The 57,380-nt window shown below is 38.6% G+C and overlaps 1 protein-coding gene across 1 annotated transcript; it reads right to left on the minus strand.

The window, feature by feature from the left end:
* Positions 1–276: 276 nt before the first annotated feature.
* On the minus strand, positions 277–53,665 carry LOC129419630 (E3 ubiquitin-protein ligase TRIM39-like). The gene is made up of 8 exons (XM_073858871.1): positions 53,530–53,665; positions 23,577–23,660; positions 22,865–23,445; positions 22,666–22,761; positions 22,350–22,571; positions 3,254–3,395; positions 1,457–1,483; positions 277–1,331 (listed from the first exon to the last, which is right to left on the minus strand). The coding sequence occupies exons 2-8, from the start codon at positions 23,638–23,640 to the stop codon at positions 778–780; spliced, it is 1,686 nt and encodes a 561-aa protein (XP_073714972.1). The 5' UTR covers positions 23,641–23,660; positions 53,530–53,665; the 3' UTR covers positions 277–777.
* Between the last annotated feature and the right edge of the window lie 3,715 nt (positions 53,666–57,380).

A 57,380-nucleotide genomic window follows, 5' to 3' on the forward strand; every position in this document is an offset into this window, starting at 1 on the left:
CACACATGACCCGAAACGATCTCCACCATCCGCTGGTCAAAAACATTTAATCTCCTTCTGAGTTTGTTTTCCATTAAAAATGTTATGAATATAATGACACCTGTCTGCCCATATGTGAAACCAGTATCAACTTTGACAATGCCAGTGTTTAAACAGTGTTTTTTATATAAAAACAATATATTATATATATATATATATATATATATATATATATATATATATAAAAATTTGCCGTATGGGTAAGTAGCGGTTTTTGGAAATGCAGGTTTCAATTGGACAGCGACGATATTTTCCTTGTAGCGTCAATCCATATTAAAATGATATGCAGACCACATTATGCCCAGTAAAACTAAGTGTTGTATGTACAATCTTCTGCTCCATGGGAATTATGAATGGAATTTTGCGCAGTTTCTGGAGTACGCATGGTTTTATAAATCTGAAAACCTTTGTGCGTACGCAAATTCTGCCTTATGTGCGTATGCATACTTTAAGGATGGAATCTAAGCAAAGTTTTATACATGAGGCCCCTGATCTCAATCCATTTAAGAATCTAAGGTGAGAGCTCAAGATTCATACTTAAAAAGGAACAAGAAACATTTTTTAAAAAATTAACCAAATTACTTTTTAGCTCATTTTTAACTTTTATTCTGATCCTGCACATTTAAAATTAGAAAAAAAATATTATATTATATTTTAATTATATTATTAATAAAGATACTTAAGATAATGTCTATTTGTTATTCATAATTCTATAAAACTTTAGTTTAATATAGTGTTTTATATTCTGGATGTGATTTCAACAGGTGAGATGATCAGAGGAGCTGAATTTGTACCCTTATCATTAAGATATGGGCTGAAGAAAGGAAAGAGTTTTTCAGTGAAAGTTTGAGCAGTGAAAGAGTAGATATGAGACCTGGACTCTACATCATAAAAACAAACCAAACCCTCCTCATAATCCACAAACACCCCGACCTTCTGTGGTTTCACTTTCAGACACAGAGAGACAGAGGAATCAGCCCAGGCTTTATATTCATTCTCCTTCCTCAGGGCCACAGTCCAGAATCCATACTGAGGAGTCATTGTGATCTTTCCTTTTCTGTTAACAGATTCTCTGACCACTCCTAAATCCCAGTCAGTTTTGTCCTTCACCTGAACCTCAAAATAAAATCTCCCTGAGGTGAATCCCTCTTTTCCCAGGACACCGACACATGGATTAAATCTCTCTGGATTATCTGGGAGTTTTTGTTTAAAGTCCCCAGTTCTCACTTGTTTCCTATCTTCAGACAGGATGAGATGCGGATGAGCTGTATCAGGATCCAGAGCCACATCCACTGAGAGAGAGAGAGATGAGAGAATATGAATGACAATATAAAGATGTTGATGTGTTTATAATAGTAGAGATGAGTTTGTGTATGTAAAGTATTATTGTGTTAAAAGTGTAGATCACACATTGTACCTGCATACTGCTGCATCTTCATCAACACTGTCAAGACAAATCACAATAAAACATCAGAATGGCATCGCTGTGAGAAACCTTTATTTTAAGAGTTTAATAAAGCAATAAGCCCCGCGAAGCAGTGGGTTACCAGTGCATTTTATAACAGCTAAGTGCCGTTGTTAGACACGACGTGAAGCGGAGTGCCTAAAACCCCCTTAGCTGTTATAATGCACTGTAACACCACTGCTTCGCGGGGCTTATTGCTTTTATTAAACGGTTACTTCATATGCATAGCAGGTTTTTATAGAATAAAACACAAATAAGTTACTCTTCCGCCAAACAAAGTAGTTCCTCAGAATCAAGTGTGGCTGAAACAGAGCGCGGTGCTCTAGCAACACAGACGCAGCAAAGACAGAATAAAAAATAAGATTAAAGCTGAAATTTTTACATTTAGCTGATGCTTTTATCCAAAGCTATTTACAATTGCTATATAAGTCAGAGGTCGCACACCTCTGGACACAATGGTGTGTCACAGTGGATCCGAACCCAGGTCTCTCACACCAAAGTTCTCTGTCTTATCCACTGCGCCATCACCACCCCCATTAAAAACTGTAGTGTTTATTTTTCTAAATCAACATTCATCAAATTTATAAATAATCATTTATATCGTGCAAATTAACATTTATATCATGCAACTGTTCAACTATGCTTGGAAGCATACTTAACTCTTTCCCCGTCAGCGTTTTTTTTTTTAAAGTTGCCACCCAGTTTTAGTTTAATGCCTTCTGGAAAAATATTCTTCTTCGTCTTTACGTCTTCAGCATATTTGTGACTTGATACTAGCAACGTGATTTTTCGTGGCATTTTATGGATCGTGTAAAATATGGATATTAGAACATTTAGAACGGACCAGCACCGCCTGCTCCATCTGACTTCATGCAAACACCGATTGGCTCAAACTCAGAGATTAGAGGTCGAGGTGGAATTTCAAATCTACAGGACACTGTTTTAAGGAAGTTTAATGTTCGTACATGCCGGCTTCACATTTTTTAAAGGTAAGTTGGCGTTGTTTTAATTTACGTAAGCTTAAATGTGAAGTGTGGCTATAGACCGTTAATAGCATTACGACGTGATTATGGTAAAGCGGCTTTTAGGACGCGGTGTGCGCTGCGCTATGAAACCCATTCATTTTTTAATGGCACAACGCGAGGGCGGTTTGTTGTTGCGTCGAGCACGCCGCGGTCAAAGTTCAAAATAGTTTAACTAGTTTGTGATCTTCTACACGTTATACGGAAAATGAGCTGACAGTCTGTACCAGTTGTATGAGTGTGTGCTTACACTGTATTTGTAGTTTTAATGCCTTGCTTTTGCAAGTTATTGTTGCTAATTGCGTGCCCCCCATTGGAAGCCACATGCTCCCTGTCAGTTATGGTCTGGCACCGGCTTTGTCGCCACCTAGTGGATAATAGCGGAAATACGGATTTGATGTTAAAGAACAATAAAGAGAAGCGTTCTCTCTTTATTGACGAGATGACACAACAATATTTATTGACATTTATCTGGATATCGTCATTAATTGTGCAATTGTAGAAAAATATGATTAAAGACTGTGGTGTTTATTTTCATAAATCAGTAAGTAGCAACAGTGACGCAGCGATACTTATGTAATGCGGTCTGAACCGTGGTGTTACCGGGGATTTTGTAAAGTTCCCGCTTTACTTTTATAAAATAGACTTGAAATAATTCACTTTCAATTACTTTGTTTGGTGTACACTTAGCAATACAAATAATCATTTGTAACTAATATTCACATACCAGTTTGAGTGAGTTTCTCATTGAGAGTCTCCTGTAGTTGAGTCAGAGCTCTCCTCAGAGTCTCCACACTCACATGAGTCTTCATATTGATCTCAGACCAGTTCTTCATGTCTGGAGCTCTGTACAGGGATGATGGGTCAATCTACAGCAGGGGAAAGAGAGAAAGAGAGATATTTGATTTTGAATCACTTTATATATATGTGAAATGTTCATTTTGTATATATTATATATTATGAGAGAATATCAATTAAAAGAAAATAAATGTGATTTTAATAAAAACTGTTTAAATGTGTGAAAAAGAATAAAACAGGAATAAAAGTATAAAACTGTTAAAAATAAGAATAAAAACAAGAGAAATAGAAAATAATTAAAATAGTGCATAAATAATATAGTGCAATCAGTTCGGACGCAGCATAGTGCTCATTCAGTAAATGCATAGCTAAACAGATGTGTTTTGAGTCTGGATTTGAATGTGACTACTGTTGGAGCACATCTGATCTCTTCTGGAAGCTGGTTCCAGCTGCGACTGGCATAAAAGCTAAAAGCTGACTCTCCTTGCTTTGAGTAAACCCTTGGTATTTCCAGCTGATGTGATCCTAATGATCTGAGTGAACTGTTGGGTTTATATTCAATGAGCATATCAGCAATGTATTGAGGTCCTAGTCCACTGAGTGATTTATATACCATTAATAATACTTTAAAATCAATCCTAAATGAAACTGGGAGCCAGTGTAGAGACCTGAGGACTGGTGTGATGTGTTCATATTTTCTGGTTCTGCTCAGAATCCTGGCAGCAGCATTCTGAATGAGCTGGAGCTGTCTAATAGTCTTTTTGGGAAGGCCAGTGAGGAGGCCATTACAATAATCCACCCTGCTGGTGATGAAAGCATGCACAAGTTTCTCTAAGTCTTGTCTGGAAACAAAGCATCTAATTCTTGCGATAACAGTGTTATCCAAGTTGCTCTTTTTCAGGAGGGGCTTAACAACTGCAGTTTTAAGGGACTTTGGAAAAGTCCCAGAGATAAGTGATGAATTTACCACTTCTAGGAGATCTGCTTCTAAACAGTTAAAGACACTTTTGAAAAAAAGATGTGGGGAGTGTGTCAAGGGCAGAGATGGGCATAAATACATTGAAATGTATTTCAAATACAAATACAAAATACTGTGTGGAAAAATGTATTTAAATACAAATACAGTATTTTGTATTTTGAAAATACACAAAATACATGTGAAATTGGTGATTCAGTGCAAGTATCCCTATTATGGTGAAATCTATCTGGGTCTATGCCAAAAAGCATTTAGATCTGTGCAACTGCTTAGAAACTTTCGTTTTATTTTACATACCTCATTGTTTGAGATATCTTTGTTATGACAACTTGACATGAACCAATACAGCACAACTTGTTATAAATCATAAACAATTAAGAAACTACCTAGCTTTGTGGGTTAACATTACATTAAACTGTCATTTTAATGTCATTAAGTGTTAATACTATGTCAAATTAATTATAAATTATTAATACTCGGTCAAATAAACATTATGAACTGAAAAATATTCATGATGCTGTTATAAAACTATTTAACAGAGTATTAACACTTAATGACAAATAATATTTGTGCCACTGTAGTTGAGGTCAAGAAAAAATATCCATGATGCTGTTATAAAACAATTTTACAGAGTATTAACACTTAATAACATTTTAATGACAAATTCAGTTTGTATCACTGTTAAAAAGTGGTCAGTTATGTTGTCTTGGTTAATCTTAACACGCACCGGCCCGGCGGCGGGCCCTAGGGGGCGTTTTTACGTGTTTTTGTACTTTGTTTAACATCAAATATTCAATCAACAATCATAAACTTTGCATTATTTGAAAGTTTAAACACTCCAAATTCATGTTCTGAGCTTATTTTTGCAATCAATACACTTGTGTGGAAAAGATTAAATGAAATGCAGACGGAATGCATATAAAAAATTTTGTGGGTACTCACATGTCTTGCCATATGGTTCTGATAATTTCTGACAATTCCCAAAAACTTCAACGTACATTGCAAGGTAAGGGTCCACTCTTCAAAAAGCATCCCACGTTTTAATCCAAAACAATGAAAAATAGTGAGAAATCCAGCAATATCCTCCTTTGTTTACATCCCCGCGTCCGCTAAGTATGATCGATCATGTTTATTTTCTATCAAATATCGATTTTTATCAGTGAAAATCCATCTCTTCCTGCTTCCTTAGACTGTTCCGATAAATATCCCGCCCTATTTTTCTGTTTTGTCCAATCAGAAAAGGTTTGACAACTCAAAATCTCATGCGAGCAATGATTTGCCTAGATAGATGTCCTTCAGCTCACCATAGGCTTTTGACTGGATTACACCAAAACAAAGCCAGCCAATGCATAGGCAGCAAAGCTTTGATTGACAGAGGTAGTAACCAATCATGAAACGATTACAAGGATTCAACTTACGTCAGTAAAGTGTACTTCTGCACAAATCTACAGAAGCGCATGGAGAGAAATGCCCACGCCCCCTCTGTGCGCGTTTGTTTGTTTGGGTAGCATAGCAGCCGGCTAGGCACTCCGGAGCCGCTGAGAAACCTCTTCAAATGTTAGATATAACATCTCCATTGTGGATCGTGGACTGCAGATGACTTTTTTGTGTTGAAAGTGTTTTGGAGAAGTTGATAAAGAGCATGATCGCGGATCAACAATGCAAGACTGGATATAAACAAACTGCGTCGTCGAGGAGAGATGGACCGGGGGCCTATACCATGAAGGTAGCTGAACAAACTCGGAGTTACAGGATTGGTTTTGAGTTGACAAAACCAAACCGATGCAATCAGGCTTTATTGGTCCCATGAAGCGGCTTATCAACTTTCTCTGTCAACTCAGGCTTTGATCTTAAGGCTATGATTACTCCACCCGCGCGTGCACATAAAAGAGTGACGTCGGCACGAACAACCAATCGGAATAGAAAACAGAGAGAGCACATACAAGCAGTGTATTTTTTTAGTGGAGGAGCATGAGCTAATTATACAAAAGTATGAAGATTATAAAAATGTATTTCAAGAGCAAAATAATACTGCCTCTGCTCTTTTTAATATATATAACATGTACATTAACTTCATTGTATAATATATTTAGGTAGGCTACCCAAAGTGAAATATGCTTTTATTAAGTTAATGTACACTGTTAAATTTGTTAATAATCTTACAGGGAATTTTATAAAAGCCCTCTTTTAAAGACATGGTCGGGAAATGTCGGGGAAACACTATGAAGCTGTTAATGTAGCCCTACAGTGCGAGGACCACCTTGCGCATGGTTCGACAAACAGTGTTTTCCCCACCGACCGCATACTGTACCACTTGCAAAAAAGCGCAACGCAATAGGTAAGGGCATGGATTCAACGTGATATATTTCTTATGTGAGGCTAGAAGTTTGCAAAGATAAGATCCCTTCTGTGAAAAATCTAGATATTTCATACAAATAACTGGGCAAGGGAAAACTAAAAACTCTCTCTACGAAGTGCTCTTCTAACAATTTGCGCGGAGACCTCTGAGACTTATTTCTGCTTTGGATGTTTAAGCCCTCCTTTTTTTCTTAGTTTTTTCCTCTTTTTTTTCTTTAAATGCGGTATCAACACGGCAGAAAATAGTGATTGTTAAATATGCCTTAATGTTTATATTTGAATATAAAAGTTCAATAAAAAAAGAAAATTTGCGCGGAGACACTGTAGTTACGTCAGCTATATATTTCTTTGCTCGCAGCTGATTGGTCAAACTGCAGTCTCAGATCTCGAATCCAGAACATAACCTACCGTGCAGGTTAGCCGTGCAGCGTAAGATACCATGGCGACCAACACTGATTAAAGCCGCGCTACTTTCATGGTACCTCAAACCCAGGGTTGGCGCAAACTAATCTTAAACTTACCTGGCTATCCACTTAAACCGGCTTCATGGTATAGGCCCCGGATTATGAGCTCAGCTGCTCTCGCTTAGATAAAGTAAGTGGATTCTTTTGTTGATTATTTATTTTACGTTACATTTCTTGTTTCATGTTAGCTGTTTTGATTATAAAGTAACACTGGAGATGACTAATATACGAGTTTTACATGGTTTCATTTTTCTATGACATGTTATATAAATGCATCATATTTATAGCTAATTATATGAATCCAATGCACAGAATATACAAACTAAAAACTAGAAAATAAGATATGTGGTGGAAAATATGAGTATTACCAGCTGAGAAATATAGGTTATTTGGCAAACATAAGACATTTGTAATTATAAATAAATATATTCATGTAATGTGTGTGTGTTTGTGTATATGTATTATGTTCATGTATATTACATAATAGTTTCTCATACAAATAGTTTTATGTCTCTAACTTTTGACTCAAACTAAAATCATCTCTTGCTTTGTGTGTGTTTGTTGTAACAGGACTTCATCTGACTGACAGGAGGACTGGAACCTGGAGTGCATTCATGAGCGACCACATTCAAAATAGCAAGTATTTTGTTATAATGTGCAAATGTTTTTTTCTGAAATAGTTTTTTCTATGTGCTTTGGTGGGCAGAGAAGTTCTGAATTGATATACATAATGAAATATGTAGTCCTGACTCATTTTCTTTTTATAATAATGTCATTTTGTTATCATGTGTATATTTGGAGTTTCCAAGTGCACTTTTTCTGAAAGGACGACTGGACTTTTTTGAAATAAAAGCTCAGAAACAACATTTTTTGGAGTATCATTCTCAAATTTGAATCACAGCATGGTCAGACATTCAGTTCACCTATATGGTGTCCCCAGGTGTCTCACATGACCATTTCATACCTTTTTTGCTAAGTGAATGTTATTTAAAGAAAAACGGAAGTCATTTAATGTATATTTTACCTTGTTTTACTCTGTTTCTTTACTACTCTGAGTTGTTATGACTATTAGGCAACAATATGTCAAGTGTCTAGTTTCAAACAAGACCAGAATTATGAATATAGACCATAGGGTTTAAGAGCTGCAGATGTTTTAGTTTGGAGTTGTCGTTTTTCAGAAAATGCTCAAAAATAGAAGTGCTGGCTAACAGGTTAATGTCAAGTTGTCATAACAAAGACATCTCACACAATGTCATCTTTGCAATAAAAATGACATAATTGAACAAATGACACTTAATGACAGTAGTCATAAACGTCAATAAAATCTCCTTCATATTCATGACACGTGTCATGTCATGGTTATGAAGGTGTCATGTCAGCCTTATGAACACCCATTCAAGTCAAATGATGTTTTATAAAAACATGTATATAAAATATATAAAATCATGTATCGTCAAAATGACCCACAACCTAATCAGTTTATATGTGAAGAAATCCACGTATTCACAAACTTCTCACGAGACGAGTGTTTGACAAATTATTCGGCAAACTACTTCCTCTCATCGTTGCTTTTTGATGGTTTTGAAAACAATTACACAAGAGTCGCCCTCTGTCATTTCACAGAATTATACAACGGAGAGCACGTCAAGCATAAAAGCCTTGTTTGTTTACTGAGGAGCCCGCAGGTTCATGCCGTAGAGTAGAGCCATTCGAATTGCAAAAGTGTAAACAAGGTTTTGACTGCACAAAGCTAAAAAGAAATCAGCAACTGTGTGCTGATTCCACCACTTGCCGTGTCACGTGTGAAAGGGCCTTTAAAGGAAAACACCACAGTTTTTCAATATTTTACTATGTTCTTACCTTCATACCTATCTTTTTTCAATACGTGCACTTAATCTTTGCACAGCATGTCATGAATGTGTTAGCATTTAGCCTAGCCCCATTTATTCCTTAGGATCTAAACAGGGAAGAATTTAGAAGCCACCAAACACTTCCATGTTTTCCCTATTTAAAGACTGTTACATGAGTAGTTACACGCGTAAGTATGGGGGCACAAAATAAAACGTAGTGATTTTTAAGTGGATAAAAAATGAGAACTATATTGTATGGCGGAAGAGCACTTAGTTTGCAGCACTTCGACCTCGGGCGCAGTAACATCATCACTCCTGCAAACTAAGTGCTCTTCCTCCATGCATTGAAGATGGATAGTTATGTATTCATTTGTCTAAGTTGAGGTGGGAACATAGTAAAATATTGAAAAATAGAGGTTTTCCTTTAAGTCAAAAGTGTAGGCCTATTTGTCAGCGTTTCACACTCCCTCAGTCGTGCATTAAACTGCATGCCAACGTGCAAGTGTGAATCTGAATTTCCTTTTGCGCCAGTTATAATAACACAAATCACATCAATCGCTCTTGCTTTTTCCCCACTCCAACATTTTAATTAATGCCCACTAAAAGCTGCACAGATATATTTGCTTACCTGAACTCTGGTGTCTGGTCTGAACTAGTTGATGCATGAAAACAGCACCCTGACTGGTTGATTGGCTCAAAGTATTTTGAGTATTTTAAAAATACAAAAATACTCATCTTAAATGTATTTAAATACAAATTACATTTCATTTTTTCAAAGGCTTTAAAATACTAAATACTATTTTGTATTTCAAATACGTATTTTAAATACATGTATTTGAAATACTGCCCATCCCTGGTCAAGGGCACAGGTTGATGTTTTAAGATGCTGTACTGTTTCTTCCAAAATGTTACCATCAACTGCTTCGAAATCAGACATCGTAACTACTTTCTGATGTTGTGGTCTGATTTGTCTGACCCCGGCGCAGCTCAAGGATGTGCTGATCACCTTTCTGATATTATTGATTTTCTCAGAGAAGAAGTAAGCAAACTCAGTGCATTTGCTGTCTGAGAGCATTTCACTTGGAATGTGACTTGGGGGGGTTGTTAGTCTCTCTATAGTAGCAAAAAGAGTGCATGTGTTGTTTATGTTGTTGTTTATAATATTTGAAAAGAAAGTCTGTCTAGTTTTGCCTAGTTCCACACTGAAAGCCTGAAGGCTGTCTTTATAGATATTATAGTGGACTACAAGTTTTGTCTTACGCCACATGCGCTCAGCTTTTCTGCATTGTCTCTTCATATTCTGCACCCCTGTTGAGTTTCTCCAAGGTGATTTTTGCCTGCCATTCTTCTTCCTGACTTTCACAGGAGCAATATCATCGATTGCACTCTTAACTTTCGAATTAAAGGAATCAAGGAGAAAATCAACAGAGTCTGCAGATATGCTTGGTGTTAAAGATATAGCCTTCATTAATAGCACACTGGTGTTCTCATTTAAGCATCTCTTTTTGACCGACACAGATCTAGTTTCAAAAGTAGGAGAGATCAATATATCAGAGAAAATACAGAAATGATCAGACAGTGCTACATCCTTAATAACAATTGAGGAAATGTTTACACCCTTACTGATAATTAAATCTAGAGTGTGTCCACGATTGTGTGTGGGTCCATGTACATGTTGAGTCAGATCAAAAGTATTTAAAACAGCTGTGACATCTTTTGTCATAATGCTTTCTGGCTTATCTATGTGAATGTTAAAATCTCCAGCAATAGCAAAACAGTCAAACTCTGAGGAAATCGTTGATAACAGTTCTGTAATGTCCTCAACAAATGCTGGAGAGTATTTTGAGGGCCTGTAAATAATTATAAGTAGAATGCGTGGAGTACCTTTCAACACAATACCTAGATATTCAAAAGACGGGTAATTCCCAAATGACACTTGCTTACATTGATAGACATCTTTAAAAAGAGCAGCTACACCTCCACCTCTCCTAGCAGTTCTGCAGACACTCATAAAAGTTAAGTTAGAAGGGGCTGTTTCATTAAGGACAGTTGCACTGTAGCTTTCTTCTAGCCATGTTTCATTTAGAAACATAAAATCCAGGTTGTTTGTGGTTATTAAGTCGCTGACTAGAAGTGATTTATTTTTAAGTGAACAGATGTTTAAAAGTGCTAACTTAACAGTACAAAATTTTTCCCTAACAGAAAACTTAGTTTGATATGTAACAGGCAGCAGATTAGATTGATTTGCTCTACGGTTTGATAAAGCCTTTGGCTTTCTATCATGTAATAAAACTGAAATAGAGAAAGATATAGGGACACTGAGTTCCTGCTTTTGTAAACATTTGATAAAAGTATTAGTATTTTCATAGCAATTGTGTCAGAAACCGTTGTGGCGTTGTGTCAGAGACCGAAGAGCTCTCACAGGACGAGGAGGGGGAGCTGGGCCCACTGGCTTTGGTGGTTGTGGGGCTTGCCGTTTTCTGGTTGAAAGCTGGGGGCTCGCAGCAATAGAGTGGGATAGTTTAGTTCCAGCATAAACCAGTTCCTCCATTTTTCCGGAGAAGGTCAAAAGTCCTGGTTTCCCTGGCTGTTTTCCAGAGAGTCGTCATTGGGTGCTGAATCTTGGAGCCGTTCTCATCTAACACAGTCTGACTGTGGTGAGCTCTGTGGGCAGGACTCAGCTGAGATTGTGTCCATGAGCAGTGGTTGTTGTGGCTGCGTGGTGTTATCTCTGTCCTTGTGGGATATGTTGATGGCATGTCCATTCAGGTGCTGAAAAGATGTCCTGTGGTCATTCATACTCTGTCCATGTGTGTGTGTGTGCCATTCAGGTTGAGTGGATTGGCACATACTGCTGAAGGATGATGAAGGGAGAAGTAGATATTGTCCTTTAGCACTCTTGCACCCAGTCTGTTTGGGTGGACGCCATCCTGTTTAAATAGTTGTCTCTGACTCCAGAAAAGAGTGAAGTTGTTGATAAAGTTCAGTCCCTTTATGTTGCAGGCTTTTTGCAGCCATGTATTAAGTCCAAGCAACCGTGAAAACCTATTTGTTACTCTTGCTGGAAGTGGTCCACTGATGAACGGCTGAACTTTCACCATTCTGAGTGTTTCAATGAGTTTGTTGAAATCCCTCTTAAAGGTAGGGTAACACATTTTGGAAAATGCTGACGGTAGCCGCCTAGCAATGAAATCCCGATCCCACCCTCAAGTCAAATCGCCATCCAAAGTCATGCCTCTTTCAAAACACATGAACACGCACAGATCAGATGGTCACATCTCATGTCTCATTCACCAGTGAGAAAACTTTGCAGTACAAAGTCGAATAACACTTCCAAAATAACCAAACAACTGGTTTACATCAGAATTAGTTTAAGCACACGTTCGGTTGTGTAGACGTAGTAACTATATCGTTACGCTAATCCGTAAACGAACACAAATTTCATAAGCAACACAATGTTTCATCAAAGTAGAATATCTGATTCCATCTCAATACAAATACATATCGCGTACCTACCTTACCAAAATAAAAAGTGCAACGACCCTTTCAGACCCTTTGCCTCCTGCAGCTGTTTCATCTCGTGGTAAAGCAGTAAAGTTACAGATGTTAATTTTGGTTTTTGCTCTTGCTGATCCAGGCAGTTTTTGCTGTTGTTATAAAAGATGTCTTTCGTTGTGTGCCTCCTGTGTAGGTTGTCAATTCAGCAGAAAAGTTTGCTGTTCTCACTGTTTATAGACAGGAGGTGAGCGCACGTGAACGCGCCGATGACGTATGGTGTCTGCGTGGACTCGCTGCGCCGTTGGCATTCAAATTACGCTTACGTATGAGGGACAAAAATGGAAACGTCCGTTCGGACCGAAATCTATGATTTGTTGAACATTTTTTTGGTCCTACGCCTTTCACAGATGACATAAATTTCTACAAATACATTTAAACAACTTAACACAGTGATTGCTATCAGGATGTGAGGAGACTTTTAACCAGCATAACAAAAAATGTTTCAGGATCAAATCTGTTACCCTACCTTTAAGGAGTTCAGATTTCTCTTTGTGAATATCATATTTCCCCACATGAATGACAACTTGATTTACAGTCTTATGTTTCATCAGAATTTTCTGAAGTTCCCTGTTTACATCAGAAACAGTTGCTTGTGGAAGGCAACACGTAGTTGAGTCCCTGTTGATAATGATTCTGATAATTGAGTCACCCAATATCAGAGTTCTGGGCTCAGATGCGCTCTGCGCTGAGTGCCGCTGTCTGCTCGATCTTGAGGGGCAGTTAGCATCAGTGTTAGCTGCTGGCTGATTTGATCGGTGTTCAATCACATTTATCACATTTTGAGAATCCTCACTCATAGGGCTGGGCGATATGACCCAAAAAATTATCGAGAAAATGTTTTCCATATCAGTCGATATCGATAATTATCATGATAAATAACAACTCTTTACTCCTGTCAAATTTAAAGGCAGATTTTTGCTCCTGAATGAAAGTTGTAAAAACCAGACAGTTAATAATGGGTTTAAACTACTTTTTATGGAGAACATGACAAATACAAATACTAAAATCTTGTTTTAATGTTCATGCATCTGTATTAAATGTAAATCTATTTTTTATGAAATCAACACATTTCTGACACAAAAGCAGCAGACTACTGTCACTTTAAGAACCAAGACAGACTGCTTTAAGTTTCTATATACTGAGTAACAGCTGTTTATGTTCACTTAAACAAGAAAGAAAACTTAGTTCAGTGATCACGCGTGTGTTATACATATACGAGCTATACACGCTGATAAATGGATGTCAAGAGTGTCACGTTGCTGTGGGAGCGCACATACGCATACATAATATTCACTGCAGTGGTGGATCTGCTGTTTTTCCTCAGTTTCCTGAATTAGTGAATGTCCTGTTAATATACTTTTAAAGCTGTGCGGACGTGTGTGTGCGCAAGGCGGACGTTGAATGAAAGTACAGTATACTGCACCTATTGTGTCTGTTGTGTTTGACGAACCCTGTTTGCGCGTCCAACATTACACACAAGAAACTGTTTCTGCGCTTTTGGATTCCGTGATTCCGTCCGCGTTATCCGCATCGCGAAAATCATAGGGCTCTACTAATAAATTAATAACTTGCCTCATCTTCCACTCCTTCAAGTCTAACTGACACTGTGATTGTAAAGCAAGAGCACGTGCCGCATCCGGAAGTGCTCGCGCAACATTACGCACAGTGCGTAAACATTATCGATCACTTATCGAACTGTCCTTATCGTTTTATCGAAAAAGTTTATATCGGTAAAATTATCGTTATCGAATTATCGCCCAGCACTACTCACTCATATTCATTAATACTTCAAATCTGTTCTCAAGATGTATAGGTGGTGGTAGTAAGTCAGTGTTTGCAATCCTTGTCATAGCTGTATCTGGGGTAGAGGAAGCTACTGCGGCAAAACGTGATGCTCGTGAGAGTCTGATTTCTCGAGTGATTTTGGGTCTTGCTCCCTGTTTGTACCATTGATTACTGTGTTGATCATTAGATTCATGAGACTCACCGACTGTATGCTGAGGGTGTCCATGATGACGAACCTCTGTTGTGTGTTCCGTCTGGTTTGGTAGTCCTGTAAGTAACTTTGTTTCAAGAACAGCAATCCTTTGTAAAAGTCTGTGGCAGTTTGTGCAGAAAGTAGATTTTTGAGGAGGCATTTCTTTTTCTTATCCTGTTGAATGAAAGCAGCTGTGTTTTTCCTTCTGGAATGTAAGCTGATGGCGGTGGGAGGCTAGACGGATGAAAAATTCCACTTTTTTGTAATCTTCCAGTCCCGAAAGTTTGTAGTTTAACGTTGATGCCAAGCTTTGTAGTTTGAGCACTATGCTGATTTGCTGAAGTAAAAATTATAAGATAAAATACAAAAAGTGATAGAGCAAAGCGCAGAGCAGTAAGCGAGAGCGTCTGAACAGTAGCAAAGCAGAAAGTGAGTGAGAGAGAGATCAGGTTGGAGAGAGAGAGAGAGAGGTTTAAATATATCTTTAATCAGTTAAATTACACATTCTACTAGGGGTGGAACAATACATGTATTCGTTTCGAACCGAATCGGTACAGGGGTCACGGTTCGGTGCATGAATTTAAATGGAGAATACACGGTATGAAAATAAAAAAACTTGCGGGCAAAATAATTAATGTAATGCGGAACTACTGTTAGATCCGCGGGTTCTTTATGGACAGCTAATCTGTTGCCCCGTTTTAGCTCTGAAGCTCTGATTGGCGCCGATGCAGCCGAGCTCCGCCTATGTATGCGCTCAGAGCCCGTCTACATTCTCTGGCACTCTGCATTGTTTTGTCACATCGACGCCGGTCCAGTCAGTGAATGAGCAGCCGACAGCGAGTATGGCAAGTGGTGGTGTTCCACAAGAGTTAGACGCTCCGCCAGCCTCTTTAAGATCGCAAGTTTGGCAAAACTTCAGTTTTCCAGTCAGTTACAGTAGTACAGGCGAGAGAGTGGTGGAAAAGACGAGGACTTTGCGTCTGCGTTGTTAGGTATGTGAGTGGAAATACATCTAATCACGCATTCACCTTGACACACACGCATTTCAGTCAGTTCAAACGCCACACTTTGTATTTCTCACGCTGAGAAGTAGGAGATAAATTGTCCCGCTATATACAACAGGCATACGCAGGGCAGTTCTGTCGAGTTCAGCTGCTTTCAGTTTTTTCAGACCTGCAAACTCCTCAGAGAAAAAAGGTGACAGTGTCTCGCGCATGGGGGGGGGGGGGGGGGGGGGGGGGGTTGTGGGGTTTTGTACTTTTGGGGCGGTTACCCCAGCTCTATTTTTTTGTGTGATTTTAATATTATTCTTGACATGACTTAACAAAAATCACTATATTTTAATCAAAAATCAATGTTAAAACATCCTTGAAGCTTAAGGAGAATGACACATTTAATATTTTACAAATGTTTTTATTTACAACTCACGGAAACGCCTGGAAGTGTTGTGAAACATGACACTGAAATAAAAAAATAACAAGAGACAGACAGAAATAAAAAAAAAATATATATATATATTTTGCCGATGTTCGTGCGACAGAGCCACTTTGTCCTCAGCCGGCATCTGTGCAAGGATGACGATGATGGGCCATTGTGAATGGCAGTGAGTGCTCCACCAAAGTGCCCAGAACCATTGCCTGAAAGTAAATTAAAATCATTAAAAATGTAACCTTGCAAACTATCATACATAGGACTAATATGATAAAACAACGTGTCTCCATACTGTATGGCTGATATGTAGTGAATATCAACATACATTTCTGTTCAATAATTATAATAATAATGCATTTTATATGTAGGGCTCCTTACATTGAATAAACAATCTCAAAGTGCTAGTGTTAGACATTTAACTAACTAGTGCATAATGTAAATTCAACTTACAACACAATGTAAAGATTTCATTGACAGACTTTGATGCAAAATGTAGCCCTTTATTATACAGAAATTTGCTGTTGGTGTATTAGCCTAGGACAACACGCTCGCCAGATTGTTTTGTCTAAACAGCCCTATGTTGTTAAAAATTACTGTTTACCAGGTATACAGCCACCAGGAATGAACGGGGCTACGCTAAATCACATTCACAACGCGATGTACAAAGATTAAGTGCATGCATTTAAAAAAGATAGGTATGTATTAATTAGTTTAAGTTGAGGTAAGAACATAGTAAAATATTGAAAAACGGTGGGTTTTCCTTTAACATTACTTTCGCATCAGCTATTGAGTAAACATTTACCCACATCACGAATGACTGCCTGCGCAAGCCAGCCACCGTAATGAAGTTATTCAGGGTAACGTTAGCTCAGAATTTGTGTAGTAGCCGTATATCTCGGAACTCAGGGCAGAGCACCCGGGTAACGATAAGCCTAGCTAACAATCGTCCTGCTAAGTTAGCTAACATTAGTCATTTTGCTCGAAGCATAGGCAAACTTTATGCAAGGTCTACGTTTGTGCATTACTCGGCGTAGACTCGTTCCTAAAAATACAATATAAGCGGTAGCTAACGCTAATTTAAATCAAGCAAACAAATAGTTGTTGTTTTTGGTCCAAAAAAGTCGACTTACCTTGAATAAGATAATTCCTTCACGTTAAAAGTGTCCATCAGACTCGCGTGGTAGCCAGGTGTGTCTCTCATCCAAAGGACCGCGCTCGCGCGCTGTCTTCAAGATTCTGAAGGAAGTGCTAAGATTCCGATTGGCCCAGAGAAAAGCAAATGCCAAGATTCCGATTGGCCCAGAGAAGTGTCAATTATAAGAATTATCCAATAATGTTTGCCAATTCTAGCCCGCATGGCATTTAAATAAAGGGCAGCCTCCCGACCCCCCCCCCCACCACCTCAAAAAAAAAACTCTCCGGTTCTACGCGATTCACGTGAATGACCCAATTGACCAAGAAAACGGCGATTGTCGCCGAAAAGCGACAAGTTTGCAGGTCTGTTTTTTAAGCGTGCTCAACTTTACACAGCGCCATCAGCGTCAGAGTACAGCGAGAAATCTTGCGGAGGAGGCTGATTTCAAATCGCTCTGGCGTTACTCTGACGTCATCCACTTGTCGTTTCTTGCAGCGCCTCGTGAAGTCGTACACACCTATTAATTCATCCTACAAGCCTATTTTTTATACATTAATATGAAATAAAGCCAAAATGTAATTTTAAAATGTATTTAGGTAACACTTGTAATACATTTGAACCCATATTTGTATGAAAGATGAGTACAAGATTACTTGAAGAGGTATACATTTTTGAAATACGAGATAGTATGTTAAATGCATTTCAGTTCATATTCATGACATCTGAAAATAACACTGATAAGGACACCTATGTTTTTAAGATTAGCTTAAGTACTAAAAAAAATGCCTTCTTCATTTTTGTTTTGCTTTTCCCTCCATTGTACCGAAAGTGAATCGAACCGTGGCGCCTGAACCGAGGTACAAACCGAACTGGGACTTCTGTGTACCGTTCCACCCCTACATTCTACACAGTAATACAAAAGTTGCTCACAAAAATTACCAAACAAAAATCAAAGAATCATCATCACCAACTGCGAACAAGCCACTATTTGCACACCATTTATATATAAATTCAGCCATATTGTCTGCAGTTTTGAAAAATATGTATTCTACCCTTATTCGCGATTCAACCAATGCTTTGAACATTTTTAAAACATTAACTGTTCGTCCTTCAATAGAAAGCCTACAAGTCTTCCAAATAGCCAATTTTGCCTGACCAATTATGAAATTGGCAAAAGTGCAACGCTCTTTGTTTGCTTTGGAATACTTGTATCCATAAATAAAAATCATTTTGTTAAAAACAAAGCCCAACCCTACCAAAATCCCTTCCAACAATGCAAAAAGTGGCTCTAACCGTGGACATTCATTAAAAACATGGAACACGGTATCAGGCCCATTGCAAAAAATACAAAAAGGCAATACAGTTGAGTTGAATTTTGAGACAAAAACATTGTGGCTAACACACAATGTAATATTCTCCACTGTAAATCACCTGAGCGTTTTGGAAGGGGGCTTTTGTAAAAAAGCCTCCAGAAAGGAGAAATATTATCAACAACTGACAGTTTTTCTTTCCATTTAGTGTCCCGTATGTCACATAAATCATTAAAGTATGCTGTTTTTACACAGAATTGGTAAATACTTTTCTTGTCTGCTGTTTGAAAAGGTAGACATTTAAGTCTTTCAAAATTCAACAACTTTCCTTCCTGAAACACTTCGGGACAAACTACAGGTGATACAGTTAACTCAGGAAAGGTTACCTGTACAGGCTCACTCTCCAAAGAATTATTGACCAACTGAAAGAGAGGAGGAGGAAGAGCAGCTTTTAGACCAAAAATCAACTGCTCCATCACCCTCACAGATCTCATTTCAACTAGACTAGAAATTTATTTTACTGATCTCCATTCATTTGTGGCTGGGTTAATCAAATGTCCCACTTTAGTGAGTCCTTTTTCCATGCACATCTTTACTATGTAATTAGACATGCAAATATTTCCTAAAAAGGGGTTAAAAATAAGGGTTTGTCTAAGCCATAATGATCATTTTCAGACCTAGACAACTTAAACACATTCCAGGCATTTAAAACAGAGGCATAAAAATTACCACCAGATGTAACATTTTTGTTAAAGGATGACATGAAAAATAACTGTTTATCAAGCCCAACCCCAGACAAAGATCTTAACAAGGCTAGCCCAAAAGACACCCACAGAATAAAATCCATGGAATAAAGCAATCTCTGTGCAGATTTTAGTCTCATGGCTCTCACTTTGGCTGCCAGTTCGATCAGTCCTTGCCCTCCTTCATTTACAGGCAAGTATACAATTCCAGAAGGCAACCAATGGAAGCCATCCCAAAAGAAATCAACAAAAACCTTTTGTAGCCTTTGTAAAAGATCCTTTGGGGGATTTATGACAGTCAGACGATGCCATAGCATAGATGCTGCAAGATTATTGACAACAAGGACCCTCCCTCTATAAGACATTTGAGGGAGAGTCCATCTCCATCTATTCAAACGACCAGCCACCTTTTCAAATAAGCCTTCCCAGTTTTTCTCCATATATTGTTCTGTACCGAGAAAAACCCCCAGCACTTTAAACCCCTCCGAACTCCAAGGGCAGTGCTGAGGAAGCTTTGGAATGCCTTCTACCTCCCATTGGCCTAATAAAAATGAAGTGCTTTTAGCCCAGATGATTCTGGCTGAGGAAGCTTTTTGATACATCTTAAGAGCTGCTTCTAAATTGTGTACATCATCATCTGATCTGATTATTACAGTGACATCATCTGCGTAAGCACTGAGTTTGGTGGTAACAGTCTCTGAGGAGGAAGGCTCCACTATAGAAATCCCATGAAGGTGTTGTCTCAGTGCCATTAGCAAAGTTTCAATGACAATAGCATATAAAATGCCTGACATACTGCATCCTTGCCGTATGCCTCTGCTTACCGCAAAAGGTCTTGCGAGCGAGCTATACATTTTTAAAACACTATATATATCTGTGTACAACAATTTAAGATAGGAAACAAATGAGGATCCAAATCCAAAGGCTTCGAAACATTGAAAAAGAAACCCATGATCCACTCGATCAAAGGCTTTTTCCTGGTCCAAAGGTAAAAATCCCACATTCAGCTTATTCTCTTTAGCATATGCAATCAAGTCACAAACTAAAAACAGATTATCAAATATAGTTCGTTTTGGAATGCAATATGACTGATCAGGATGGATAATTGTTGATATGTAGAGCTTCAATCTATTGGTTAATGCTTTGGACAGTATCTTGTAGTCTACGCCGAGCAGAGAGATGGGGCGCCAATTTCTAATGTCCGCAAGATCACCAAAGCTGTATTAAGTTTATCAAAGAAAAAAGTGCGCTCTGTCCCAATATTAGGGGCATATACATTAAAAAAAGAGAAATCAAGACCACGCAGAGTGACATCTACTCTTAGCATTCTGCCTGGAATGAGATCAAAGACACACTTGGATTTTGTTCCTTAAATTCAACTGCAAGAAGAATAGCAACTCCTGCACTATTACTAGAACCATGACTTAGAATTGTCAGCCCATTCCACTCACTCTGCCACTGGAATTGATTATTGACATCCGTGATGTTTCTTGTAAAAACACAACACTACTATTCTTCAAAGTAATATAATCAAAAAGAGATGTTCTTTTCACAGCATCACGGCATCCATTTATATTTAAAGAGCCAAAACACAAAGGTGCTATAAATAACAAAGATCAATACAAAACAAAAATAAATTAATTCTAATGATACCATAATATTCATTTTTTACCACGTGAATGCAGAGAACTTCTCACGTTACACAGAATTTTCTTAAGACGGTATCTTTTTGGTTTATCAAGTTCATCAAATGAAGCTTTTCTCATTACTGTTGTGCCGGATGCCAAAAACAAACTAAGATCAGGAAAAAAGGTCTCAATTTTAGGCTTACGAAGGCCTTTAGTACAATCCAAAAAATCATTAATTTGTTTAAGTGAGTAAAGTTTTGACTTACTCTCATCACCAGTAGTCTGCACCTGTACACTAGCACCAGTCTCATTATTCTCGTCCACAATGCTCTCAGTATCCTCATAATCATTATCAGATTCCTCAGTTTGTGGATCAACACTTACATTTTGAGAGCTTTCATCTTCTATTGGCTCCTCAATATCTTCTGTGATATTGGGAAGCTGTGTTTGCTTTATCTCATTATGAGAAACGCGATCATTATCTGCCTGTACTCCACTAGGGCCCGGCACTGACTGTGAAAACCTGTTTTTGACACTGCTAGCAGCGGTCTCATCAACTGACACACCAGAGTCATTTTTTGAGCTGCCTGCCACATCACTGTCTTCACGTGAGGTATTCAATTCAGCGTTTTCAACAACAGACGGGTCTGACGACACCGCAGCCGTATTTAATTCATTACCGCGTATCTGCCCGTTGTTCTCTGCATTAGCAGCGGCAGCTAAGCTATTTTCATTCACTCTGATTTTATTAGGACAAGTCTGACGAACATGCCCAAAACCTCCACATGTGAAACATCTCATTGTCTCAGAACTAATAATAATCGTATAAACTTTTTTAGTTGGGCTTGACAGGGGCAGAATGGGCACAAATGTATCATTTACTATTAAACCATTCTCAATCAAAGTGTCCACCATATGAACTTCCTTTAGAAAAAACACAACAGCCTTATTCATTCGAGATGCCGAACTAATGTTTGCCCCACCGATCACAGCGCTTACGGCTAATAAACAATCTTCCACCGTAACAGCGGGTTCAGGTATACATTTGCACCCATTTCTAACAGACATACTTGTAAAGTCTCCCGCGTTTGTCTCCATTACTCGGAGAATGCCGTCTAAACGCTTTACAACACTCACAAACGAAATGCCTTTTATCTGACTTAAAGCATATAAGGGACCAGGATTAGCTTAATCCAGTACTAGGCCTTAGTTTAATTAGGAAATATAACTAGTTTTAACAAACATGCCTTACTAAAAACATTACCTGTGTGCATTTCGAGGTAAAACAAAGGGCACTGATGTATTTTAAGATATGTCAGTGCAAGTTGATTTCAGTTTGGAGAGCTCTTAAAAGTGTTTAAGTCTAGGACTAGTCTAATCCCTGTCCGTGAAACCGCCCCATAAAGATTTAAGAAATAAGAAAACTCACTCAAGATTGCTCTCACTCACGCCAAACCACTCTGCAATCCTCATGCACGCGCACACACACACACACACACACACACACACACACACACACACACACACACACACACACACAGAGAGAGAGAGAGAGAGAGAGAGAGAGAGAGAGAGAGAGAGAGAGAATAATGACCTGTATAAGATGAAGATGATCTTCACTGTGTGTGATCTCCTCCAGCTCACTGTCTCTCCACTTCAACTCAGTAATCTCCTGCTCCAGATCTTTAATGAGATCTTCATCCTGTTTCTGTTCCTCCTCCATCATCTCCAGCAGCTCAGTCTGACATCTCTCAATGGATCTGATCAGATCACTGAAGAGCTCAACACTCGCTGCTTTCTCCTGCTCTCTGCTTCTCTGAGAAATCAGTTTTCATTACAATTCATCACCTTTATTTATGAGACAAATCAAAACATTATCATCCATCAAATATTTCACATCTTCAACTCACTTTTCTGAGTTCTGCTGAGTGTTTGATGTCTTGAATTTTCTTGATTCTCTTCTGGATCATCTGCTGAATGTCTGTCTGTGTCTTCATCAGTTGAGTCTATAGACAGACACATTTGATCATCTTCTGACAAAAGATCATGTTGTTTGAATATGTATAACAGATGAATAAAGCATGTATTAATGTTGTTATGAACTCATACCTTCTTCTCTTTACTCTCCTCCTCTAGAGGAACAGTGTTGTGATTCTTGTGATCTCCATCAGTACAAAACACACAAACACATGTCTGATCATCTCTACAGAAGAGCTCCAGAGGTCTCTCATGTTTCACACATATATAGTCCTTTATGTTCTCTACAGGATCTATCAGTTTGTGTTTCTTTAAGTTCGGGACTCTCTGGTGAGGCTCCAGGTGAGTTTCACAGTAAGACATCTGACACATCAGGCAGGACTTCACGGCTTTCAGTTTTCTTTCATCACAAACATCACAGAGGATGAGATCAGATCTTCTCAGATTGATCTTGTCAGACTTAACTTGACTTGACTTTTCCTTAAAGATCAGTGTGAGGTCTCTAAGTGTTGTGTTGATCTTGAGCTCTGGTCTTTTACTGAATGTTTCTTTACAGTATGGACAGCTGTAGATCTGACTGTTGTCCCAGCACTGTTTCAAACAGATCCTGCAGAAGTTGTGTCCACATGGAGTGGTGACTGGATCACTGAACACATCCAGACACACACAACACTGAAGCTCTTCAGTCAGAGAAACATTGGAGAATGACAGAGCTGAAAAACACAGAGAGAAATTATCAACAATATTAAAAGAGTTTTTGTTTCTGATCATAAGACAATGCCAAATATAAGATATCACATAATACTGTGCTTCATCTATTATTTATTTTGGATTATTGACATACGTTCAGTTAAACTCTGTCTTCTGGTCCATCTTGGTTTTGGTGATGTTGGTGAAGATTCTGCCATTGTTCGTCTTCTCTTTAAAGCTTTTTAGGAAACAATTACAACACAAATCACAACATCACATCTGACACCCACTTTATCAGCTGTGTTAACTGTGTGACAGAGTCAGATAGGTCACTCTAATTGTCAGTCACTACGCCACACCAATTTACATGGGTAGGAGATCCTACAAAGGGCTTCCCGCACAGTTATTCAAATAAATGAAATCACTCAGACCAATATTGCATTAAATCAATACATTTATTAAATGGTTTTCTCGCTCTCTTGACTTAATCATACTCAGGACTTAAACCAGCATACTTGCACAAAAGTTGCTTCTGACGAGGAGTTAGCCACTTCACAGTACACTTAAAAAAAGAGAAAAAAAGGAAACAAATCCCTGATGAAAAAATAGTATGCTAAATATATTTAATTTTGATATACAGTATTGTTCAAAATAATAGCAGTACAATGTGACTAACCAGAATAATCAAGGTTTTTAGTATATTTTTTTATTGCTACGTGGCAAACAAGTTACCAGTAGGTTCAGTAGATTCTCAGAAAACAAATAAGACCCAGCATTCATGATATGCACGCTCTTAAGGCTGTGCAATTGGGCAATTAGTTTAATTAGTTGAAAGGGGTATGTTCAAAAAAATAGCAGTGTGGCATTCAATCACTGAGGTCATCAATTTTGTGAAGAAACAGGTGTGAATCAGGTGGCCCCTATTTAAGGATGAAGCCAACACTTGTTGAACATGCATTTGAAAGCTGAGGAAAATGGGTCGTTCAAGACATTGTTCAGAAGAACAGCGTAATTTGATTAAAAAGTTGATTGGAGAGGGGAAAACCTATAAAGAGGTGCAAAAAATGATAGGCTGTTCAGCTAAAATGATCTCCAGTGCCTTAAAATGGAGAGCAAAACCAGAGAGACGTGGAAGAAAACGGAAGACAACCATCAAAATGGATAGAAGAATAACCAGAATGGCAAAGGCTCAGCCAATGATCACCTCCAGGATGATCAAAGACAGTCTGGAGTTACCTGTAAGTACTGTGACAGTTAGAAGACGTCTGTGTGAATCTAATCTATTTTCAAGAATCCCCCGCAAAGTCCCTCTGTTAAAAAAAGGCATGTGCAGAAGAGGTTACAATTTGCCAAAGAACACATCAACTGGCCTAAAGAGAAATGGAGGAACATTTTGTGGACTGATGAGAGTAAAATTGTTCTTTTTGGGTCCAAGGGCCACAGGCAGTTTGTGAGACGACCCCCAAACTCTGAATTCAAGCCACAGTACACAGTGAAGACAGTGAAGCATGGAGGTGCAAGCATCATGATATGGGCATGTTTCTCCTACTATGGTGTTGGGCCTATTTATCGCATACCAGGGATCATGGATCAGTTTGCATATGTTAAAATACTTGAAGAGGTCATGTTGCCCTATGCTGAAGAGGACATACCCTTGAAATGGTTGTTTCAACAAGACAATGACCCAAAACACACTAGTAAACGGGCAAAGTCTTGGTTCCAAACCAACAAAATTAATGTTATGGAGTGGCCAGCCCAATCTCCAGACCTTAATCCAATTGAGAACGTGTGGGGTGATATCAAAAATGCTGTAAAACCAAGAAATGTGAATGAATTGTGGAATGTTGTTAAAGAATCATGGAGTGGAATAACAGCTGAGAGGTGCCACAAGTCGGTTGACACCATGCCACACAGATGTCAAGCAGTTTTAAAAAACTGTGGTCATACAACTAAATATTAGTTTAGTGATTCACAAGATTGCTAAAAAATTTTTTTGTACAAAATAGTTTTGAGTTTGTACAGTCAAAGGTAGACACTGCTATTTTTTTGAACACACCCCTTTCAACTAATTGCCCAATTGCACAGCCTTAAGAGCGTGCATATCATGAATGCTGGGTCTTGTTTGTTTTCTGAGAATCTACTGAACCTACTGGTAACTTGATTGCCACGTAGCAATAAAAAATATACTAAAAACCTTGATTATTCTGGTTAGTCACATTGTACTGCTATTATTTTGAACAATACTGTACATACATATAGCTCATATAATATTTTAGCCCAGTTTGTGCTGAACGCAGTGGTATGAGACACTTCCCATTATTATGTTTTAAAGCCACTGAAAAAAGACCAAATGTAAGAGCATGTCAGAACCTCTGAGAGTGTCCCAAAATGGTCGGACCCCAGAGGGTTAAGAAGGGTGGTTTCAGTGCTGTCCACTGTCCAGAGGCCTTAATCCAGATTGGAACTTGTCATACAACCCATTAGCATTTAAAAAAACTAAAAGTTGATTAAGTATCACCTTCTCCACTACCTTTGCCAAAAAGGGTAGCTTCGAAATCGGCCTGTAATTATTAACCTCTGAAGGGTCAAGGCTGGGTTTTTTTTTAACAGAGGTTGCACCAATGCATGCTTAAAATAGGAGGGTACTATCCCCTCCGGAATACTCTGATTCACTATAGATGTGATCACAAACCCCACCCCACGGAGGGATAACATCAAGGGAACAGTAGGCTGGTTTCAGCTAATAATAATAATAATAAATTTTATCTGTATTGCACTTTATATTTAACAATCTCAAAGTGCTACAGACTAACAGTCTAAAAACAATCTAATACAGACTAAAGTAACCTGAAGCAGAAATTAAAATATATAAAAAGCAGTTTGAAGGAAAGCTTTCTTAAAAAGAAATGTTTTTAAGTTTTAAAAAAAAAACATCTATAGTCTGTGGAGCCCTCAGGTGGTCAGGGAGAGCGTTCCACAACCTGGGGTCAGCAGATGAGAAGGCCCTGTCACCCATGCTGCAGAGCTTTGTTCTGGGGATTTGAAGAGTGTTCGAGGTTGCTGACCGGGTGCGTGAGGAGGTCTGGGGGGCGAGAAGTTCTTTTAGATAGAGGGGAGCATGTCCGTAGATACACTGGTGAGTGAGAAGGGAGACCTTATACTCAATTCTGAGTGGGACAGGGAGCCAGTGAAGGGATTTCAGAATAGGAGTGATGTGGTCATGCTTACGCACCCTCATCAGGATCCTGGCAGCGCTATTCTGTATATATTGAAGCCTCTGAATGCTCTTGCCAGAGATCCCGATGAGGAGTGCATTGCAGTAGTCCAGCCTGGATGAGACAAAGGCATGGACGAGCTTCTCTGCATCTGCTAGGGTGAGGGTTGGACGGAGTTTGGCGATGTTCCTGAGGTGGTAGAAAGATGTCTTACAGAGGTGTTTGATGTGGTTGTCAAAGGTAAGTTGTGGGTCCATTTTAACACCCAAGTTGGTAACAGATGTAGAGAGGGAGAGGGTTTGTCCAGAAAAGGTGATATTGGTGATGGTGGATGAGCGAAGCTGATGTGATGTGCCAACCAGGATGGCTTCTGTTTTTGAGCCGTTTAGCTGAAGAAAATTGAACTTCATCCACACCTCTATCTCCTCCAGGCAGGTGGTCAGTGTGGTTGTTGGCAGGGGAGCAGAAGAGGTGGGGGCTATCTTAAGGTAGAGCTGTGTGTCATCCGCATAGGAATGAAATGTTATGCCATGTCTGCTAATGATATCGCCGAGGGGGAGCATGAAGATGGAAAAGAGGGTGGGGCCAGGCACAGAGCCCTGAGGAACAGCGCAGGTGACACTCTGGGTGTCCCATTTGGCTTTGCCCAAGGCCACATTCTCTGTTCTGTCAGTCAGGTAAGAAGTGAACCAGTTGTGAACATTTTTTGAGAGTCCAATGGTGTATTGCAGAAGGTGGAGAAGGATTTTGTGATCTACTGTATCAAAAGCAGCTGTGAGGTCCAGGAGGATGAGTAGTGATGGAGAACCAGTATCTGCTGCCATCATGAGGTCATTGGTGACTCTGACCAGAGCGGTTTCTGTGCTATGGCCATGACGGAAACCAGACTGAAATTTTTCATACAGATTATTGTATTTGAGGTGATCATGAAGTTGTGCTGCAACAATTTTTTCCAGAACCTTTGATAGGAATGGAAGATTGGATATTGGCCTGTAATTGGAGAGAACTTCTGGATCCAGGGTGGGTTTTTTCAATAGAGGTCTGATGACAGCTGTTTTTAATGCAGATGGGATATGGCCGGCCTGTAGTGAGTGGTTTATGATTTTAGTTATAAACAGAGAGATAGCAGAGATGTTAGCCTTCAGCAGGGTTGAAGGGAAAGGGTCCAGAGCACATGTGGACGGCTTAATTTTTTTGATGATCTCCTCTACTTCCTCCTGTGTGACATCAGAGAAGGTACAGAATGACTAGGCAATCTCTAGTGGGTCAGCTGTTGGGAGGGGCAGGACCACAGTGGAGGAGAGGTGAGAGCGGATGGTGTTAACTTTTTGCTTAAAGAATGTGATATGTATATTGCACCTCTCTGCGGTATTCTCAGAAAGGGAGGGTGAGGGGGGGTTGAGAAGGTTATTTATGTTTGAGAATAGTTGTTTGGAATCACCGGGGCTATTGTTGATGATGTTGGAATAAAACTTGGAACGTGCGCACCTCAGAGCTTCTGCATATGCCCTCCTATGTTCCCTGTATGCCTGTTTGTGGACAATCAATCCAGAGGCCTTGAGCCGCCGTTCAAGTACACGCCCAGCCGCCTTCATTTTTTACAGTTCGCAGGTGTACCAGGGTGCGGAGCATGGGAATGAGACTGACCTGGATGTTAAGGGGACGTGGAGGTCCAGGAGATTGCTCAGGGACTGATTGTAGAAGTCCGCGAAGTCAGTGATGGAGAGAAAGTCAGTAGAGCCAGAAGAGAGAGGTGGAGGTGTTTTTTAATTTTCTGAAATGGATCTGCCACTTTGGTTTGGTGTGGGTGGGGGGGAAAGGCAGCTCCATTGACACGACCTTGTGATCTGAAACACCAAGATCGTAAACCTGTATATTGCTGATGGGGGTGGAGTTTGAGATAACCAAATCAAGTATGTGTCCCCTGCAATGTGTGGGGACATCAACATGTTGTTGTAGGTTGATGGAGTCTAGTAGCTGAAGAAAATCAGCAGCTAGACGACATGAGGGGGTGTCGACATGAATGTTTATATCTCCCAGAATTATGGTATTTGCAGACGTGGTGCAGAGTGTTGTGAGAAGATCAGACATTTCTGGTATAAAAGCAGAATTTGGTTCTGGAGGTCGATAGATAAGGAGAACAGTCATGGGAAAGGGGGGCTTACATTTAAAAGCAAGACATTCGCAAGAAGATGTAGGAGGCAGCGAGATAGGGGACAACTTCAGGTCCTGTTGGTGAATGACAGCCAACCACGGCCAGTGCCGCGAGCTGCCTCCAGGTAACTGTAGCCGGGAGGAGAGGCTTCATTTAAAGCAGAGTAAACCTCTGGTTGGTGCCAGGTTTCTGTCAGACACATGAAGTCAAGTCCTTTTTCCCTGATATGTTCTTCAATCAGTATGGATCTATTGTTGATAGATTGCGTGTTAAAAAGTTCAAATTTGACCAGTGACTGTGGGGTAAATCTCAGTATAGAACGCAAAACATTAAAATCCACTCCGCGCTGACTGGAGTCCAGTCTGTGAAATGTAAGCAGCCAGGAGTGCGTGGATCCCAAACTGGAATGCAGAGATAGAGATCTTGCGATATTTCCAGCGTTTATGGCAGCCGTAGCAGCGGCACTCTGATGACGCGTCAGTCGTGCGCCGGATGACCAGAGAGACAGGATGTTGGTAGCAGCTCAGTTCGGCTGGTTGTGGAAAATTAATTTTCGCCCGGAGCCTCTATGACTGTAACGAGGATGGCGAACAAGTCCAAGTTCTTTAATGATGGGGATGTTTAGTCCAGGAGTGGTTGCAGGTTTAAGTCGTCAGAGTTGCGAGCTGGAGTAGCTGAACGACATACTGACCAAGGAGGAAATGCTAGGGATGCTATCGTTTGTATCAGGTAAGTGTCTAGTTACCCAAGTCAAGTTAACAAAGTGAACTTAAACGTGCAATCGCTTACTATGTAAGCTCAGTTTAAAATTCAATTTAAAATTCACAAGCAGAGCGGAGAAGCGGCGAACAAACAACGCCAGCGTCCTCTCCCTACTCAGCTGTTGCGCAATCTCTAAAAGGTGGAGAGATGTAACTGGTTCAAACCAGGGCCGTGCACAGGGGGGTGGCCCGGTGGCTAGAGCAACTGCCCTTCTGCCCTAATCGGCTGAGGTGCCCCTCTTGCCAACCCCAGTCAAAGTGTTCTGTTACCGCTCGTCTAAAGATCCACTGTTTCTGGTAATCCACTTCGTGATTTCCCGCCCGCTCCGCAGCATCTTTCACATTCTGTGTCCACTCTTTGAAGGGCGAAGACGACAGTTTGTTGTATTAACAGGTAGATTCATTACATTACCTCAGTTGTTGAGCTGCTCAATTAGTAATTTGGTAGTTTGAAGCCGAGAGAGGTCGTGTTCTATATTTATTTTTGCTTGATTGTGTTCTCGGGATCACTACTTAATTTTCTCGTTAATTTTTAGCTTTAATCACATCACAAGACAGTCCCTCCAGAAAAACGCGATTGTGCGATCGCGCGATATATTGCATAATCAGCCAAAGTCCGCATATTTATGCGGGGCTGCATTTTTTCCAAATACGACGCACTTTTTTTAAGATACAATTTATACAAAACGAAATTCACTTTAAAGAAATGCTTTCTACAAAGCAAAACTTAATTAAGTGGTAAAAATCATGTCTGAGGATTTACAAAAATAAAACTTAATCTGCACTTTACTGTTAGCCTAAAAGACGTAAATGTTAATAATTTGGAACACAATCAGGAGAGACATTAATTTTAATTATTTTATTGTTGTATTTTATTTACTATTCGAATAAAGGAATTTACCAAAAAATAGCCCGTAGCATGTACTTTTCGCAAATCTTGTGAGCGTGCGAAACCAAACGCAGTGACCTTGCGCCAAATGTTTTTTTATAGGTTTATTAAGTACAAACAGGCAAGTTATGAAAAACTGAGTGTAAGGGATTTGTTCACTTCACACAAAAAGATCTTGGATAGAGATGACTAACTGTAGTAGCCTTTAGTCCACTGTCTATAATAGCCTAATTTAGAGATCACTTTTTTTAACCGACAACCGGTCATCGGTTAACATCGTGAACATCATTGCAGCTTTTGTAAGTTTCCGCATTTTTTGCAAGTTCCGCAATTTTCGCAAATTCCATCGCATAAATTGCATAAATATCCCGCATATTCCATCGCATTTTTTAAGAAAACGTGCCTGTTACAACCTCTAGGGGAAAGTTGCAACAAATAAATAGGAGTTAAGGCTCCCCCAGCCGTCAGGCCAAAAATTCAAGAAAATCACCAAAAAATTATAAGTATATGGGTTAATTTATTATATAAAAAGGTCAAGCAGTGTCAGTCACTGTTTAGTAACGAATACAGCTTAAGAGTGAACAATGTGCCCAAAATAACAAACAAAACAATACTAAAAGAAAAACGGAAAACTAACTAACCTAGCAGATGGGACAAAGGAAATTACAAAATATCTTACCTTCCTACGCTACCCAAAATATAAAGAAATGATTTAAGAAAAATAAATACAGGGCAGGTCACCCCTTCCATGACATAGTTGACAAATGTGATTCTATGACAGTTATTATCAAAATGTTCGGTCTGGCGGCTGACGGAGCTCTGAGCACCACGACCGGCCCGTAGTCGTGGAAAGCTGCCATTTCACCGTAGCTCGTCTCTTTTGAAAGGAAACATATTAGCAACCACCAATCACAGTCGCGGGGTGGAGCTAAACTTGATGACGGGGCGGCAACTCGCCTGTCAGTCCCAATCTGTGAGTGTAAGAAAGGGAGAGAGAGAAAAAGAGCGCAACAAAAAAAAAACAAGACAACACAACCAATATACATTCTCGTAACACCCCCACCACCAAAAATCAACATACTGTTGATCTCTTTACACAGAGCGCGACAAAGCATCGGCCATTACATTGTCGGTACCTTTTTTATACCTAATCTCCAAATTAAATTCTTGAATTATCAAAGCCCATCGCCTAATGCGTTGGTTGGAATTACGCATTCTTGTCAAGAACAACAAAGGATTATGATCAGTGTAGACGACGATGGGTATTGAGCTGGAGCCGACGTATACCTCAAAATTTTGCAAGGCCAACAATAGTGCCAATGCCTCCTTTTCGATCGTACTATAATTGAGTTGATGTTTCAAAAATTTCTTTGAGAAATAGCAAACTGGGTGATCGACCGCCTGGGCATCCTCTTGCAGAAGTACAGCACCGGCCCCAGTCGCACTGGCATCTACATCCAATTTGAAGGGCACAGAAAAGTCAGGGGCAGATAATACAGGTGTGCTACACAGAAGTGACTTAACAGACTCAAAAGCTGCGCTACACGCCTCACACCACACAAACTCCATGGAGTTAGAAAGTAAATTAGTCAAAGGCAAGACAACATCTGAGAAATTCTTACAGAACCCACGGTAGTAACCTACCATGCCGAGGAAACGTCTCAATTCTCTTTTCGTTTTAGGAACAGGATATTCCACTATAGCCTGGACTTTGGCAAGGACAGGACGAACCTGCCCTTGACCCACCTGCTTTCCCAAGTACGTCACGGTAGCCTTCCCAAATTCGCACTTTGCGAGGTTCAGTGTGAGGTTGGCATTATTTAAACGATTGAATACAGTATACAGTGTTTTTAAATGGTCTGACCAAGTCAAAGAATATATCACGATATCATCAAGATACGCCTCGCAACTTGAAATGCCGGCTAAAACGGTGTTCATCAGACGCTGAAACGTCGCAGGCGCGTTTCTTCGCCCGAATGCCATCACGGAATATTCCAAGAGGTTATCCGGAGTAACAAAGGCCGAAATTTCGGCAGCGCGAGATGTTAAAGGCACCTGCCAATAACCCTTTAGCAGATCAAGTTTGCTAACGTAAACAGCCGAAACAACCTTATCCACGCAGTCCTCCATGCGCGGGAGGGGGAACGAATCGGGCTTTGTCACCGCATTAACCTTTCTATAATCGGTGCAGAAGCGAACTGAGCCATCACTCTTAGGGACAAGGAGGCAAGGAGAACTCCAGCCACTGGAACTCGGAACAGCCAACCCATTATCAAGGAGATACTTCACTTCATTTTGCATTATAACTCGCTTAGTCGGGTTAACACGGTAAGCATGCTGTTTAATAGGTGGGTGATCTCCAACGTCAATATCATGGGATACCACATTTGTACGTGAAGGAATGTCGGAAAACAAATCGAGATGAGAATATATTAATTGAAAAATATCTTCTCGGTAAAGGTCAGACAAATAAGACAAATGCACTCCCAAGTCTTGCAAAGTCTCTGAATTATGTAAACGGACACCAGAAGCAGAGACACTTCGCACGTTTAAATTGTCTTCGCTAGGACAATAAGAATGCGACGCAGCAACATGAGAAACGGAGGCAACAGAGATTTTTGTCTCGCTACCAGAGTCTCGAGAGAGATAACGCTTTAACATGTTAAGATGACACACACGTTTCTTTCGCTGTCTTTCAGGCGTGCGAATCACATAATCAGTATCACTGAGTTTGGCATCGATTTCATAGGGGCCAGAAAATTTTGCCTGCAAAGCGGATCCCACAACAGGTAATAAAGCTAAAACCTTGTCACCCACTTGAAAAGAGCGAGGAGCAGCCTTTAAATCAAAACGAGCTTTCATCTTCGCCTGCGTAGACGAAAGTGAAGCACGAGCCAAATCGCAACATCGATGCAACCTTTCGCGGAAATTGCTCACATAATCTAACACATTCGTAACAGTGGACTCCCCTGTCATCCACTTCTCTTTAAGCAACTTCAATGGGCCACGCACCGTATGGCCAAACACTAAATCAGCGGGACTGAAACCTAAGGATTCCTGTGGGGTTTCGCGCACAGCAAAAAGCAGTAACGGTAAACCATCATCCCATTCTTTCTCTGAGCCAGCACAGTACGTGCGCAGCATTGACTTAAGAGTCTGGTGAAACCGCTCTAAAGCACCTTGAGATTCAGGATGGTAAGCACTAGAGGTTTGATGGTCAATATTCAATTGAGAGAGCACTTGTTTAAAGAGCCTGGACGTAAAATTGGTGCCCTGATCAGTCTGCACTACCCTAGGAAGGCCAAAAGTAGAAAAGAACTTAATCAGAGCGCGCAAAACAACCTTTGCTTTCAGTGAACGTAATGGCACCGCCTCTGGAAAGCGAGTAGCTGCACACATCATAGTTAACATATATTGATGTCCAGATTTAGTTCGAGGCAAGGGTCCTACACAGTCTAAAATAATACGCTCAAAAGGCTCTCCCATAGCAGGGATAGGTCGAAGAGGTGCAGGGATTATTTTCTGATTTGGTTTTCCCGCGAGCTGGCAAATATGACAAGTTCGGCAATACTCCACTACGTCAGATTTTAATCCGGGCCAAAAAAAGTGACGGAGTATGCGATGGTAAGTCTTCGTGATACCCAAATGCCCAGACAAACTATGATCGTGAGCCAGATTTAACACTTGTAAACGGTATTTAGTCGGCACAACTATCTGAAACACTGAATAAAGTTCAGGTATAGAAGTGGTAGGAGACCACTTCCTCATAAGCAACCCATCATCCCAGAAAAACGTTACATATTTTTCGGACGACTTTTCTTTGCTCACCGCAGAAACTCTGCATGCAGCAAGTGAAGTGTCATCGCGCTGTTCGCTAATAAGCGTCTCTCTATCAGCGAAAGTTGACAAGTCCAGTTCAGCACCACCAAGAGTGGACAGCGACTCAGGACGAGGGCACATAGGATCGCACGGATCTTTAGGGCAGACATTCACATCTTCAGTATTAACTGGAGAGGAGAGAAAACTGTCAGACAAATCAAGGACGTCATTAAATTTACGAGTCTGCGCCCGCGTAATCGCGCAAAAAGGGAATATTGAAGGAGGGGCAAAATTGGGTGCATTTCGACAGCCATTGGATCATCAATTACCTGGGGAAGAGCTAACACTTTGCCTCCAGCCAGATCATTTCCGAGGATGAAGTCAACCCCTTTAACAGGTAGCTGAGGGCGAACAGCCACTTTAACACAGCCCTCAAGTAACTCGGATTGAACATACACATTATGCAAAGGAACTTTAAGTATGCCCAGCTCAATACCTTGAATTAACACATCTGACCCAGAATACGAATCATTTGAAAACGGCAACACACTGTCGACAATAAACGATTGGGCAGCCCCAGTGTCACGAAGAACTCGAATAGGAACCAGTTTCCCTTCCTCACCCGGGAGAGAAACTAAGCCCTTTGAAACAAATGGGTCATACACAGAATCAATTACCTAATCAGGTAAATTAGACACCGAGCTAGCAGTACGAGCAAAAGCAACACCTTTAGTATTTTTCCCTTTAGAAGGCGCATTTTTTTTTCCAACACCGGACAGGCAGCAATAAGGTGACCAGTTTTACGGCAGTAAAAACACTCACGTTTTTCATTTGATTCTGTAACAATTTTAGAACTTCTCGTGGTTCTCTCCGAGTTAGATGTAACATTTTCTCGACGAGCAGTCAAAACGAAAGTGCTTTTATGCGTCAAAATGAACTCGTCCGCACAAACCGCGGCCTTAGCAAGCGAAGTCACTTTTTGTTCGTTTAGATAGACTACAATTTTGTCAGGTAACGAATTTTTAAAATCCTCAATGAGCAAAAGCTCCCGAAGCTGTGCGAAATCGTTAACCTTACTGGAGTAGCACCATTTATCAAAAAGAGCCGCCTTTTCACGGGCAAACTCCACAAAAGTCTGATTGGCAGTTTTCACATGTGTACGAAATTTCTGACGATAAGCCTCGGGCACTAATTCATAAGCCCTTAAAATAGTAGCTTTTAATACATCGTAATCGAGGCTTTCTCCAACAGATAAAGTTGCACAAACTTCCTGCGCCTTACCAACTAACTTGCATTGCAACAAGAGTGACCAAACATCCCTAGGCCAACGCAAGGCAGCGGCAATACGTTCGAAAGCATTAAAATACGAATCAACCTCAGCTTCTCTGAAGGTAGGAACCAAACGAATTTGTTTGCTAATATCAAAATCTGCAGTTACAGGAGTAACAGTGCCCGTTCCAGGCAAGGGACTCACCCCAACCGGACGCATTCCTTGTCCCTGCAGCTCAAACTGCCTATACCGCAACAACTGGGTATCGTGCTCTTGCCGCTTGGCTTCCAGGTCAAGCTCTTTAAGCCGTATCGCCAGCCTCAGGTCTTCTGTACTCAGACCTACAAACGGATGGGGATTCAAACCTCCGTCTGCGGGCGGCACCCTGTCGTAAGCCTCCGCTGCTGCCAGTGTGTCCTCCCCAAACGAGACCGTATCCCCACCCAGCGGTTCAGATGAATCCTCGGCTTTCAACACCCCAGCACTCAAAAGATTATCCTGCAACAGATCTCTAAGAACTTGTTTAGTGGACGGTTTAGGAATAGCGATGTCATAATATTCAGCAATCATAACTAAATCAGATTTGCGGCATTTCTGCAGCGTCTGCAACGTAGGTGATTGTTTAAAAACCTCCATATTAAACTCCATAGTCAAACCGTACACACTCTCCCCTCATATAAATAAAAACTGCCAATTTTGAGAACACACACACAAAAATGGGCTACTCACCAGTAAGGTATACTAACAAAAACGAAAGTGCTAACAAAAACCGTTGGACGAGCCCCCATTCTGTTACAACCTCTAGGGGAAAGTTGCAACAAATAAATAGGAGTTAAGGCTCCCCCAGCCTTCAGACCAAAAATACAAGAAAATCACCAAAAAATTATAAGTATATGGGTTAATTTATTATATAAAAAGGTCAAGCAGTGTCAGTCACTGTTTAGTAACGAATACAGCTTAAGAGTGAACAATGTGCCCAAAATAACAAACAAAACAATACTAAAAGAAAAACGGAAAACTAACTAACCTAGCAGATGGGACAAAGGAAATTACAAAATATCTTACCTTCCTACGCTACCCAAAATATAAAGAAATGATTTAAGAAAAATAAATACAGGGCAGGTCACCCCTTCCATGACATACAGATGTGGCCTTTAAAAATGCGCGTCTCTCAGACCAGACTGCCGCGAGGACTTCCGAAATTCTGCGAGATCTCGCAGAAGGGGGGTTCGGTGGGGGACGCAGGAAATACAAAAACCTGTAGATGGCAGTCGTGTTTCATGTAGGCCATACTGACGACAATTTGTGTGCTTGACTTCATGCTGAGCGTATACTGTATGATATTGAAGTAACATGACACGGAATTTCTGTGTTTAGGCGATAGACTTTGATGTCATACAAATGCAGGCTTTTTTGGCAAACATTTCGTTTTTGGCGAAGTTGTCTTTGCCTGTTACATAAACAGTCACATATGCTTCATAAAAATCCGACCCAAACGCGCATCATTTGTCTTATTTTTTTCCGTGTACTTACAGTACAAGAGACGTGATGTATGATAACTGAGTCTTATAACAAAATAACTCGCGAAGACCTTTGAAGAGACCGAGCGCATTTACGCAATATCATTAACTAGTTTATCTAATTTTACATTTAGTTCATTTTTGCATCTGAACGTTTTACTAGCTTAACATGGTTGTGTTGCGCTTTTCTGCATTACCGAACAGTAGGAATATAAGTAGAAATATAAGAAAATATAAGGTAAGCGTGTTGTGTGTATTTCCTAATTATAAGCTTTTGGGAAATTGCACCAAAACTAAACGTGCATAAAAAAACATAAACAAGTCATTTAAATAAGCGAAAAATCTTTTTTTATGAGCTCAAAATTTTGAATATAATGTGCTATTGCAAAAATTGCCCATCTCTAATGAGAATATTCATCTTTAAAGTTGAAGAAACAAAAAAGTAATGTACTGATAAGCATTCGTCAAATATATATATATATATATATATATATATATATATATATATTAGGGATGTGCCCGAAGCCGAATGCGTTATTCGGAAGGGCACGGATAATGGCTTTAAAACGAATAACGAATTCATCCGAATAGCAGAAAAAATATTCGGCCAGACATAATCAAGTGTTTACAGCTAAATTATAAAGCCCTTAAAGCACGCATAATATGTGTGTTAAGTGAATGAGTGTAATCTATAAAATTACATGAATGAATGACATTTTCTGCGCGTCCCTTATTTAGAAACTCGAGATGTTTTGGAATTAGTTTTAAAACGCTCCTAATATCAAGCTTCTTTTAATCCAACTGTAAAAAATTACCATTTTAGTTTTTTTGTTTTATTTAATTACACAAGACCAGAAAACCTTGATAAAATGCTGCACTCTGATAATAAAATATTCGTTAATAACTCTGTGTCTCCGTGACTTCGGTCACAGATGATCTTTTAATTACTTCAAGTTAAAGCCAGCTTCATTGTCAATCTAGGTGAATATAAAATAAACAAGTAAATAGATAAACATATGAAAATGTAACATTTTAAAAGCAAAATGTATACTGAAGATTATTATGACATGAATTGCAATTAACATAAAAAAAGTTAGTAAATAACAGCTGAAACATTTGAATTACATCTTTCTAATTACCTTGTTTAAAATAATTTTGCTTGTTTTGAACTAAGTCAAAACTGACTTTTAAATAATAGAGCATACTGTTATTTGAAATTATAAACGAATATCTGATTATTTATTAATTTAGATGAAGATTAATGAGAAAGTTTTTTTTAAACAATTCGTTCTGTTCGCGCAAACGCTGTAGGCTATGGACATATTTAATAATGAGCTTAACAAGTTTTTTGTAATGCTTAATATGCTTTCGTAAATTCTTGCCAAAACAGATTTTTTTTACTATTCTGTCAGTGCAGGTACTTGCGTGTCTGTGCGTTGCGTTTCGGATCTGTCAGTCAGCGCGAGTCTTGTTGATCTTAATAACTTTTTAACATAAATCAGTCCCGAACTTTATCTCTCTTAATAACTTTTTAAACATCAAGCAAGTCCTGCATTTTATTTTAAAATTCCTGCATGTTTTTAAACCGAAACCAAGATGTCAGACATGACATGCATCTCAGTATTAATCATTTCACTCTCAGAAAACGAATTAGATGTTTAATTAATAGAGTATTTGAAAACATCCCACTCATTTAGACAGAATGGGTCACATATGTAATGTGCTGAAAGACACAATAAACGCTTAAAGCGCTCTCAAGTTCAACGCAGATAGGCACAAGCTGTATGAGGGTTTGAAAATTAGTTATTTGTCTTTTTGATAAAAAATGTGTAATATTATTTTTAATAAATATTTACAGTTATTTAAGTTATAATTATAATAAAAGCAAAAATTCATTTAAAATTGTAAAACATATTTAATGCTAACTTTACTTACAAATTCAGAAAATATTTTTTACAGTGTATAAATAAAACGACATGAAGGAAGTTCATTCCAAAATGCGTCTAGTAGCAGCTACCAGTGACACAGAAAGTCAAGAAATTAAAAACCACCCACCCCCAGGTCTGCCAATTCTTTGCCAACCCCCAATTCTAATCGCCTTTAACTCTTTAATTTGTCCTTCCCCTTAACATAGCCAAATAGAAATTATGGTTGCTACCTGTATTTGTGGTCACACGGCTACAAATCTGTATGGTTGCCTAGATAAAGGCTTATTTTGCTCCACTCTCCTGTACTTTGTATTAAGAAACGGCTATTGTTTACAGAACCCGGAGCACGAGCTACAAACTACAGAGCGAGTGCGCGGGTGCACAATGGTGAAAGAGCAACACACGATGTAAATAACTAAACCAGTGCTCGCAGTACAGACACTTTATATTTTAGCGTACTGCGTACCTTCACTTCCTTTTGCGTGCCACCACTTCTCATGTTGCTGGTACTCTGCTGTAAAGAGTCAAAGGTCGTTTCTTTGTAGCGCTGCGCAGACAGTTCGGCACCGAAGACATCAAAGTACCGCAAGAGCAAGTCGAAATGTTACAAAATGGTCCGACTTTACCTTTGCTCTCGCGGTACTCTGATGTCAAACGCCGACCAGTCAGCGCTCTGGTCTAACTGCCACTTTTAAAACTGTAAAACTAAATAAAAAATATCATATTATATGCCGAATAAGCATATAAACATATGTTTTCTTGTTCGCTCCACGGGTTTAAACGCCGTTTTTTTCCTAAAAAAATAATGTTAAAACTTTTTTGGTGGTGGTTGAGAATAATTTATATGGCAAAATAATTTTACCGCAATATAAATGTATCATATTGTTATTCTTAATATAAGAGAATACTCATATATTTTTACAACACTTTTAACTTTAAAACATACATATAAAGATGCTTAGTACAATAGCTTTGCTTCTGACAACAAGTTTCTGTAATAAATCAGTAAATCAATCATAAAATGTTTTGACAGTGCCGAATAAAATTCTTGTCAATTCAAACAAAGCTGAAACGTGTATAAAACCGCTTGAATTAACAATATCTAAACTGTGCTCTTTTGCATACCTCTACTTTTCTCATGTCTTTCGTTATACCACATTTATCTCTTTAAAATATTGCTACTTTTAGAAATAATTTGTTTGCATTTTTTTGTATACTGCACACTTTATACACTTTATATTTTACCAAACCCTGTTGCTGAAGGAGACGGACCGGAGCTCCGGCAAGGTGTGTTGTGGACCCGAGGATTGATTTTATGATTTTATTGGTCATCTAGGAATAATTTTCACTTTATTTTACCTAATGGGGCGCAGCGCAAACCCGTTGGCCTGTGACATCACACTACCGCGAGATCTATTCAAAAGCATACTGTAGGCCTACTGTCTCGCGGTGCTAAGACGTCACATGCCGTCCGATTGGTCTGCGTGGCGCCGCAAGATCGTCAAACGAGCGCTGAGCATTGAGTCAAATAAGACAAGCGTCAGAAAATTACCGAGGTCCGGATGGCCATGCCCTTTGTTTTGCCTCAAAATGCAGACAAATAATGTTTTTAGTAAGGCATGTTTGTTAAAACTAATTTTATATTCTATTTAAACTAAGGCTTAGTCCTGGCTTACGCTTATAAAAAACCCTCCTACAGCTCCTGAGGGGGTGCTCTCACTATTCACATGTAAATAAAATGGTTAGAAACCGGTTTTTCTGGTTCTCATTGCAGGACTGTGCGGGGGGAGGGCCTTCCGTTTTCATGTGGAGACACTTAACAAACACATTTGAAATACACCACGTTCCAGATTACAACAAACACCAAAACACATCACGTTTGGGAGCAGTGCATGTAGGCCCTACTTATTTGAGTATAATGGTAGAGTATTGTGTTGGACACTATTTCAAATTGTCCTTTTCTCCACACAAATAAAACACTGATGTGCATGTCTATAGATCTTAGAGTCATCATTTCTATCATTTTCACTTTTGTGTTGGGTTAATTCCCTGACCAGACCTCGATCATTTTCTTACGCTCGTCTTATAATTTGACTCAACGCTCAGCGCTCGTGTGGCTTCTTCCTGCACCGCGCAGACCGATCGGCATGTGACGTCTTAGCAGAGGTGGGACAAAGTCATTGTTATGCAAGTCACACGTTTGCTCTAAGCAGAGACCTCTTGGTGATGTCAAAGTACCGCGAGAGCGATTCAAAGCGGATTTCTCCACGTGATAACTGGAATCGCTCTCGCGGTACTTTGCTGTCACTCGGCTGTGGGTTTTTGTAGCGCCACACCAGTCTGCTCCCCAGTCACTTTCGCGCCGCTATAGTAATTTCATATGCCGATTGGATCGCGCAGTTCGGCAGAAAGTCAAACACACCAAATATATAGCCTAATATGTATATGCATTTCAACCCGCTAAAGTAGCAAGTGTAGCATGCTAATGGAGCGGCGCGGCCGTGTGAATTTTTTGTGAAATGGGTCAGTTGCTGCTGATTCTTGCCATAGCTCCGTTGCCCAAATGCGCACGCACACGGTGCCATGTCATCATTGTGTACAAACAGTTAAAGGGTCTATTAAGTTTTAAGATAAAGTCCAAATGAAACCGAGATGACCAATAAAATCAAACCAGTCAGACAGAGGTGCAACACAGAGGTCAGATGCGCAGTTAGTGGTAGTGCAAGAAAGATGTAGCCTAAGTAATCAAACGCTGACTATTATATACAGCAGTTTAATGACGAGAAATGTGAAACCGCAGTGACTGTCAAGGTGACAAGAACAAGAAACATTACTGCAGCTGAGCACATATGGGTGTCCAGATTTAATGCGCTGCTTTCACTCCCTCCAGTAATTCACTTTCCGTTATTCAGCGTGTTTATTAACAAAATTCAACGCCACCCTTTAATTCTTGAAGATATGTTTTTTTTACTGTATAATGATTAGATTCACTGTGTTGTACTGGACTGCTGCTAAGCTTGAACTTGAAAACGATGCATCACGTGCGCGGTACAACGCTTCACCCACCCGTAGTGCGCGAGCACGGAGTTTAAATGTTCATATTTTGGCTTGAACATTTTATTGCATTTAGTCCTAAGGCCTACCTGTTGAAGTCATTAAAGTTAATTAAATAACAAAAGAAGAGAAAGTGTGCAGCAGTGTGCCCAGGATGGTAAAATAATTATTACAATGTATTCCTAATGACCAACAAAAGTTTTCTGCATACTAATATGGTTTGAAATCTATATGTATTTGATTCTTTGGTTTTCTGATTTATTAAAGTATATGTAGAGCAGGGAAATAAGAAGTTTTTTTCCTGGGGTGCATGCCCTAGAAAATACTTATATGGACCTCGGTATTTAAATCATACAACGCGGCGTGTTTGTCTTTACATACACATGTTATGAAATGTATTATTTTAAACACACATTTCACAAAGTATATATTGTAAGTGTAAATATTCATAAACTCAACACTTCCGAGGCGTTTTTCTAAAGAATAATGTTTAAACTTTATTGGTGGTGGTTGAGAATAATTCCTCTTTCCATATGTAACGCATTTTAGCGCAATATAAATGTATCATATTTTTATTCTTAATATATAAGAATACTAATATATTTTTTACAACATTTATAACATTATATATATATATATATATATATATTTACATATATAGAGATGCTTAGTACAATAGCTTTGCTTCATAGAAGTTGCTGTAATAAATCATTAAATCAATCACAAAACGTGTTGACAGTGGCAAATAAAATGCTTGTTAATTTAAACAAGGCAGAAAGGTGTATAAAACCGCTTTAATTAACAATATCTGAACTGTGCTCTTTTGCACACTTCTAATTTTCTCATGTCATAATTTATAATTATTCATTAGATTTAATAAATACGTTTTGAAAAGTGTTGAATGCGAACGTGTAAGATATCTGAAAGGCGACGCAGCGTGTTTGTCTCTACAGCCACATGTTATAAAATTGATTATTTTACACACACATTTCACAAAGTACATATTGTAAGTGTAAATATTCATAAACTCAATATTTCGGAGGTGTTTTTCGTCCGCAAAAGGCACAGTTTCTCTGTCGCTATTTTATTAGATGTAGCCTACGTCTTAATAATAACATAAAAATATCTGTTCTGAGAAGAATTCCTCTTTCCATATGTAAAGCATTTTAGCGCAGTATAAATGTATCATATTGTTATTCTTAAAATATAAGAATACTACTATATTTTTACAACATTTTAAACTTTAAAACATGTCTTTTTTTATACCACATTAATCTCTTTAAAATATTGATACTTTTTGAAAAACTGACAATTATAAATATTATGAACAAACAATGAAACGGTGTCAAAATTCGACAACACAAATAATTAAGATATTCATTGTAAATACAGTCGCGTTTATTAGGCTCACACTAAATTATCTGTTGCACTTACTATAAATGCGCATTGCACGTACAGTCATCTTAATATTTGTATGCGCTGTTATGCTTGCAAGAAGGGGTTGACATATCACTTTGCTGTTTTCAATGTAAAATATTCAGCAATGCCCTTATTAACTTCTGGAAACAACGGCAATGACAATGTTTTTATGCGCCACCTGGTGGATATTCTTTGAAGCGAAACACATTAAGGGAAAGGGAAAAGCAGCCCCCCCGAAAGCACTTGCAGAATGCTGCGGGACTGTGCGAGACGAATTGGCGAATGCCGCGGGAGAAAACGCGCGTTTTTAAAGGCCACATCTGTAGTTGACAAATGTGATTCTATGACAGTTATTATCAAAATGTTCGGTCTGGCGGCTGACGGAGCTCTGAGCACCACGACCGGCCCGTAGTCGTGGAAAGCTGCCATTTCACCGTAGCTCGTCTCTTTTGAATGGAAACATATTAGCAACCACCAATCACAGTCGCGGGGTGGAGCTAAACTTGATGACGGGGCGGCAACTCGCCTGTCAGTCCCAATCTGTGAGTGTAAGAAAGGGAGAGAGAGAAAAAGAGCGCAACAAAAAAAAAACAAGACAACACAACCAATATACATTCTCGTAACAGTGCCGCAAAATCGAGGATTTTTGCCCGCAACAATCACAAAAAAACTCCGCGTTTTTCTGGAAGGACTGACAAGAATACAACTTTTGTTATGTCGAGATCACGAGAAAACAAGCTGCTGTTTTCTCGTGATCTCGACATAACAAAAGTTGTATTCTTGTGATGTGATTAAAGCTTACGTGTACTCAATAGAACATAATTTTTAGACAGCAAAAGCATATTTAGCAAATTAGCATGGATGAACAAATGAGATTTTGCTTCATGGATTCGCTCAAGATGAAACAGATTTGCCAATAATTGACCATTTGATAGCGCGATGAATTTAGGGACCGTCTTTAAAGTACTCCATATACGTTTCTACTTTAAACAGCATTAAAATGGAATAACTTAAAGTCAACAAACAGTCACAAAACCAACTGTAAAGTGTTCGTGGTTGTCAACTATAATGCACACTTTTTTAGATGTTTTATATTTATTCAAATAAACTGTTAAATACTATTGAAGATAGAAACGTGTACAGTATACTTTAGAGATGGTCCCTAAATTCACGAACATCAAACTTTATTTATTTATTAAGTCTATCGACAATTAGCTACGCGTGGTAACGGCGAAGACTTATACATCAGCAGTCCACTTCAAAATAAATGAAATATTATGGACAGGAAATTACATTATGGCATTTGGATTATTATGTCTGGATAGCGAGAAAACAACTTTTGTTATCTCGAGATCAGGAGAAAACAAGCAGCAAAAATAAAAATATGGATGACCTCTCTCGGCTTTCCTATGTTTTTGTCTTCTTAAAGTGCTAACAACTTAGCAAACATTTTAGAATTACAGTGATTGTCTAATGAGTACCCGATGAGATCTAATATAAATAACACCAAATTTGCGGTTGTTGGCACACTTTGTCGACAAAAAATAAAAAACAATGTTTAAAAAAAGACAGAGTTGGAAGGGAGGCTGCAAAAGCTGTTCAAAATTGCAAACATGGATTCAAAGCTTCAGCATGTAAATCATATAGAATATTAAGAAGTTTTGTCACACTCTAAATCTTGAGTCTATTTTCCATTAGAATCACTTATATTATTTGATACTAATCTATAACACATCATATTGTTAAAACCATATAAATTGTGCCCCCCTTGCCCCCTTTTTGGTTTGGGCCACTGCCCCTCAAAATGTCTGTGAAAGCCCTGGTTCAAACCTTAAGGTGGAGAGATGTAACTGGTTCAAACCTTGATAACTGACCACCAGTGGATAAAACAGGGGGTGGTACTATGTGGCCAACAGCCTGCAAATTACAAATACTCTCTCTAATATCAGCAATCTTATCCATAAAGAATTGCGAAAAAATATTACAAGACAACCCCGCATTTTCAGCCACAGAAAATGAAGCAGGGTTTAAAACAGAGTTAATAGTACTGAATAACACTTTCGGACAGTGGTGATGGTTAGCAATTAAATCAGAAAAGTATTGGGCCTTTGCTGTTTTAATAAATTCATCATTGCTTCTTTTAAAATCTCATACGAGACTTGCAGCTTATCCTTTTTCCATTTCCTCTCCGCCTATCTCCATTTTTGTCTAATAGATCGACTGTCAGCATTAATCCAGGGCTGGGGAGTAGCTATAGATTTTACCTTTTTAACAGGAGCAACATGGTCCAAAATGACATTACACTCTGTGTTAAAAACAGCAAGCAGCTCCTCTGAACCCATATTAACTATGTTCGGATCTTTAACTAAAAACTCTGCATGAGAGTTAAAAGGCACAGAAAACTTTGAAACTACCTGTGCATTTAAATGCCTGGTGTAATGAACCACGGTCTCGTGGTCTGTAGAAGGCGCAGCAATCATCAATTTAAACAAAATTAAAAAGTGATCTGACAGACCAATATTGTCTATTGTGAGGTCACATACAGGAGCCCCCCCATGTCAAAACCAGTCAAGAAAAAGAGATCAACGTCTCTGGACAGAATAATGTCATTAATTGCAAATGACTTATTGATGATAGACCTCGTATTTACTAGGGCCATCTTCATGTATACAGCAGGAGACACATCACTATGTATAGATACAGACGAGGCATACTCCAGGCAACGAAGGTTGTTATGGTTAACCCCCCCTTTTCCTCCTAAAACTCTGCCGTATATGATTTAAACCAAAATACACATCCCGGTGCGATGGTACAACCGCAACTAGATGCGAGTACCTCATATGTCGTCTCTAACGAGCCGACCCCTGGCCTTCGCTGCTGAACCCGCATATCCAAGGCATCCTGCTATAAAAGCACTCTCTCTTCTTTGTTTCACTCGTGCGCCCCCTCGCTTGCCTAGTCTTTTACTGCGCTTTCTGCGGAGTCGAAAACAATCCGGCCAGCCACTTAAATCCACAGGTAGATGGGGAAAACATGCGGGATCGCAGGGCTTTCGACCACCTGAGCAGCTCGATGCCAGTGCAACCGTTCTCCGAAGACTGAGTAAAAATTCCCAATCATTAACTTGCAGAGAGTTCACATGCTGCACAAATAACGATAAAAAGGGATCTAATACAAACAAAACATAAAACAGGGACAGCAACCGATGGCATGCCGAGTGACTCACAGGCACCATCTTGCAGGTTACCTTTTGGGGAGGAGTTAAAATACAGTATTGAATCGTATAAATATTAACTCTCATTAATTAACACTGATTTTTTTGACACTTAAATGAGTAAATACATTTATTATATTGACCATTCACATACATGTTGTCTAAGCTTTATTTGTACACATAATATTAATATTCATCTGAATTTCATCAGCTTGTTGTTTCAGTGAAGAAGCTTCTTCTGAAGGGACTGCTATATGTTTTATTAACCAAAAGATGAAACTGTTTTCGACACCCTCGTTAAGGCTTCGAATCACGGTTCGAAACAGTAAGGGAAGTATCGGTGCTTCATTCGATGCTCATTTCCCTATCACTACAAGTTAGTGTCCAAATCCAGGCATAGGTCAGGGCAGGCAGCAAACAATCATGAACTGTATACAGGCAAGGGTCAAAAACAACCCAAGATACGGAACAGAATGACTGGTAGACAGAAGCCGTTCTCAATGTCAAGGAAGGATCCTCGGAAACCAGAATTTCACGGATGCTACGTCATCGACGTCTGTTGAAGGACTGTTCCAATGTCGAGGATCCTCGGAATTTCAGCCAAGGACTGAGTCCTTCGTTAGAGAAATATATACAGGAAAGGATGCATATGTGTATCCTTCGCGATCTTCGTGCGCTGAAATCACCCACAATCCTATGCACGCAGCACCGAAAGCACACCTTTCATTGACACAACGACACAATGACGTGCACTTGCTAGCCTGTTCCATTTAACGTGTTCTCCGAATGCTTCAGAGGAGCCTCGCCTAGCCTCTGAAAGAAGTGACTTGTAAGGACTAGTCCTGCCAAGGAAGTATTCTTGACATTGAGAAACGACCAGAGTAAGGCTTAGTAATGTTGACAGTGTAAACAAGGCTTAGTAATGCTTACAGTGTAAACAAGGCTTCCCCATGTGTGACTGTGAGCATGGCTTAAATAGTCCAGATAATGATCAACAGGTGTGGCAGTAATCAGTGTTGTACAAGGGGATTTGGGTGACGGAGTCCTGAGGGTGCAGGCCAGCAGAGGGAGGCTTGATGACAATCGTCACAAATACATTTACTCACTTAGTAACTTGACATTTGTCAACTCCGTCTGACACATGAAAATGTTTTTTGTGTGTTTGATCAATTCAACAACACTGTAAAGCAGGGGTCGGCAACAGGCGGCCCGCAGGCCAAAAGTGGCCCGCCAGCAATATTTTCTGGCCCGCCGGATTAATTTGAAGTCCGTTTTTAAAATTTTTTTTTAATCAGACTTTTTTATTTTACAATAACAGTTTACAAAAATGGCCCCGTGTATCAATCAGGGTATCTTCCGTCCATTCCACATCCGTTTCAAAATCAAAAACGGAAAACGAAATAAACAAATCGTATTTACATTTATCGTTTCCTTTAATAAAATGAAAAATATTGAAAGCTGCTTTAAAAAGAATGAATTGATACATTTTTCTATATTTAGTTTTTCAGTCTTACTTCTTAAAACTAAATTGTAAAAAAATGAAATAAAGAAAATATTAAAATGCTTTATTTTCCAATTTTCAACCAAGGAGCTACCTTTTCTCCCCAGCATTTACAAACGTTACCGCTGGGGGGAGCAAATACCCGAAAGTTCCACCTTTAGCAGGGCACGCAGATGTAATCATTAAAATTTTTAATGATCATATGAATTATAATTGTTTGCACACCTTTGAATGGGCGTACAAAAATGCTCTGTAATGAATGTTTGCAGGTTTTGCAGAGCATGAAAAGTCACTGCCACATAGATTATGACATCCAATGTGCCAGTGGCTTGGAATTCATGATCAGTATAAAAGATAACCCACCTCATCACCCCCAAGATCCAGCCATTGACACAATCATCATCAGTAATAACAATTTCCTTTTGCCAGTTGAATGTGTTTTGTGTAATGTACTGCATTCATAATAAATCTCCCCTTACATAATATGAACAAACAATAATGAGCTTAAAAAATAGTCCACAAACTTATCTAATTTATAGATATCTATGATTGGAGTGGCAGCAACGTTTCACGTTTCAACTTTTCACAAAATCTCCAAAACATTGCAGAGCATTTTTGTACGCCCATGTGGGAAAGGTGTGCAGAAAAAATATAATTCCCAGTTGGTCCCAAATTGCTCATGTTTAAGCATTGCTTGGTGGAGCATTGAAAATGTCATGAGTCATGAACCCAAGGAACACAAATATTGATAAAATGCCTTATAATGCACTTTGAGGCGTCTACCAAATGCATAATTGTAAAAGTTTATTAGTCATAGGATTATTAATCATGTTAATGATTAAATCTGCGTGCCATGCTAATAGTCATTGGAAGTCTTCGCTTCCCTCGTCTCAATAAAGGGCCATTCACATTATAACTATAAAAATATTGTTTAAAAAATATTTTATATTAAAGAGAATAGAGTTCACACCACAACTATAACGACAAAGTTACAATGAACGATATCGTTGGGATCACTTTTTGAGCGATTTTCCTCCAACTGATTAAACGATAAACCATTGACAGCCAATTATATCTATTTGAACTTCAAGTGCACGCGCATTTGAATGACAGATGCCACTATGAAGAAGTATAAGGTCCATTACATAAAATTACATCAGGTATCCAGCACTGATGCAGTTACTGTGAAATTGACTACCTAATGCTTTTTACTTTACTACATTGACTACGCCAAATAGTAAGATATTAGATTAAACAAACTACTATTTACTGTTACGTAAAACGCAGCGTGTGGAGGGCATCTGCTGGTTACTCGATGTGTAAACGCAACAAGAACAGTAGCTATATTTACACATTCAATGACATGTAAACAATTGCAAAAGTTTTTATTACACTGAATATGCAATATGCCTTTGAAGGTTAGTGATTTGCATTAATTTGTCGTTATCGTCCGGTGGTGGACGCTAATATATTTATTGTTAAAATTAACGTCTGTTACAATGTGAATATAATTAACGTTATAGTCAACACAGTCTCAAGGCAAGTCGTGTTATAGTAACAAATTTTTTATTAATTTATTTGTGAGAACGGCCCTCAAGAATTTTCTTAGTAAAACTGAGAAGCTAACTAGAAAAATGTATCAATTCCTATTTTTCTTTTTTCATTTTATAAATGGAAACGATAAATGAAAATTCAATTTGTTTTTTTTTCGTTTTTCGTTTTTGATTGTAAAACGGATATGGAATGGACGGAAGATACCCTGATTCGTATCATTCCTTCATTCGTTTTTTCAAATCAAAACCAAAAAGAAAATAAAGAAAAACGACTTGTTTTTCTATTATTTATTTCTTGAACTAAAATCAAACGACTCGTTTTCTGAATGTGCGCTCAGATCAAAAAAAAAAAAATGAATGAAAACGGGTTCGGACAAATTTTAATTGAACACCTTAAGAGACATATACCAATAAATTTAAACAGATCAGGTACTAACAGATTACATTTTAATAAGGGTTTTAATAAGGGTTTGAATAGCAACCATGCTTTCCTGTAAGTCTCATTCGCTTACAGTCCGACTTTTGAACTTTTTTCATTGTTATTTATTCGCGTATAACACACTGACAAATAGCAAGAATGTCCTGAAAAAAATGCGTATAATAGCTATCTTAACGGGCCGCTTTTTCTCGTTCTCTTTCTCTACCAGCGCATCCGCGATCATAACTGTCATTAGAATTTGAGCATACTTCTAAAACACAATCGATCAAATAATTGCAGAGGTATGACTTCATGAATCATTTGCAAATTTACCTTGTAAATCATGTCAATTCATCACGCGTGAAGACGTTAAACTCCGTGACATTGCAAATTACTGAAAAGTAATTGCTGGCTTTTAGAAACCACTACAAAATATGATAAAAATAAACTCTTTTACTGCAATAATATTTTAACTAATACACTTTTAAAGTAGATTTGAAAGGAATACTGTTGTGTTCTGCTACTTGAACTTGGGGCTCGAGCCCGACCTAAGGTTCGACCTGCCTTCGAGAACAGCAATTCAAGTTCGTTTACCGTTAATTATTAAGACTAAATGGGCAGGTAAATTCGTTAAAAAAATGAAAGTAATCCGCCAAAATATGGTTTTACATGTCTATTAAAATAAAGCCATTATTAATTTTCCTAACGCATAGTTCTTTGATCTTTACCTCTGTTTAAAACGTTATAAATTTGGCAAAGGAGGATGTTCAGCAATTTGAACAGCAACTCCGCAACCAACTCGGTTTATGATGGTGAGAAATTTGAGTGAGAGGCTTTGTCCTATTTAATTTATTATTTATATTTCATTATAAATACAATGAAAACAATGTTAAAATAATATTTTTATTGGCACGAACACAATTTTTGTATAACATTTAAAATTATCTGTCTCTTTTCGTTAGAGACATTTGAATGTGAGATTCTGGAAACGTGACGTTAAGTTTTGCGGACCCGTCAGGTCGGGAAATAAAGCGGGTGAACACAAAGTGTATGAATGTATGAATAGAACCTTGTCGGAGCTGGACAAAACACAGTCCAGCGGAGACCTCCTTAAACCTTATGTGTGTATGTGTGTGTCCCGGATAAATATTAATAAAAAGGAATAGTTCAAAAGTCGGACTGTAAGAGTATTTCATGAGAGCATAAATGCCTGTAATATTACCACTATAGTACTTGATCTGTTTAAAATGATTTCATTGATATATTATGCCTATAAAGGAGTTAAATAAGAAAAAGTCTAATCCAGTAATTAATTTTTTTATCTGAGCACACAATCAGAAAACCCGTGGTGGTTAATTTTTTCATTTTTGTTTTTAATTTGAAAAAAAAAAACGATTGAACGAATGATACACAGAACCATTACCATGTTTTTAGCAATTTTTAATGTCGTCTTTCGTCTTTTAAATAGGAAATAAAGACAATGTTTCTTGACAAAAGATCAGATAGCCTATACTAGGCTAATTCAAAATAAGACGTAAGTGTGCCAACAACAGTTGGCCCGCCATCTACTGGCTAAAAAAAATATTGGCCCGCGGCCAAAGTTACTTGCCGACCCCTGCTGTAAAGTCTTTAAGTGTGTAGAAATGGTGTGCCTTCAATGTAAATTGTATTGTATACACTTTTAATATTATTTTACATCGTTTTGGAATTAGCTATTTTAAATTACCTTCATTTAGTTTACTATTTTTTCATTTTTAATATATATAATCAATGATTTTGTGCACACAAGACACTGATGCATGTAGATAAGTTGGTGTTTTAAAGGTCCCGTTCTTTCTGTGTTTTTGAAGCTTTGATTGTGTTTATAGTGCGCAATATAACATGTGTGGCCAGTTGCCACTAATCTAAACCAAAATACCTACTTTTATTTCAAAATTATTGATTAAAATCATCCCTACTTTGAAGACAGTGTTGACGCATAAGAGCTGTGACCACAGGGATTTCAACTTGTTTGCTGAATATTTAAAAAATTTTATTGGTTCTAATAGTTCTAATGGAAAATGGCCCAAAACACACTACAGTGTAGTGGTTTTTATGGTAAAAGCTAATGATTCCTATCAGTATTTTAATGGAAACCATTAGAATTTTCTGTACGGAGTTGACATGAAATGATGACAGATTTTGAAAGACTGTTGGTAATGTATAAAATAATGTAATGTTCACTTTAAGTATATTGTGATAGCCATCCGATTAACTTCAAATTCATATTTGTGCATTTTGGCCATTTTAAAACACTTTTTTTGCAGTTTGATACTGTGACCTCTACAAAGGACGAGTTCATTTGCATGAGCTTTCATGGTACAGTGCCGGTATTTTATAAAATGATTATGAAACAATGTAAATAATTACAAAACTAAGGGTCTAAACATACACAAGTCTTTCATATCCAACTTTTGAAGTCTTTTTAAACAATTTATTATTTTTTAAGGCAAATTGTAACATTTTGATGGGGGACATGTTTTGTCCCTTATCTCAAGAATCAGTGATTTGTTAACATTTAATGCATTAGCTAACATGAACCAACAATAAGCAAAATTGCAACGTGTAGTCAAAACATGACATGAGAAACCGGATCTAAATGCAGATGACTTAAAACAAAACGTATAAACATGAATCCATGGCATGACTAGACCGCACGACGAACAAGACAATAAACAAGACGTGGCAGCTACACGTTACATTGAACAATAACTGATAAGATACAATGGCAAACACGGGATATAAATACACAGACTAATCAAGGTTAACAAGACATACCTGAAAAACATAGGCAGGGAAATGTGACAACACTACAATGAACATGACAAGACAAGACAAAACAAAACCCTTACAAATATTGTTTTTCAACATTTAATAATCTGTGTTTATATTAGTTAATGTCAATACAACTGTTCATGTTAGTTCATTGTGCATTACCTAAAGTGTTAACAGTTTAACAAATGTATCAGTAAATGCTGAAATTAAACTGAACTAAAATGAATAAATAATGTAGAGGTATTATTCATTGTTGGTTTATGTTAGCTAATGCATTAAACAATATAACCCTATTGTTAACAGAGTCTAACCTTATTAGCAACCTTATTGTAAAGTGTTACTGAAAGAAATGTTTCTCATAGTAGCAAGACGAAGTCTACGGTACATGTTTTAATGTATAAACACGTGTGATTTGTATCAGTCTACATTGACATTTCAGTGTAGATTAAACTAGTTGAACTCATGCATAACCTGACTTTGTCTGATGTGTTCTAGTTAGACACAAACCCTACTGAACCAGAACACTAACATTAGAAACTTGTTCAGAGAAATGTCTCATATATGTCCATCATGTTACCTGTGAATGAGTTTCAGATGTGTTCCAGTATGGCTTGAAAAGCCTCAAATATCTTCTTTCTTGAAGAGATGAAGAGGTTAAAAGCTTGCAGACTGTTGATCGTCAGTTTAGTGTCATTTTCACTGAAAGCTGTCACTTACATGTGGTGATGTCATTGCCCTACCCACATTTCCTCTTACATATGGATCTGTAAATGTGAATCTGAATGTGTTTGGTGGGTGTACAGTTTATATACTGTTTCAATGATTATATAAAATGTCAACATATTTTTAATATATAGCATATGTGATAAAATGTTGATAATTTTATTCCCCAGGTTAAGGAGCCATCAATTATTATTTTACCAGCTTGTAAAAAAATAACAAATACAAAGCTAAATTATTTAAATTGTGAAATAGCATCAATCTAATCAAAAAATGCAGCCATGTTTACTGCCTTTATAAAATCGTTTTAACTGGTATCTGCTTTATACACTGAAATAACATGTCTTTGGAGTTTGGATCAAAGTAAAAATAATGCATAAACTTGTTACATTTAATTACTTAAATTGACATTGAAAATAATTAATGTAATCATTTTAAGTTGTGAAAACATAGAGTAATTACAGTAGATGTAACAAGTTTGCGCATTATTTGAAACATTACTAAATGTTTAAGAGTTCAATAGGGAAAAATCACTTTCATGAAATTATTTACAATGTTCACTCTTAAAAATAAAGGTACATCAGCGATGCCATAGAAGAACCTTTTTTGATTCCTCAAAGAACCATTTCGGTAACACTTTATTTTAAGGATCAGAAATAGTTAGTAATTAATGACTAATAAGTGTATGAGTAACTGACTAGTAACTGTAAGCAGTTACAAGCTATTTATAAGCCATTTATTAGGGGTCAAGCCCCGAAGGGGCGAAGACCCCTATTGTATTTGTTAGTTTTCTTATTAGGGGTCAAGCCCCGAAGGGGCGAAGACCCCTATTGTATTTGTTAGTTTTCTTATAATTATTATTCTGCTTCTTCTTCTTCTTCCGCCATTGCGGTCTATGGCAGCCCATAGAACCGTACGTAGGAAAGTTATGAAATTTGGCACACTGACAGAGGACAGTCCAAATAATATCCATAGCAATTTTGGAGTCTCTATCTCAAACCCGCTAGCGCCACCAACAGTCCAAAGTTGCACTTACGTTTTTGCTTATAACTTCTGATCCGTAAGACCTAGAAACGAAATTCTTGCTTCATCTGATTCCTTGGCTCAAGCCGATTCGATTAGACCCTATGACGTCATTTTCCGTCATGAAAATTTTTCCGCCATTTTGAATTATTCGTAAAACCTACTTTTGCGAACTCGTCCTAGAGCTTTTGGCCGATTTCCACGAAAATTGGTATGCAGCATCTAGAGACACTCAAGGCAAAAAGTTATTAAAAGAATTTTGATAAACCAATCCGTTGTCGTATAGCGCATCAACGAATTTTACATAGAGCGCAAAAAAACAGATTTTAGGCTGTATCTTCGCCAAATTTAGGCCTATTGACACAAATCTTGGTACTTGAGATGCCAGTCAGGAACTGAGGGAGCATGCACAGTTTCGTTGCAGCGCCACCTAGTGGCCAGACGAATGTTTTATAGGCCTATAACTTTGGCTATGATCATCATATTTACAAGGGACTTGTTTCCTTGGAGTTTTGAATAGTTGCCGAGTCCAACGATACCAAACATGCCAGGATTCGCCTTACGGTTAACCCTGTGCGGCAAAATAGCGCTTAAAAAACACGCGCAAATATCTCCGCGATCGTAATTCTGATCGACTCAAAAACACCATAAGAAGAAACTAACCTTACCTTCTGAAAAAAAAGTTCTATTGGCGTTATATTAAAATTTTCATCAGAAATGGCCGAAAAATGCAAAAAACGAAAAATTACCTTGTAATTTTGTATTTTTTACACATAAATGGTTATAACTTCGCAACGAAAAGAGATTTTTTCACCAGATTTGATACGCTGATGTACGACCACAGTTTGAGGCTACACAAAAAAAAATTGCTTGCTTGCACCACTAGGTGGCGTTATAATTGAACAAAAACTGTGATATCAAGCCAGCCCTATGGTCATACAACTGTTTCTTCACTAAACTAAAGTGTATAGTCATAAAACTAGCTCAATGTAACGTAATCATGACCTGAAGTTGCATGCACAATTTTGTCACAGCGCCACCTAGTGGTTTTGAGATAGAAAATGGTAATTTTTGCCTAAAACTACTGCAACAAACACATCTAAAACCACAAGTCATCATGGATTATTCATTTCATGGCTTGGATTATAATCACTGGTGGATGTCAATTTACTGTCTAGCAACCAATGAGAATACCTTATCAACTGTTTTTGCAAGAGCTATATCTCTTCATCAGAACAGCGTAGAGACATGGGGGTGGGCTCTTTCGACTCATTAACACCACAGTAACATTTTGTGAGCTGAGTATTACCACTGCAAGCACCACTCACATTTCCTTCAGTGTTCTAGTTGTCAATGCTCCTCAAGACGTGAGGGAGAGATTTCACTGAATTAGAACACAGCTTTTTTGCTGATTACTGTTATATTAATTTGTCTGAAATCAGGAGGTGTTGCTAGGTTTTTTAAACTGCTCATCCGGACTCAAGTTTACCTTCTTCTGTGCCCTTTTTGGCTTGACCCCGGTATCGCTGCTTGCAGCTATATTTAGGGGTCAAGCCCCGAAGGGGCGAAGACCCCTATTGTATTTGTTAGTTTTCTTTTTATAATAATTAGGGGTCAAGCCACGAAGTGGCGTAGACACCTATTGTATCTGTTAGTTTTCTTATTATTATTCTTCTTCCTTCTTCCTCCATTGAAGTCAATGGCAGCTTATAGAACCGTACGTAGGAAAGTTATGAAATTTGGCACACATGTAGAGGACGGTCTTAGAAGTTACTATAGCAACATTGGTGTGTCTAACTCAAACCCTCTAACGCCACCAACAGTCCAAAAATCCACTTATGTTCATGCTCATAACTTCTGACCCGTGAGTCCTAGAAACAAAATTCTTGTTTCCTCTGAATCCTTTGCTCATGATGATTCAATTGCACACATTGATGTCATTTGTGTCATGCACATCTTTCCGCCATTTTGAATTTTCCGTAAAACCTACTTTTTCGAACTCCACCTAGAGCGTTTGTCCGATTTGCATGTCCTTTGGTATGTAGCATCTAGAGACACCCCAGACAAAAAGTTATCAAAAGCTTTTTGATAGACCAATGCGTTCTCGTATACAGTGACAACATACAAGGCGGCGAGCACGCCAAAACGGACGTGAGGCCGTATCTTCGCAAAACTTTATTGTATCGACACGAAACTTGGTATGTGTCTTAACAGTCATGACCTGAGGGTGCCTGCAACGTTTCGTCACAGCGCCACCAAGTGGTCACGAAATTCGAAAAATGGCTATTTTTGCTTATAACTACTTCAAACTTGAGTCTAAAATCATGAAGGTGGTCTTGTTAGATTCCTTGAAGCATGCCGAGTCAAACGATAGCAAACGGTTTTCGGTCGGCCATTTTGGGTGTCAGCCATTTTAAATTTTCTCATTAAGTTCAGTATGTCACAAACAGAATGGCGTATTGCTAAGAAATTTGGCATGGTTCATCAGTGACATGTTCTGAGCGCACGTATAAATCTTTAAGACAGCGCCACCTAGTGGTCAGGATATGTAAATAAATTGTTTAAAATCTTTATATCATTTGATTAAATTGCCACTATGACATAAGAATTCACTCTATTGATTCCTTGGCTCATGCTGAGTCCGACTGTACCAAATATGTCTGAGTCAAACCTACTTCCTGTCGG

The sequence above is a fragment of the Misgurnus anguillicaudatus genome, chromosome 21 (assembly GCF_027580225.2).
Source record: "Misgurnus anguillicaudatus chromosome 21, ASM2758022v2, whole genome shotgun sequence".
NCBI lineage: Eukaryota > Metazoa > Chordata > Actinopteri > Cypriniformes > Cobitidae > Misgurnus > Misgurnus anguillicaudatus.

Excerpts from the sequence above, each read along its gene's own strand:
- LOC129419630 (XM_073858871.1), bottom strand. The coding sequence starts at position 23,640 with ATGGCAGAATCTTCACCAACATCACCAAAACCAAGATGGACCAGAAGA. Across the intron at positions 22,572-22,665 it reads ACTCAGCAGAACTCAGAAAA|AGAAGCAGAGAGCAGGAGAA; the intron begins GTGAGTTGAAGA and ends CTGATTTCTCAG. Across the intron at positions 1,332-1,456 it reads GAAGATGCAGCAGTATGCAG|TGGATGTGGCTCTGGATCCT; the intron begins GTACAATGTGTG and ends TCTCTCTCTCAG.